Here is a 72,089-nt window from a genome sequence, read left to right as displayed (position 1 = left end):
TTGTGCAACGAAAAATAACGTCTCGTAAAATTTCCAGAAAAATAAACTTGACAGTTTTTTTTCATAAAAAATAAAAGCCCAAGAAAACATTACTCAAAGTTGGTAAAAGTTGAATTTCGACTTAAATATCTTTTTTAAAATTTGACATTATGTGGATTCTTACTAATATTATCTTATAAGAAATATTGTTTTCAACATTCAGTAAAATTTTGAGATAAATCGAATTGACAGTTTTTTACAAAAAATAAAGACCTAAAAAAACAATACTAAAACATGGTAAAAAATTACTTTCGACTTAAATAGCTTTTCAAAAATTAAAAATATTGTCTTCAAACTTTTTTATTTCACAGAAAAAATTGTTTTCGATATTCAGTACTTTTTTTGTTTAAATCCAACAGTCCGTTTTTTCATAATTTTTATTTATTCAAAGCAAATTGTCATACAATTATTTTGAAAAATGATATACACCAAGGAGCAAAACTGACAATTTTTAAAAATGAAGTAGGTACCTATTGCATAAGTCAGCTAATTCAGAATAATTTTACTGTATAGAAACATATTTCGTCTTACATAAATGGCAAAAGACTTAAATTTTACATTCTTCTTAAGCATCAAAAACTGTCGCACCATGCCCTGAGCGACTCTTCCAACTTATTATTGAATTAAACATCCTTTTTTTCCTTTATGAAATTTAACACTATACTAACTATTTATGAAACAATCATTTTAAATTGGATAAAATCATACTTGGTGGTAGCGACGAAATATAAATTAAAAAATCATGATCGTAAAGGTCTCAAAGGAAATTAAATGATATTTTTGAAAGAAAAGCTAATTTTTTTTTTTGTTTAATCTAAAATCTTTGAAAGAAATAAGTACAAAAAAAATCACAGTCTGAGATGAGATTGAATCTGATAAAATGTGTGGCCCTTGTGGGGAAATCAAAGCGCTCGTAGAGAGGATTCTTAGGTTTGGTTATGAAGGATATAATTTGAGATTCTGTGAAAAATTATTTTCATTTATTCTCTCGTTCCTTTTTCCTTGCTAAGGTGCGAAACTTTTTTCTATCAGGATTAAAAAGGAAAAGGATCAAAAAAGGTTGTTCTTAACATTTTTAAACAGCTTTGGTTAAGATATAAAATTGAAAACAAAACAAAAAGTAGAAGTTAAAATATTATTTCAGTTATCTTACCAAAGGAAAATAAATTCAGCAATAATGGAAATCCCCAACACATTTTATGTTTTAGCGAAGCATTTTAAATTTATATTTCTTTCTTCTGGGTTAGGCAAGAAGTTTGTTTGTTGTTTGGTTCTTTGAAATAAAAAACCTCAATTGGATTGTTTATGACATTGTTTCATAAGTGCTTGACAGTTTGTAGGTAGGTTTTTTGTTTAAGGTATCACTTTGATTTGAAACTTCAACTAAACTTCAAGTGAAATGGAATCGACTTCGCAAAACTTATAATTTATTGAAATACAAGTTCGAATTTTTTTGTTTTAAGGCAGTTTTCTGCTGTTAATAATTTTTGCAGCATTCCTATTTGCATTTCTGGTTACCAATATTCTTTAAGGAAATAGTGTTTTCATGAATATAGCCCCCTTATGTACAGAAAAGTAAAATTTTTGTTAACAAAATGTGTTTCGGTTCTCTGACTCGTCAATATCGGTTCGTCCCAGAATTTGGCTCATAAAAATGAAACAGAAGCCGGTTTTTAATCTGATATTTCCGAATTTACAGACGTTTTTGACTTACTAACTTGTCTAAGGTTGAAATACAGTCTTCTGTGAACTAGAGCCTCACCCAACCAACAAGCAGTCTCCAGTTTCGCAGTCCAAGTTGGGTGAGATCACTTTCCACTTGTGTGTGCCACCTGATCCGCGATCTTCCTCTACTGCGCCGCCCTGTGGGTGTGGATTCTAAAACTTTCCGGGCCGGAGCATTGGTTTCCATACGCTTTAAATGACCCACCCATTTCAGTCGTTAAACCTTCTGTCTAAGTCTACGTTGCTGTACAGCACTTTTAGCTCGTCGCTCCTCCTTCTTTACCACTTTAAGTTGCTTTCTTCCGCTTATGTTATGCTATGCTATGCTATGCTTTTGCACCGTAAAGCAGGACGGATATGATAAGGGTCTTATATAGCGACACTTCGTTCGCTCAAAAGAATGCTTTAGTACTCATTTGATTTCTTAGCCCAAAGAAGCAACGATTAGCAACAGTAACTCTTCTATTGATATCAGTGCTGGTGTTGCCTTCTGCGTTCATAGCGGAGCATGATAAGTTGGTGCATGCTTATAACCAAATTTTCCCCAGCTGCTTTTAAGAGCTCGGCATTCAAGCCATCTGCTCCATCAGCAGCTTTGTTAGACTTCAGCTTAGATATGGTAATCTTTACTTAATCTAATTCGGGCGGACGGGATTGTTGGCTTTCGTCGTTTATGTTGAATGGATCATCCTGCCTGACAGTGAAATTCGGTTCGTCGTAGCCGTTATACAATCTGCAGAAATGGTCCTTCCATATCCTCAGCATTGACTGCAGTTCCAATATGATGTTTCCACTTTCGTCTTTGCAACCTTCGGTTCAGGGTAAAGCAGGTAAATTTTGTTTCAAACTTTCGAACTTCATTCCTGCTATTGAACTTCTCAACATCTTCGACCAGACGCTTCTCATACTCTCTCTTTTTCCTTCTTAGAAGTTGATGTTCCTCTCGCCTGCTCATAGAGCTAATGAGCAGCTTTTGTCCTTGTATGCAGCGCCCCTTTGTGAAATGTTGTTTGGCTGCATTTGTATTTGTTTCTCATCAAACCAGAGGTTTCTTGTTGGTGGTCCCTTGGAACCCAAAACGTCCGTGGCGGTTCCTCAGGTTGCATCTGACCAACGTTGCCACTTTTGTTGACTGCACAGACCTTCGAAGGAGGTTACTTGTGATTCTATAGGAGAACGATTTGGTGTTTCTTGTGGTTGTAGCGGTTTGACTTTGTATCTTCTCCCAATCGATGTCAGCTCTTTGAAAGCTTCGGACATCTATAACGCTGGAAGTATCAATCGCTGAAGAACGAATCTCTGTATTTGTCAGTACGACCGAAGTTGGGCTCGAAAGTATACTGATGAGCATTCCTAGAAGCGCGAGTATTACGGTTTAACTGTTTGAGGGGAGGAATGCAACTGGCTATTTCACTAGAGCATAAGCCGTTAAAATAACGGTAAGAAAGGGTCACACAAGAGACCTTACGACGATGTTCAAGCGAAGTAAATGAACTTATGATGATATTATCATCTATCAATTTAAATTCTCTACGTTCAATACTATCCAAGAGGCTTAAGTAAGTTGCAGGAACACCAGCCCAGGGATGGGAGTTATACTCAAGCTTTGGACGTATGTAAGTTTTGTATATCTCCCTTTAACGATACAAGACAGCATTGGGTTTTCAAAGCATTAAATTCCATGAGGTTTTTTAATCCCCATTGAACAATGCTGTTTGGGTCGGAATTTTATGAGCTTATCATATTTTGTCGTTGCAGTTCCACATCCGAAGAAGAGGGATGTGAGTCTGAAAACGAATATGAAAAGCTAAGAGTACTATCGTCAGCGAAACAATGTATTGGATTAGATGTTGCAGATAAGAGATCATTAATAAAAATGAGAAAGAGTGTTGGAGATAAAACAGAGCCCTGTGGCACAACAACATTTATTTTATGGTTTTCAGACTTGAATCCACCCAATACTACTTGTATTGAACGATCCGAAAGGTAATTACTAATTATTAAGCAGGGGTTCATGAAAACCGAAAGCACGCATTTCCTTTTGAAATATCAAGTGCAATAATCTTACTTTCTCCAAAACGATGTAAAGATTTGCTCCACTGTTCGGTGAGATGTAGCGATCACCAGTGGACCTATTGCTACGAAAGCCGTATTGCCGGTCATTAAGAAGCTTTCGATCATCAAGATATTTCTTGAGCTGATAATTAATCAGCGTTTCCATGACCTTGGAAAGAAGGGACATAAGTGCAATCGGTCGGTAGTTAGAGGGTGAGGAAGATTCGCCTTTTTTGGGAATAGGCTGGACAAATGCCGTTTTCCATCCGCTCGGAACGAGACCTAAGGAGTAGGGCAGATGAAAAAGCTTACGCAGTGTTTTTGCCAAGTGTTGAAGAACACCTCTTCAGAACAATAGCGTGGATACCATCCGTACCAGCAGATTTATGTGTGTTTAGATCTCTTTGGACTCTTGCTACAGTACGAGTGCGAAAAAAGATTGGTCCCATAGAATCACTAACTCGCTTAAGTACAAGTGGAGTCATAACACTCACTGGCAGCGTAGAATTGATGGCGAACTGCCTAGCAAAGAGATAAGCTTTCTCTCAAGAGCTAACAAAAGGAGTGTCATTGACAATGAGCGTAGGAACCGAAGAAGAGGAAGAATTCTTCATGTTTTTTACAAATGACCAAACATTTTTACTGCCTTTGTAAAATTGCAGTATTTTTTGTCGTAACTTTTGGTCATGTAAAAATTTGGTCCGTCGAATATGTGCGTTGCAGGCCTTTCTGGCTTATTTGAACTTTTTCCGGCTTTCCCAGTACGGTTGGCTTTATATCAACGGAAACTTACCTCTTTGGCCCTAATAACTTCTTTACAGCTCGTACCCGTAACCCTGTTCGGTATAAAAGTTCACATTCCTAGGAGAGTTAAACTTGTGATCATATCAGCTCTGGCGTCAACGTCACTATCGAGGAAGCATAGTGACCAGTTAAAGATTCTGAAGTAATTATTGAGACCGTCTCAGTTGGCTTCCTCGTGTTGCCAAATGGTTCTCTTAGGAGCTCTTTCTTCAACTGAACAATTTTGACAAGAGAAATTTGCTGATATTACACAACGGTCAGATGTGCCTTGAGGAGATAGAACACTAACAGTGTAGGTACTTATCAGGGTCAGAGGTAAGAAACAAGTCAAAAGTGTTTTCTGCTCGTCCTTCAACGTCCGATATTCGGGTGGGTTCGTTGACTAGCTGAGTAAGGTGGTTCAACTCAGCGAAGATTTCTGCACACACTCCATCTGGCTTGAATGTTGAAGCCATGAAGAATTGTGTGCATTGAAATCGCCCGTAACAACAATTTCAGTGCGAGGATAGGACGAAACAATTCTTTGGATGGAATCAGACAAAGCATTAAATTCACGAGGAGTTGATACAATTCAATTCAATTCAATTCAATTCAATTTATTGTATACATATTATTAACATTTGTACATTAAGATTAATATCTTTTGTAGTACAAAGAGATAAGATAAATAGGAACTAATTTAGTTTTTTATGTATTCAATTCAAATTCCCTAACTTAAAACTAAATTTAAATTTACAAAATTCTGAGTTTTTATTTTAGAGATAGCAGCAAAGAAGTTTGAGATTTTAAAAATGAAGAAAAAGAAAATAAAGCAGTAGAAAAAGAGTTTTAAAAAAAGAAGAAGAGTTTACAAATGAGAAAAAAAAAAGAAAGAGTAGCTTTGAGATTAAGTTGAGGTGAAGTGAAGAAAGATGGCACTTTTGAAGCGAGTGGCAGTAGCGATAGATCTTATACTTATTGGTAAAGAATTCCATAATTTAACGGCGTGAATAAAAAATAAACGGGATGAATTGAGATAGTTATAACGTGAGGGAATTAGACTAAATGTTCTAAGGGAACGAGCAAAATTAAGTTTTTCATATAAATACGTTGGAGTCTTACTACTTATAAGATTATGTAAGAAGATACAATTTCTGGCATTAATATAGTTGTCTAAAGTACTTCCCAAAAAGTTTTTCACATAGTGAGAAATATGGTCATATCTACGAAGCCCATGGATGTATCTTAACGAGTCATTAAATGCAACTTGAAGTTTTCGTTGGGATAAAGAATCTAAATTAGGGTATACGACTTCAGAGTAAGTAATAAGTGGTAGGATAAGACTTTTAACAAGCCTTTGTCTGGTATCTTGTGGAGTAAAACTTGCAGCCATCCACAATTTCCGAAGACATCCATATATTTTACCTATAACAGAGTTTGTATGGTCGTATCCTGATAGATTTGAATTCAGAACAAATCCGAGACTTGTCACAGTTTGAACAATGTTTAGCTTGTCTACAGATAATAAAACATCAGGTAGAGTATTAAGAGCCAGTTTCTTTTTAGTAATTGGAATAACTTGAGATTTTCTGGGATTTAGTAGCAAACCATTTTTAATAGACCAAGAGTAAATTTCATGTAGATCTTCATTTAGTTTACTTACAAGATCAATTGTGTTGTCAATTGGCCGAGCTAGATACAATTGAACGTCGTCAGCATAGAGGTGAACTGCAGTATGTTTGCAGACAGATGGTAAATCATTAATGAACATACAGAAGATAATTGGGCCTAGAATTGATCCTTGAGGAACACCCTGTTTCACACGTAAAAGATCTGAGCAAGAATCGTTAGTTACAACTCTCTGAAATCTGCCAGAGAGATAACTTTCAAGTAGAGCCACTGCAGAAATCCCGAAACCAAAAAGATATTTTAATTTCAAACACAGAATCTTGTGGTTCACTTTGTCGAAAGCCTTTGAGAAATCAAGAAGACAAAGAAGCGTAACATGTCCCTTATCGTAATCTTGCCTTATATCGTCCAATATTTTTACCATGGCTGTGGAACAACTGTGGTTAGATCTAAAACCGGACTGTCCAGCATAGAGGAGGTTGTAAAGAGACAAGTGTTGAAGGATCTGTTTGGCTATTAATCTTTCAAAGACTTTTGACAAACATGGTAAAATACTTATAGGTCTGAAATCAGTAGCTAACATTGGGTTGGATTTTTTTGCAACAGGCATAACTCTTGCTATTTTCCATGACTTCGGAAAGGTTGACGTTGTAATACAATGGTTAATAATGTGAGTCAAGCTGGATATTATATAAGGTAGAATTAGTTTAATGAATCGAAGTGGTATACCATCTTCACCTACAGCATTTGATTTGATAAAACTAATACAGTTTATCACATCATTCTCATTAACCGATTCAATTTCAAAACTCCGTATCGTTTGCATGTGTGAATTAATAGTTTCAGAGAAACTTAAGCTTAGCTCCTGGTCATCATTTTCGAGAAAGTTATTATTTAGCACATTAGGATCAATTTCACACTTAGAAGTATTTCTTGTACCGGATATACCAATCTGTCGCAAATTACTCCAAAGAGTTTTAGGGGGAAGGGTTGTATTTAGTTTGGATGCATAATAATTTCTTTTGGAGTTACGTATAACCACAGTGCAACGATTTCTTGCTGCCTTGTAAGCCATCCAATTCGAATCAGATGGAAATTGTTTCCATTTTCTATAAAACTTGTTGCGAACTTTAATAGTTTCGACAACGTCAGATGTGAACCAAGGACAACTTTTGTTACGGACATTTACCGTTTTTACTGGAACATAATCGTTATATAATCCAAGAAGTATTTCTTGGAAACAGTTCAGCTTGGAATCAGGGTCAGGAGTAAAATGACATTTATCCCAAGGGGCTGTTAGGGCGGCGTAATGGAGAGCATCTACATTTATTGACCGAAAATCTTTAAAAGTGAATGATAGAGGGGTAATAGTGTGATTAAAATTAATATTGTATGTACAAAACAGGAGATCATGATCAGAGATACAGTCAAGTGAAAGCTGGTCAAAAAGACTAACAGACGATGGACAAGATAAAATGAGCAAATCAAGAAGGCTAGGAGTAGTATCTTTTGCAAATCTCGTTGGATAAGTAGTATTAAATATCTGAAGTCCTAAAGAAGAGACAAAATCTTTTATTTGAAAAACTCGAGAATCATTTTTTAGCAAGTCTGCATTGAAATCACCTAGAACGATTACATGCTCATATAAATGTGAGAATTGCGAAAGAACAGAAAAAAACGATTGAGGAGAACAACTTCGGTTCGGAACATATGCACAGGCGACCAAGCATTTTGTGCAGCCATCGTGGATTTCAGCAATTAAAAATTCAACGTCCAATCCAACCGAACTGCATATAATTTTGCATTTAAGGGAAGATCTACAGTAAATTGCTATCCCACCTCCCCATGTACTTGTTACTCTGTCATTTCTAGAAATAAAATAATTAGGTATATTATACTGCATGTCACAAATATCATGCTTAAACCATGTCTCACAAACACAAACTACATCGACACCAGAATCCGCAAATATAAATTTTAAATAATCCAATTTATACTGATTAAGACTACGAGCATTTAAATGACAAACTTTAAAACCATCACGATAATTAGAAAGAACATTTATCATAGCGTGCGTTGATTTTTCATTCACACTGTAATCAGAAAATTCAACACTCATATTTAATCAAAAATCAAATATCAATAACAAACAAAAATAATGCCAAAGACTTTAGAGTGGATAGAGAAATAAAAAGAGAGTATAAAGAAAATAAAAGAGAAAGAAAAGAGAAGAGAAGAGAAGAAGAAGAAAAAAATAACAATTATTTAATAAACAAGAATAATTTATTTATGACTTGCAGCAGCAGGAACAGGAGTAATAGCAGCACCAGCAGCACCAGCAGCAATGGAGTGGAGATCAGTGGGGCATTCAATAGTAAAACTTTTTCCGTTGGCCGACGTTTTTGCATATACGATGCCCGATTTAGTATACACAGAAAAAAGTTGTTTTTTTCTCTTCAAACTAAGTGCACTGTGTAATAGAAAGCGGGAGTGTTTGGTTAAGCTCTCATTCAGGTAGCAGTTTTCATTTGAAGCAATACCAATGTCACTCAACTTTAGCACCTTGTTGTTCTCCCTGCGATAATTGGCAGCAGCAACGAGAACAGAATTTCTATCATGTGTAGAGTTGAATTTTATTACAATCGACGGTGGGGTGTTTAGGGGGGATTTGTTTTTGCTATCGATTTTTGTTCTCGCCCGAAAAGCATTAACTATTGACGGTGGATTGCATTTAATTGTGGTACATAGGTTATGGATGATTTGCGGGAGATTTTCTTCAGGCAGCACAGGAATACAAGAAAGAACAGCATCACATGCAACGTCTTTTCTCTCCAAAGAGTTTATTTGTTTGCGGAGAGCCAAGATCTCAGCACTATGCAAATGCGTTTCAGTATTGGTATCGTTTTCAATTTTATCAACGCGGGAAGCTAGGTTGAAGAGAGAATTGTTGATAGACTCAAATCGTTGTTCCCAGCTATTCTTAACTTCTTCAATTTTAATAACAAATTCAGATCGCATTTTATCAATTTCATCGACTATAATGTTTTGCAGGGATTTTGAAAGGCAGGCCAATTGTTCTTCCAAAACTTTAATTGTAACCATTCCTTTATTTTTGGTTGAAGGTTTAATTATGGGTGACGGAGAATTGGAGTGAGAAGAGGGAGTGAGTAAATTGTTAGTTTTGGCTCGCGTTGATGACGATGGGCGAGACAAGGTGAGCATTATAGGCACAAGAGAAAAATGTTTTTAGATGTTTTTATTTTTCTTATTTTTTCACAAAACAAACAGAAACAAAAACTAAAACTAACTCTGACTCCGACCAATCACGAAATTCATTTATGTTTGTTTTTAATTGAAAGTTTTTTTTTTTTTTTTAATTTGTATGATAATTTTTTACTTGGGGTTAGTAAAGAGGTGGCAAAAGGCAACTACGGAGCGAAAAGAAAACGCGACTGCACTTGACGAAGGTATTATTGCACTCTGATACTCTGTCTAAATTTAGGGCTTCGATAAAGGAAGCAGTAGTGAATGATTTGCTTATTTACGGAGAATTTAAACCACATATAATTAAAAAAGGAATTGTTGAAAAGACCATATTGTGGTTGACGGAAGATTGATCTGGAGAACTCCAAGTTCCAAAAAGTGTGGACAACTTTTACTGGCTACCATGAGGATGGTCATGAGGCGCTCGTTAATGCACCTATAGCTCAAGACTTGTTGCTTAAGTCTGGCTCCAATGACAAAGTCGCATATAATAATAATATATATATAATAAACGTTGTTCGTTTCCTCGGCAGCAGTCACCATAGTAAATATCGTAGTTTTCATGCTCTTTGCCCAGCCGATTCCATCAAATTCCCAAGAGAGCCTTCGTATTCGAACAGAAGTTATTAAGTCCATCGGTATAATAGATATCGATGAAAATATTAACAAGGTTGCCATCAGTTTTTTTCTTGTTACCATGAGAACAGATTGAGACAAAACCTTTTAAATAAATGATTGATAAAAAGCTTGATAAAAACATTTCCTTTTACGTATTATTTTTAATGTTAGCAATAAATAATAAAACAAGCACTTAAACGCTCTTTAAAAAATTAAATTTCACAAGCCATTAAGTATTTCAATATTTTGCATGCATTTATTTTCAATGGTTTAAATATAAATATATTAATAAAATTGGAACCATCAACGTGCTTTTATTATTATTATTAAAATGAAAATGAAATTTTGCAATCCAGTTGAATTGAAGGATTTAAAATTGAAAATATTCAACAAAAAAGAACCTCACTTGCAATTAATTCAATGTGATAATAATAATTAATATTTGTTTTAATTCTGAAAAATAAATATACAGGTAATGGACTTCGAATACATTTATTTTTATTTATTTATAATTTAATATAAATGTGCAACATACATAGGCAAAAAAAAAAGTGGTTCTTTAATATTTGCTTTTGCATCTTTATCGATTTATTTGGATGCACGTTGGCTTCAAAACATTGTTTCGTTCATCAAAAATATGCTGTTGAGTGAAAAAGTGGTGGAGTCCATTTTAGCTTTTAAGCAATAAAACGAGTACAGAAATACCTTTTTTAATGCGCCTAGAAAAAATTAACAAATTTCGGCTTCAGTGCGTTTTCGCCTTGGATTACAAGGTCCGCCAATTCTGATGTTAATCAAAAAATCAAATGTTAACTCTACAGAAATAATTGTTAGTGTAGATAGTGAGTTATGTACCTCTTTTTAAAAATAATGACGTCTTTTGTTGTAAGAAACGTTCGTTGTTTTGTAGTTTTTAAAATATTCAAAATGTGACGAGAATGGAAAACTAAGGGCATTCAAAACTAAACACATACCGAGATTATCGGTATATACAGTCTCCTCAATGCAAGTTCAATCCATGGAAAGGGATTATATCTAACTTTAACGATACAAGAATGAATTGGGTTTGTGAAGCATTACATTCCACGCGTTTTTTTATTTCCCATTGTACCACCGAACATTAGGTCGGAATTTTATGAGCATATCACATTTTTTCGTTCCACATTCGACGAAGAGGGATGTGAGTCTGAAAACGTATATGAAAAGCTAAGAGTATACTATTGTCAGCAAAACAATGTATTGCATTACAAGTTGCAGACAGAAGAACATTAATAAAATGAAAAATAATGTTGGAAATAGAACAGAACCCTGGGGCACACCAGCTTTTATATTGTGGCTTTCAGTCTTGAATCTATTATTTAGGTAATTATTTACATAGCGAAGGAGGTATTAATGAAAATCGAAAGCACGCATTTTCGATAAGCTTTTGAAATATCAAGTGCAGTAATCTTACTTTGCTCCACTGTTTGGTGAGATGAACCATGAGATCATCAGTGGACATTTTGCTGCGAAGGTCGTACTGTCTGTCATTAAAAAGCTTTTGATCTTCGAGATATTTCATGAGCCGATAATTAATCAGGGTTTAAATGACCTTTGAAAAGAGAAAGGACGTAAGTGCAATTGGTCGATAATTATAGGGTGAGGAAGATTCCTTTTTTTTGGGAGGGGCTGGACAAATGCTGTTTTCCATCCATTTGGAACGGGATCTGAGGAGCAGCACAGTGGTTTTTCCAGAAATCTCTTTAAAACAATTGCGGGGATACCATTCCGACCAGCAGATTTATGCATGTTGAGATCTTGTAGAATTCCTGCCACATTACAATTTCGAAAAAAGATCTGCCAAATAGAATCAGTAATGCGCTCAATGACAACAGCTTTGAATTGGCGGCTGTCTCGAGAGAGGTAGCAAATGGAGGACCATCGACAACTAGCATGAAACCGAGGAAGAGGAAGAAGTTTTTATGTTTTTTGCGAATGACCAAACATTTGTACTGCCTTTATGACATTGCAGTAAGTTTTGGTCATGTACAAATTTGGCTCGTCGAATATGAGCGTTATAGGCCTTTCTGGCTTGCTTGAGATTATTCTTGTTTTCCTCAGTCGGAATGGAGGACAGATAGATATCAGATAAAGCATTAATTTCACCCCAAGTTGACACTCTGTTAAGATTAGGGTTATGATAAAGGAAGCAATAGTGAACACAATTAAAAAAAAAAAAATTGTGCAGAGAAAGGAAAAGAAAAGTTGCACCAAGCTCATGCAAAATGCAGTGGGATCGATATTCTTATCTTCACTTAGTGCCAAAACTTAAATCTAACAATTTATCAATATTATTTTTTAACTGAATATTGAAGAACAGCATTAAAGATTTGGAAAACCATTACGGATTTTATTGGAAAAAAGCTTTCGAGTTTTAAAAAGTAATATCTCAAAAACCTGACGTATTACTACAACATTATTTTGAAGTCAGATTTGCATTAAAAACAAGAAAACCCATTAGATAAGTGCAATTTTAATATCAAAAAGAAATTTTTGTCGACGAGTGAATTACAAGTTTTAAGTGTCACTCCATTCAAAACTAAAAAGTTCTCTTGTGGTTGACTGCTGTCTAAAGCCATCCGTGACGTCGCTTGTTCATCGCCTTTTGTTTCGAATTTTTTAGCGTCCACCGCATACTAAACAAATTTAATTTTAATTCGTTAGCACTTTAAAAACAAAAATACTCACAATATGTTAAACATTTCATTAGAAAACACGCTGATGCCCCAAAATATCAGAATGATATCAGCTGAATTTCTTATAGAAATAGCAATATAAGAATTGAAGTTTTTGTCTATTTCTTCCATGCAAACAATTTTTCCTATTGTCTTTTTTATTCAAACTTGTAGTTGTGTCAGTCAATTCAAATCCCATCTGAAGAATTCCACAGCCATTGAATCATCCCTATCAGCAAAATTTTCATTCCGATTTCAGAGAAAATCACCACTGCTCTTCCATTGTTCTTTTTATTTCGGTTTTCTAAACTACCATTAAATGAATGCTACCATGAGATATGGTGGCAAAATTGAATTATGAAATGAAAAAAACCACAACTCGAGCCCGAACATTTTTCCATAACAACACTTTGGAGATTTTATCTCGGGAAACATGCTGAGCAACACATCGTAAAAGAAGGAAACAAAAAATCATCAACAAGTTTTTGAAAGGATGTGGCTGACAATCATTTGAAAATTTGTTTCATATTTTTTCGTATTCATTTCCCAAAAGCAAGACAATTATTATCCTAGGCTTCCTTGTCTTCAGTTAAGAAAAATAGATACGTAAAAAAAGATACGTATGTATGTAGGTACATAGACAATACATACGCATTATGTTTACGAAAAAAAATCAAAAGTTACATTTGTGTACTTTAACATGACAGAAACACTAGCTCAAATTCCCCTACGAGCTTAAACTTTTGGAGGAACATTATTTAAATAAGGTCCTAGCGCCTGAAACTATAAGAATGTTATAGTTTTATTAGGTATTAGTTTTCTTTGCTTTTTTTTCGTCATGACGATACCAAGGAAGGGTCTCAGGGGTAGATTTGGAAAGTTCGTTTATTTCCGTTGCTGATTCTTTAGTTTTCTACTTGATTGTGTTTTCTTTTAGATAAGATAAAAAGAAATAATAATTCACAATAGAATTGCCTACCCTATCTATGTATGTTGCTTATAAAATTTTTATTCGAGTCATATCGAAAGTGAAACGTTTAAATTGTTATTCTTTTGAGCCTCAGTAGGAAAATCTTTACCCAAAGTTTAGTTCATTTAAATCTTCAATTGCTGATAGGGAACCTCGAGAAATAATAATACCTTATTAGAAAAACACACGTTAGTAGATACCTACTTTATGGTGCAAATTCTATCGATTCCTTGGCATTCAAGGCAAGGCCCTTAAAAAGGTAATTGTGTGATGAAGTTCGACTTATCAATAACACAAAAGCCTTAACACACTTAACTGAGCCCCCGTTAAAACTCAAACTGGTGAGTTTGGTTTTCCGTCAACAGGAATGTGCCCATTTTATAAAAATATCTTTCAAGACCACGATTCTTATGCATCAGAAGAAGTTGATATGATAGAATCTTAACCTAACATGGACAATCCTGCGCCTACCAAACCATGTGATATTGAGGAGGAGATTCAGATGGATCTGGAATGAGATCTATCTTAGAAATAATGAAATCCAGACCAAAACATATAGAAGAACCGGGATCGCAAGAATCGGGAACAATTTTTTCAAAACCATTAACAACCTTTTATACTCCACATGCAATTTGCCCTATTACTCACCCCTATCACAGAGTCCCTCGTATAGCGAGTCCCCGAAAATTGTGTTACGCTACGAATACGAATACATTTACATCATAAGCCCCGAACGAATTCAAGAAAGCATTGACACACAGAAATACTAATTTCGGAGTTTTAAAATCAGCTGATATGCGTCAAAATAAGAAAATTAAATAAAAGTTCGTTTTTTATCTATCGATTTGTTCTTATTTTTATTTGTTTTTCTCTTTAAAAATTGATAGTATTGTCGTTGCAATCTTTGCAATAAATGAAGAAAATACACGAAGACTGGATGAATCATATGATTGACGCGAAGTGGTTGGAAAACGCCGCGCCGTGGAACATTTCTCACATCAACTACGTCTGATGACATCGAAACATCGGCAAGTTAGTTTTCTTCACGTTCATTTGATTCTAAAGGCTCGGAGGAATCTTCGAATCCAAAAGATTGTGGATCTTTTATTTCGCTGGTCAAAGTTCATTCATTCTTATGACACCTTCTTCGAGGCTGCTAAAAAAATGCATTCTATTTGCTCCGCCACCTGTAGCTTTGCATTCTTTTTTGTTCTCAACCATTTTCTTACTTACATGATTCTTTTCATACATTTTATTTTTATTTAATTTATCTTCGCAAGCTTAATTTTTTGTTCGTTTTAAAAATTCCGATCAAAATAATTGTTCGTAGAAAAAACTGCCAAACTTCCTATTCATTCGGGGCTAGTGATACCAATTTTCACGAACTCCGAATTTCGTAGCAAATTTTTTTAGTACGACGGGACCAATGATACAATTATTCGGGGTTCGTACTACGAATCTATTACGACGGGGCCTGTGATAAGGCTGACTGTCTGTATTAGAAAACATCGAATAGTAAACGAAAACAAGGAAAATCGGAGATAATTTCTTCGTCACCTTACAAATTGTTTGGATTGGAATTAATATTATCATGATCTTAATGCTATAATTTTAATGCATGTAACACTTTAATTTCAGAATGTTCTTAAGAATCTGAGTTTGGGAGGCGAAGAAATCATACCGATCAAAACCAAATGAGTTCGAAAAAAGTTTTCTTCACCAGATGATGGTTCCGATCCAAGTCCCGATAGAAAAAGAGATATCTGTGCGTGCGTGTTTACTTGCTTTAATACGTCCGTACGTTCGCGACGTTTTTTTTTGTCATCTATAGCTTATGAATCAGTAGAAATATCAAATCCAAATTAATTTTGGGTGTAGGTGGTTTTTTTACCATAGTAGTTTAAAAAAAAGGTGAAAATAATGGTTAACCTTAAATATCTTACGAACCAAAAACGATAGAGACTTGAATTAAATTGTATATAACATATTATAACGTGATAGCAAAAAAGGATGTTTTTTGAAAAAAATCAAATTAACGGTTTTTTTATAAATAAAAAAATAATTTGTCACCTCGAAAATTTTGCGAATACAAAATGATTTTATCTCCTAACCAATTTTGTGCAACGAAAAATAACGTTAAATCTGGTAAAATTTTTGGAAAATAAAAACAAAAAAAACCATTACTCAAAGTTGTTAAAAATTGAATTTCCAATCAAATATCTTTTCAAAAACTTGCGATTATGGCTTCAAACTGATTTTATCTTATAAGAAATGTTGTTTTCAACATTCTGAAAAATGTTGAATAAAAGCGAATTGAGAGTTTTTTTTACAAAAAATAAAAACTTAAAAAAAAAAATTATCAAAAAGTGGTATAAATTGATTTTTGACTCAAATGTCTTTTCAAAAATTTGAGATTATGGCTTCCAGTTGATTTTAATTTATGAGAAATATTGTTTGTAACATTTGGTAACATTTTGGGAAAATCGAATTTGTAACAAAATAACGGTTGTTCCTCATCTTCCGTTACATAACCACCATTACAACCCCTAGCCACAGGCACTAGAGTCTGATCCTAGCAGCAGGAAGGTGAGGGTGTCCAGACAACGGCAACTTGGCATGCTTGCGAAAAGCACGAGCTAGCTCGCCGGAGGGGGGGTTCTTGCTACCGCTGTTCTGGACGGTGTTACGATTTCATGCCTACCAAATAAAATAAAAAGATGCGAACCCGAAATGTCCAGCTATCTGAGGGGGGAGTGTTCTCCATAGAGTGGTGAGGGTCGATGATGATGGAATTGACCCTCGGAGGATTTGCCCGCCCATGTATCTAGAAGATACCACCTTGACTACTGCAACCTCCATTTCACTGCAGTAGTCCCTTACTCAAACTTCCACCCCTCTCGTATGTACCTTACCCTCTTACTCTTACATCACCTCCACCTCTGTGGGATGGTATTAGGCCGACAGTGTCACCATGCTGAAACAAGAAAATTCAACTAACTTCCCAATATTGAACCTCAACCAACAGGATCGAGAAGGAAATACTTTTTATTTTATTGTTTTCCTTTTTTTTTATTTTCAACCACGTTATAAATAAAAAAATTACTTAACGGTAAATAGATGCAACGAAATTATTAAATATACCAATTGTTATTTACAAATTTATTCCGTGTTTTCTTGTAGGCATAAGGTAAGTAAAGAAAAAAAATAATTTAGAATTAATTCAATTTAGTCATAGTTTAAGGTAAGTAAAATTTTTATAGGGATTAGATCGGTAAGTACAATTTTTTAAATGTTTAAACTTTCTTTTGTTTTTATGATGGTAAGTTTTTACTTGCGACATATAGGAACTATATATATAGGTCCCGCGATTCCGTCCGGTCGGTTTTGTCTGTCTGTCCACGCTCCTACAGCCTAAACCATTGATTCGATTGAGTTCAAACTTGGAAGTTAAGGTTTTGAGCAGATTCGCGTTAGGCGTTTTTTTCATTTTTTTTTAAAGATCAAAACTAACAGTGGCCCCCATACAATTTTTTTGGTCAAAAATCGAAAATTCGAATTTTCTCAAAAACAAACCGATAGATTTTTTTTGAATTTTCTCTAAAATTTTATTTTTAACTTGGCTTCTTTTTATAAGAAACCCATATTTTTGTATTGCTCAGGAAAGGTACCGCTCATAGAACCGTTATTTTGTTTTTTAATTTTCTCAGCAAGTTATGAACTGATTTTAATAATTTTTTTTCTGAATAAGCTCCTATATTGCCTTAACAATATTTGATTAACAAAAATGCAATTTTTAATTGTTTGGATTTTTTAAAAAATATTGAATTTTTATTTTTTAAAACTCTATATCTCAAAAACGGGTCAACAATTTTTTACGAAATTCAAACGTAAGACGTATATTTACAATCACTAAACAACTGCATTCCAAAAATATTTTTAGAACAAAATTGGAAAATTTTATATAAAAAAAATTAATTTAAAAAAAAAACCGCTCTAACGATTTTCAAAATAAAAATTTGCAAAATCAACCGTTTTTGTATTTATAAAATGGCATTTAAATTTTTGAGGACAAACTTATTTTTCAGGTAAAATTTTGAATCTTAAAATATTATTTTTTAATTTATTTTTTTATTTTGACAAAATTGTAATTACATTCCTATCTTTCATCCAATTTAATTCATTTGGTACACATTTATGTGATATATTTAATCAACAATCTATTTTAAAGTGTCTATCAAGAAGTATTATCTTGGTAACTTTGTATACCTATGTGATTTTAAAATATTATTCTTTACGAATAAGGTTGTTTCACACATGATTTACTGGCCTTCGCCTATATAAAAAAATAAATACTTAGTACCTACAAGTTAAAGAAACTGGCCAGGGCTCTCCCTGTATTTTCTATTAGAATCACTTTTTCAACGCATACACATTGTACCTATTTATAAAGGTATTACGTACAACTTCTACAACTACTGCTTACGTGTCACTTCTTAACTAAAATCCAAAACGCACAAGAGCCTGACTGTAAACAACACATGAACAGCAATTTCTTGTACTTGTTCGTATGCTTGTTTTTTAAAACTGTAGTGAAAAAAATAGACTGAACGTAATAACTCCATGTTTGCGCTGAAAACTTGTAGTAAAGAAGGAATTTAGTATGTACCTTCTAGCCACCAATAACATTCCTTCATTATCATCATAAACATGTCCTTATCTATCTATCTGCATAAAGCTAAGCCCGCCAAGTGAACTATTCTATGGTCGTTTTAGACATCTACCTGCTACCTACCTTCACAACCAATAGGCGATCGCCTTACAATTTAAACATTCATGGTCTGACTCTTTCTTATCTTATTTATTTTCCTTCCTGGTTCTTCTAATATGAAATTACAATAAAGCTATCTAAAGGAAAAAAGCTTTTAAGGAACAAGTTGAATCTATATGAATCGCATTGTAGCTTTATAGTTAATAGAAACCATTTTTCATATACAAAGATCGTACACAAGTAAAAGCAGACTTATGAATGGAAATAAAAACAAATATGGGTAAAAGATCCCAAACAGCTGACTTAAGCATGCAAAAGTTTGTTTCATCCCCTTATTATATACAATAATAAGCCATTTTGTTTGTTATATAAAGTGCACAAAAACAAATTCATCAACCTTCATATGGGAGCTCTTTATGTGAAAACATATACGAGGATAGACTCAAATAAAATTAAGGAAATTGTGTTGTCTTTTTGGGTCGAAAATTAATTATCTCCCTTATTCTGCTGGCTGCTTAAGGGAATGGGAATAATATTTTTCTCTCGCTCCCGTTGAATTTCTTCACTTTCAAAACTAACGCCACGCCAACGACTCGGCATCTGGTCGCCCTAAAAGTTTCTGCTCATGAGAGTACTATGGTTTTCATATATAAAGATCGTGCGGTTTTTTGGACAATTCAAATGGCATTTATATCTTTGAAGCCAAACTTATTTTACAAGTATATCTTTAAATCTCATATAAGTACTTTTTTAAACAGACTCTTTGCATACAGGAGCAAGTTCGTGCGACCCAGTCGTGCATTTTATTTTTTTTAGTATCTCAGGTAATTGCGACGGTTATTACAGAAAATTTAAATCAACATTAAATAAAAATAAAATAAATCAATGAATGCATAGATAAAATTCAAAACAATTGACTTACCAATGACATGACGTCCCAGCAGTAGTGCACCACGGTGGTTGTCGTTGCTATTGAAAAAAAAATAACCGGTAAAGAGTTCTTTTTTTATTCTTTTTATTAAATTTTCCTTTTCTTTTATTTTTTTCTATACCGTTTGGTTTCTTTTTTTTAATATTATTATTATTTTTTTTATTATTATTAAATATCCGATAATAAATCTTCTTTTTTTCTAAGATCATAAATAATTCATAGTAATAGGATATAAAATATTTAAAAAATTAACACATATGCACATTATTTTACACAACACTGGGCATTAGGGAATAGGTGAGCAAAAAAAAAATAGGGTATGTGGTAGCGGATTGGAAACGCGGCAGGAATTTGGGAGGGAGGCGCACAAAGGACTCTATTAACTTTAGGTTGATGCTGATGATAATGATAATGATGATGATAATGTTGGTGATGATGATGATAATGGTGATAGTAAGGATGATGATAATGTTCTTAATTTTTTAAAGAAAAACTACGCGGCGGTGGTGGTAAAAGTTTTGGCGGTTTTGGGTAATTGTGGAGTGGGTGTGGCTTTGCGTCTCTGAAGTGGGGTGGGTAGAGGTTCACTCTTATATTTGCAGTTTTTTCGTATTTATTTTTTTGTATATAATGTATTTAAATTTTTTTTGTGCAGGTGTTTCACTTTTTTAGCCTTTTTTTATAGTTGCCAATTCCTTTAATTTTTAACACTCACAGGCTTTTTTTCTTTTATTTAACTAACACTTGCCACTTTCTTTAATATTTCCCACCCACAGGCTTTTTATTTTATTTAATTTCATTAATTTATCGCCTGTGTTGAGAAACGAAGCTGATATTATTTTTATTCAAACATATATACATATGTCTTATTTATTTGTTTAAATCATTATATAATTTAATTTAATTTAACTTTAATTTTGTTTAAATTGCCAAACATTTTGTAATTGCCCTATACTATATATCTACTGTATGGGTTTAGGTATGATGGAAGCTGTTTATGATATATTTTTTTTGGTAACTTATTCTATTTAACATATTATATACCTGCTTGCTAAGACCGTTGCATTTAAGAAAGGGAATAAACCGCAATTGTACATAGGTATAATACCTTTGATATTGGTATCGTGTGCAAAATACTGGTTTTAGCAAGGGATGCATATGGGTTGGCTTCAATGTAAAGATGATAGAATCTTTCTCTTTTCCAGCAACCACCAAACCAGCCAGTCGCAAAATTAATTGTTCTTTCTTGATTTGTTTTCAATGATTTAAATTTTGGAAATTAAATAATTTATAACATGTTTTGATTTTTGGCGTTTCCTAATTTAAATTTAAATTCTAAAACAAAATTGGTCCTTCGTTCCTGGATATTTGGAATCGGCTTTTCGTTTTTTTTGGTTGGTGGTTCTTAGACCTGGGATTCCTATACACAGATAAGTATATCGCAGAAATCTGATTTTTGACTGGTGCTCCACTGCGCTTTCATGGATGATTTTTTTTTGGGGGGGCTCGATTTGCTGCTGCTGTTATCTGTTGATTACTGTTGCTGGAACCATAATAAGAGAATTTTTTGCATTGTGAGCTGTTAGACTTTAAAAAATCGTGTTGTTTTTTGTTTGTTAGAAACGCATAAGAAAAGGTATTTCTAAATGCCAAAATGGAGGTTTTAAAACAAGCTAGTGGACATTACAAAGGCTCCATTACTAGAGTATATACATACGCGCAAGAAATTCCTGAAAGTGCCAATAGTTTAGAATTGAATGTGCGTTTGGAAAGGTTAGAGAAGGCCTTTAAGGACATTTGTAGTTCTCAATCGGCTCTTTTTGAATTTCATGCTGAAGAGGGTTCGTTGATCCAGAACCTGAGTTTGAGATTTTAGAATCGAAATATATAGTAGCCAAGTGCGCTCTGTTAAAACGTTTAAGAGACATTACTTCAGTGGAAAGCAATGGGGAAACGAACGTTTCGTTGAAGGAATTAGTTTCTTCCCAAGCTGAATTGGTAGATCGGTTAGGCCAGTTAGATAAAAACCCTACTAATATAAGGCTGCAACCTATGCACATTACACCGTTTTCCGGTGATTATCGGGAATGGCCAGGTTTTCGCGATGTGTTCTTGCAAACGGTGGACTGCAACACAAAACTTTCGAGTGCTCAAAAGTTTAGGAACTTGAAGTCGGTTTTGCGCGAGGACGCTTTTAATCTTTTGAACGGTGTTAGCATTTCGGATTCCAAGTACCAGCTAGCTTGGGAGAAATTAGAAAATCGTTATGATAAACCACTTTTTTTAATAAATGCTCTTATTATTGCTTCTTAAAATTGCCAAACGTCGGGTCGTGTGATGGCTCTCAATTGCGTAAGCTAGTGGATAAAGCTGATAAAGTTATTCGTGGTCTTGAAGCGGTTAAGTCGGAAGGTAGGGATCCGTGGCTTGTTTATTTATTGATAAATAAAACAGACTCTGAAACTAAAAAAGCTTGGGCTTTAGAAAACAAAATGTCGGAAGAGTCGACGATTAAAGACCTTCTTGATTTTCTAGAAAAGCGTTCTAATGCCTTAGAAGCTAGCGATCCGAAAACTTCTCGCGTCAAGAACTCTCGTACGTCAAATTCTTCGAATATAAAAAGCCTCGCCGTAGTAAATACCTCATGTCCAAAATGTAAAGGTGAACATTATCTTCCACAATGTCCAGATTTCATTTCAATGTCGGTTAGTTCCCGTCGTAATTTCGCTCGAGATCAACGTTTATGCTAAAACTGCCTCTGTACTAAACATTCGTCGAATCGATGTCGATCGAAAGCACGTTGTACGTCATGCAATTCTAGACACCATAGCTTGGTGCACTTAGATAACACAAGCACAGCGAATGCCGTTGATCCTACGCAAGGCTCAGCTTCCGTCGTAAGCAACCATATGCAAAATGGTTCGCGTTCTTCGGTTATATTACCAACCGCTGTTGTAAAAGTGTATGACATTTCTGGAAAGACTCATCTCGTTGGCGTTTTGTTGGATAGTGGTTCTCAGGTTTCGTTCGTAACTGATAGTTTGGTGAAAAGACTTGGTCTACGTCGTTCTCATGCTCGTTTACCAATATCCGGGATTTCGTCTGTTGAAGCTGGTGTGACTCAAGGTGCTGCTGAGTTAAAATTAAAATCCCGCATTAACTCACATACTATGCAAGTTGAGGCATATATTCTCAACCAAATAACTTCCCAAACGCCATCGCTTTCGTTGGAAGCCAGCAATTTCACTTTTTTTGACGATCTTTTGCTAGCGGACGTAGGATTCAAAAACCCAGGTCCCATTGATGTTTTGTTGGGGGCTGACAAGGCTTGGAGTATTCTGCTAAGTGATCATCGTTCAGATCCAGAGGGAAAGGTGGTTGCTCATGAGACATTGTTTGGATGGGTTGTAACGGTTTGTTTGCCAGGAAATTCGTTATTTTGGCTTGATGTTATTTTGAAATCCTTTTGGGAAATTGAAGAGGTACCTCCTAGTTCTTCCTTTAGAGTAATTGAAGATGAGGTAGATGAAAACTTTTCAAAAACTCTAACTCGTACACCTGATAATAAGTACATGGTAGAACTTCCTTTTCGACAAGAACATGTTAAGTTTGCTAACTCCATATCTGGAGCTTTGTCTAGACTTCTCGCAATGGAACGCCGGTTTTTCGCGTGATAAAGACCTAAAAGTGGAATACTGCAAGTTCATGCAGACTTATTTGAATCTGGGACACATGGAGCGTATCCCTGATGAGAAAATAGAACCTACGTCGGGAAGTGTTTTCTATTTGCCACATCACGCTGTGATTACAAACAAAATTTGTGTTGTTTTTGATGGTTCTCATAAGGATACCAAAAACTGTTCTCTTAATGAAATGCTTCATATAGGAACTCCTCTTCAACGAAATTTGGTTAACGTTTGTATTCGTTTTCGTCTTCACCGTTTCGTATTTTGTGCTGACATTGTTAAAATGTTTCGGCAAATTTGGGTGCATCCAAAGCATCGGGATTTTCAGAGGATAGTTTGGAGAGAATCCCCTGATAGTCCAATATCGCATTTTCGTTTGGCTACGGTAACATATGGTACTTCACCTGCTCCATATTTGTCCATGAAAGTTCTCCGTCAAATATCGTTTGATTACAAACACCAGTTTCCCTTAGCATCACATGCAGTTTTGCATGACATGTATGTTGATGACCTAATGACGGGGGCTGTTTCGCTGTCGGCGACTTTGGAGCTGAAGAAGCAGATCGTCGAGATGTTGTCGTGTGGAGGTCTTGAGCTCAGCAAGTGGAGCTCTAATTGTTGGGAAATATTGCGTGACATCGACTGTAAAGAAGCTGTTTCACTGGATTTGGATAGTTCTTCTGAGTGCACCAAGGTTCTCGGTTTGGTTTGGAACCTGTATCATGACACCTTTACGTACAAAATTAGTTTACCGAACACTTTGTGCCTACAAAACGGAAACTAATTTCAGAGGTTGCAAAGGTTTTTGATCCTTTGGGGTTTTTGGCTCCTTCCATTTTTTTGTTGAAAATACTGTTTCAGGAGCTGTGGAACGCCAAGACGAAAATTGATTGGGATGATCCTTTGCCCTTTGAAATCGCAGAAAAATGGAAGCTGTATCGGGAGAATTTGACCTATTTTGAAAACTTTAGGATTTTTCGAAGGTTTGCCCAAAATTCTAAAAGCTTGGAGTTGATAGGTTTTTCGGATGCTTCAGAAAAGGCTTATTCTGCAGTGGTTTACTGTCGTAGTTGTTCGGAAGATGTTCTTGAAGTGAAGTTAGTCGCCGCCAAGACTCGAGTTGCTCCAGTAAAGCAGTTGTCAATTCCACGCCTGGAACTTTGTGGGAGTCTCCTCGTTTAATAGAACTTATTCGGTCGTCATTAGATGTGAAACCAGTTAGAGTATCTGCGTTCTGTGACTCTCAAATTGTTTTGTCATGGCTTTCATCCTCGCCACGAAAATGGAGTACGTTTGTAGCGAATCGTACCTCTGAAATATTGTCTTCGTTACCTCGCTCGTCTTGGAGTCATGTCAGTTCATCGGAAAACCCTGCTGATTGTGCTTCGCGGGGTCTCTCGCCTAAGGATTTGATGGAACACAAATTGTGGTGGAACGGGCCAGAATGGCTGGTTCATAGTGTTGATGAGTGGCCACATCATTGTGAAACTGAAATAGAAGATATTCCTGAAGAGAGGAAGAAAGTCCATACAGTTCACGTTTCGGTTGCGGTGGAGCATTTTCTTGACAAAATTTCGCTTAAAATTTCTAGTTGGAGGAAAATTGTGAGAATAGTTTGCTATATTCGTCGCTTCATCTATTTTTTCCGTTTGCCTACAGGTGATAGAAGGTGTGGATATCTTTCGCTCTCAGAGCTACGTCTTGGTAAAATAATCTGCCTCAAGTGGACTCAAAGAGAGTTTCTTAGAGAAATCAAAACTCTTAAGACTGACCGTTGTGTTGACAAGGCCTCAAAATTGTGTTCGCTTTCGTCTTTCATTGATGTCGTCGGTTTATTGCGTGTCGGTGGTAGAATTTCAAATGCTAAAAACGTTCCCTTCGCGATTAGACACCCTATTATCCTGCCTAAAAATCATTCAATAACTCTGTTAATTCTCTTAGATGCTCACAAAAACTTTTTACATATCGGTGTTTCTGGACTTTTTGCACTGATTCGCCAGGAGTTTTGGATCCTCGGAAGCAGAAATCTTATTCGAAAACTAGTTCATACTGTCATACGTATTTTCGTCAACGGAAAATTACATCAACGCAGCTTATGGGAAATTTGCCATCATCTCGCGTAAATCCATCATTTGCTTTCGCCCACACAGGATGTGATTACGCTGGCCCGATAACTCTTCGTTCATCTAGAGGAAGGAAACCAACGTTGTCGAAAGGGTATATTTCATTATTTGTCTGTATGACAACTAAGGTGCTGCACCTTGAATTAGTATCGGACCTGACCACAGACGCCTTTTTGGCTGCCCTAAAAAGATTTATCGCCAGGCGTGGTAGATGCAGCGTTTTGTATTCCGATAATGGTACGAACTTTCAAGGAGCGGCTCTTGTGCTATCAGACATGTATAAACTGGTGCAGTCCCAAAGTCACAACAAAAAGGTTGCAGAAATGTTGGCTGGAGAAAGCATCGATTGGAAGTTTATTCCTCCTTACAGCCCTCACTTTGGTGGGCTTTGGGAAGCGGGGGTTAAATTAGTAAAACAACATCTTCGGCGAGTAGTTGGTGATAGTGTCCTTACCTTTGAAGAAATGTGTACCTTGCTAGCCCAATTCGAAGCCCTTTTAAATTCTAGGCCCCTTTGTGCTTCTTCCGATTCAGATCTTGATCCATTAACGCCTGCTCACTTTCTTATAGGTAGACCTTACACGGCGATTCCCGAGCCAAGTTATTTGGAATTACCCATTAATCGATTGGGAAGATGGCAGCTACTACAAAATATGATGCAAGGCTTCTGGCGAAGGTGGCATACCGACTACCTCACATCTTTGCAGCAGCGACCAAAATGGAGAGAAGACCTAAGAGATTTTGAAGTGGGTGACATGGTCATTCTGAAAGAATCTAACATGCCACCATCCCTATGGTCCTTAGCAAGAATAACCGCAGTTCATCCAGGTGAAGATGGACACGTACGGGTGGTTACATTGCGCACCAAACGAGGCACTTTCATGCGCCTTATAACAAAACTTGCCCTCTTGCCATGTCCTGAAATTCCTTCAGCGGGGGCGGCATGTTGAGAAACGAAGCTGATATTATTTTTATTCAAACATATATACATATGTCTTATTAATTAATGTTTAAATCTTTATATAATTTAATTTAATTTAATTTAATTTTAATTTTGTTTAAATTGCCAAACATTTTGTAATTGCCCTATACTATATATCTACTGTATTGGTTTTGGTATGACGGAAGCTGTTTATGATATATTTTTTGTTGTTAACTTATTTTTTGTAATTATATTACATACCTACATAATCTATGCATTGCTTGCTAATACCATTGCATTTAAGAAAAAGAATAAACCGCAATGGTACATAGGTAATACCTTTGATATTGGTATCGTGTGCAAAATACTGGTTTTAGCAAGGGATGCATATGGGTTGGCTTCAATGTAAAGATGATAGAATCTTTCTCTTTTCCAGCAACCACCAAACCAGCCAGTCGCAAAATTAATTGTTCTTTCTTGATTTGTTTTCAATGATTTAAATTTTGGAAATTAAATAATTTATAACGTGTTTTGATTTTTGGCGTTTCCTAATTTAAATTTAAATTCTAAAACAGCCTGTATAAGTCGTTTATCAGTATTTTTTCTTTTACTCGCAAATTTTAATTATTTCAGGTTTTGTTTTTCTTTCTTTTCACTTTCTTTTCTAAAACTTTTTAATATTTCTAAGGTACCGCAGACGGTTAAAGCACGTCACCAACTGACCTACTTTTCCGGCTTTTAACTCCAGTTTAGCCTTGGAGCATGAGGCTCCTCCTCTTTTCAACAAATCTCCCAATACGAGTATGCAACGGTCCATTCCATCACCCGCATCATTACATAGCTAATCGCCTCACAGCAATCAACGGGATCGATGATCGGATGATCAGCTATGTAACCGACCACCCTGCATATACATACGTACCTGCGAATGTTATAAACACATCGCATGGTTAGATATGGATTTGATTTAATTGATGGTTTGGTGGATTAGCGATGTAAATTAATATCTGGTATGTGCTTTTTGGCCTGTATTAGCTTACGTATTATTAGAAGTAGGTAATATTATAGTTAAGATATTATTGTATGTATGTTTTATTATAAGGTATTAATATTATGTTAGGGTGTTATTATGGGTATTTATGTATTATTAATAAGTATTATTATTATGTTTTACTATTTAGTTTATTAGGTTAAGATATTATACTTATGTTGCATTATGACGTATCAGTATTATATTAAGTATTAGTATTATAGTTATGTTTTATTACAGCAAGTATTATTATAATTGATATTTTGATATTATTATTATAGATATATATATTTTAGTGTTATTATTCTTTTTTATTTATTATTACAATCCGAGGTTTCCTACAAATTGACAGTTTTTTTTACAAAAAAAAAAAAACAAACAATAAATAAAAGTTGATCAAAATTGATTTTTGATTTAAATATCTTTTCGAAACTTTTAGATACTGGCTTTTATCTACTTCAATATTTAAAACATTTTTTTTTATCATTTAGTAAAATTTTGAGAAAAATTGAATTGACAGGTTTTCTTACAAAAAATAAAAACTTAAAAGTAAATTTAACAAAATTTGCAAAATATTGATTTTCGGCTCAACTATCTTTTCAAAACTTTGAGATATGGATATCAACATTCGTAAAAATTTTGAGAAAAATCTAATGACAGTTTTTTTTACAAAAAAATAACAACCTTACAAGAAAACGATACTAAGACTTGGTAAAAATTTACTTTCGACTCAAATAGCTTTTCAAAAATTAAAAATATTGTCTTCAAACTTTTTATATCACAGAAAATATTGTTTTCGAATCCATTAGTTTCCCAAGCAACAATTTGTAACCTCAGTAGCAAAATTACCGCGGTTATTAATTTTACCTGGAATAACCTTGGTTTTTAAATGGTTTGAAATAAGTTATCTTTTAACTGAGAGAAATTCTAGGTAAAAAAAAAACCTGAAATAAACCCAAACTTAGTTTCAGGTAATTTTGCATCCTTTTTTTCAGATATTTTAATTACCCAGGTTTAAAATTGGCTTTAAAAAATCCTATTTGAAACCTTGGTCATAAATCAGGTTTATATTTACCAATTGTTTACTTTTTTCAATTTTCTGGTTAATTTATAGCCAGTTCTAGCCATCAAGTTCAAAACCAGCTTAAAAATAACTGATTTTTCAGGTTATAAAAAAACACTTTTGAATTTGATAATTATTATATTGGCTAAAATCTTACCAGTTTTACTAAAAATGTAAAACTGGTGATAAAAAAACTTATTTTATTGGTAGTTATGTAACCAATTTAATTTTGGAAGTCAAATTGGTTTTAAAATAATTTGTTTTATTTTTTTTATATTTTATTTGCATTGTAAATTTGGTTTTCAAAAAGCTTAGTTATGAGTTGAAATATAATCTTTTTATAGTAAAATTTGAAAAATTACTATTTTTACTCCATATTATCTATATTAAGTCTAAATATTACCTATCTAGAGCCTCAGTAATAGTCTTACTCATTTGTATTCTCTCCACAACCAAATTCTCTCAAACACACAAACTATTTTCCAATCAGACTATGCATTACACACACACGAAACAACCCTTCCTCTCTGTTTTCGTCATTTGGTTTTTGTTATGCGTGGCGTAGCGTAAAGTCGCAAAGTGTGCTTAGTGCTAATAAGAGAGTAAATTTTGAAAATAATAAAAAATATTTTTTTAAAAAATAAAGGACTGCTAATCAAAGGAGTTGGAGTCAACATATTTGGTAAGTCATTTTGGAATATGTTAAATTAATTATTTTTATTGGATGAAACGTGTTTTTGGGTAGATTTTTTCCCTATTTCACCTTTTCTCATAAAGAATAGTAAAAAAATCTCTTCTCTTTAACTCTCCAACAAAAAATAAGTAAAAAAAATCACTTCTTTTTGACTTTTGAATCGTGGTTTTAACTATACATACACAAACAGATGCGACAGCCAGTCATTTCATGTTTTTTGGCGGTTGGCTTTTTTTTGCGTATTTTTTTCCCTCATTTCTCATAAAGAATAGGTAAACAAATCTCTTCTTTTTAACTATCTAGTAAAAACGAAGTAAACAAATTACATCTTTTTTTCTTCCTCATAAAAAAAGTACAAATGTTACTAGCATTTTCCCAAGTTGAATCGACTATTTAATACCTACATATACATAAAAAGCTGCGACAGCCAGTCGCATTTCAAGATTTTTGGTGGTTGACATTTAGTGTCGCGTCGCAATTATTCCGAGTTGGTCTGTGTTTTCGTTCGCTGAAAGGAAATTTTGTATATTTAGTTTGTTTTACTAACAGTTTTACATATCTCATTATGAATTCTATTATTAAAAATAAACTGTGTAGCAAGTCCACATATAAAAGAAAAATTAAGAAAGTTTTAGCTAAATTACGCGAAAATAATGTCCCTCTGCATACCTTTGAAAATAATCCTAAATTTAATCTTGTAGAGCACAATGAAATTTTTTTAATTAATGTTGTTTCTGATAATTCCGACAGTAAAAGTGATAGTGATAGTTTGGAAGAAAATAGTGATCAGATCTTATTGGGATTAATGAAAAAATCTCCGGAAAACATTTCGAAAAACTTAAGAAACTGGGCTGTTAAATACAACATAGCCCATGTTTGCTTGCGGGATTTACTTGATATATTAAAATGTTCTCATTCTTATTTGCCTTTAGACCCTCGAACATTTTTACATACTTCCTTCTCGACAAAGATTTTTATCGATGTTCCGCCTGGCAGATACTGGCATTTCGGTTTAGTTTGTGCTTTGACAAAAGTTTTCGAAAATCTTCATAAATATCTAGATGAGATATGTTTAGACTTTAATATAGATGGAATACCTGTTAGCAAGAGTTCAAAAGGCCAATTTTGGCCAATTTTATGTTCACCGGAAGGTTTTTGTTTGCCGCCACTTGTAATAGGTGTTTATTACGGAATGGCAAAACCTTCCAAAGCTGAAGAATTTTTGCAATTGTTTCTTGAAGAAGCTAAAAGTATAACCAATCTGAATATAGCTTCAAGAACAATCAAGTTTAAAATAAGAAATTTCATTTGTAATGCCCCTGCTCGGTCGTATTTAAAAGGTATAAAAGGACATAATGGTTATTTTGCTTGTGAAAGGTGTAATGTAGAAGGTGATTATAATTACACTACTCACCAAATGTGCTTCCCAACTTTATCAAAATCACTTCGTACCAACGCTTCTTTCAGGGAAAGGATCCACGAAGATCATCATATCCAATCATCTCCATTAGAAAGCCTTCCAATTGATATGATCAATAATTTTCCTTTGGACTACATGCATTTACTTTGCTTAGGTATTATGAAAAAATTATTGCTTCTATGGATTAAGAATAGATCCTTAAAAACAAAGCTGTCTGCGAAAAACATTGAAAAAATATCTGATTTATTAGTATTAATTAGAACGTTTACGCCAGTTGAATTCAACCGAACTGCACTTAGACTTGATGTTATAAGCTTTTATAAGGCCACTGAATTTCGAACATTTTTGTTATACTTAGGACCCGTTCTTTTGAAAAATGAAACTCAAGAAGAAGTATATGAGAACTTCATGCAATTACACTGTGCTGTTTCAATATGTATGAGCGAAAAATCATACACATTTATTGATATAGCACAAACCATGTTCAAATCGTTCATACACGGTTTCGCTAAACTCTATGGCCGGGAAAATATAAGCTACAACGTTCACAACTTGTACCATATTGCAGATGATGTGAAACTCCATGGACCTCTAGATAATATGAGTGCATTCAAATACGAAAATTGTTGCAATATCTAAAACGTAAATTAAGATCAGGAAACAGACTACTTGAGCAAATTGCAAACAGAATTTCAGAAGATTTTGAAAACACAGTAAGCCATCTAACTACAAACACGGTTCCAATGCTCTATAATGTAGATAAAAATAGAACGTGCTAAATTCCAGGTTGTAATGGAATTTATAAAGCTGTCCAAATTGAACAGTTTGTTTTAAAATCTTGTGATGCAAATTGCTTTTTCTTAACAAATTCTAAAGAAATTGTTCGGATGGAATTCGCAACATTTCGAAATAAAATTGCAGTTATTTATGGTTCGAGCTTGAAACAAAAAGAAAATTTTTACGACAAACCATTTTATTCAAAATTTTTAAATGTCTACAAGTCAAACGAAGAAACAAATGTTAATCAATTTTGGGAAATTAGTGATATTTTTTCAAAATTATTTAAAATTCCATTAAATTCAGAATCTGTTTTCTTTCCTCTTATTCATTCTTCAATAAAAAGAAAACGAAGATGTACCGAGTGGTGGAAACCCAAGAAGGCGATGAAAAATTCGTTACTGCTGTTCCGGAGAGCTGGATGATTGGATCAACCCTGTTATGGCCTACTAACAAAAAAGACACTTTAACTGGACGCAAACAATGTCTCGAACCATCGGACGACTGGCAGAAAATACCGTGCAAAGTCATTTTTGAAAATATCGGTGAGTACTTTCAATTTATTACTTTAATTTAAATTTTCTAAAACCTAAGAAGCTAAAATTCTTGTCGTCTCAATTCGAAACTATGAAGTTTTTTAAGTTTTCATGAATCCTATAAATCTGTTTGAATTGCAGTTATTAATCTTACGTTTTCGTTATGGAGAATATCTTTGTTTTTGGTTCATGAGTATTTAAAAAACTGCGTTATATTTAATTTTCTGTTTGTGTTTAAAAAAAAAAACGTACATATTCAAAGATTTTTGTTGTTTTGTGTTTTTATTTTTTTTTAAAAATCATGGGATAAAGCCTTAGAAAAGGAAAAGGAGGCGGAATTTTTGTCGTCGGATGAGACTGTATTTGATGAAACGGAAAAACTCCCCGAGACTTTCCTTAGCGACCTCATCGTCCTCATGTCAGAAATGATTTCGGACAAAATGTGCAACACTGTGAGTTACGGTGAGAAAATTAATGTCAATCTTTCGGTTCTTTGTAGTATTTGTTACCTTGTATGTATCAATCATTTTTTATTCATTGCTTTGTATCTTTTCTTACCATTTAGCAATCATTTTGTATTCTTTGTATCGAAATCATTTTATGCATTCCGTTTGTTGCATTCAGTGAATACAATGATTTGAGAATGCATGCATTCTTTTTAAATCATTTGCAGTCTGCATTCTTTTCCATTCTAAATAATATGATTTCGATACAAAAAGTGCAAAATGATTGCAGACTGCAAGCATTTAATTCGCGTTCAATTTTTGAACGCATTTTTTTGGGATTACATTCAAAATGATTGTAATCATTTACAACTCTGCTACAAAGTACACTCTTGTATTTCTTTTATAGAAAATAAGATATTGTATCCAGAAGTACTTAGCAGCTGATATCATGCCCAAAAGCATATAACTCCTATTATTCCATACAAAATGTTATTGTTTTTTGTTTAATGTTTCAATTTTAAATTAAGTTGTAAAATATATTTTATTAAACATTTCAGATTCCAGCAGTTCAGAACAGCAAATTGCCTAACAAATAATTCAAAATGTGCAGGCTGAACAAAGGGCAAGTCTACAGTCCATCGAAATGGGTCTGGGGGCATTAAAAGTGGATTCCGTCGAAAATAAGCAACTCCTTGAAAAGTTCATGGCTAATACGGAGGTTAGCTTGAACCTTATTATCGAGAAGCTGTGCCTTGGAGTTGAGCGGGTGGATACAGCTGAAATTCCCGACAGCTTGTTGCCCATCAAAGATCACGCCCAGATGGATGAACTGGAAGAAAAAATTGGAGCTGATCCAGTTTTTAAGCGAGCCTTAGTATGTGTAAATCTTTTTGTATTTTTACTAATATTATTTTTCTCTATATGTTAAATAATAACTAAAATATTTGTTTCGTTCTGTTTTTCTTTTAAATAGATTCGGAAACTCAGCACATTTGGAGGAGTAAACGCGAATAAAACTGTTCGCACAATGTCCATGTGCATGTTTGAGGACACTTTGCTCCTCGAATACTCGTGGTTCGGGTCGGCCACCAAAAAACCATTCGATGTGTATAAGCAAATTTTTGGTGTGATGGTGGAGGCGGTCAGGAAGAGGTTCCCTAACTTCAGCGATGCAGAGGGATCCGCATACATAAAAACGTTGTGCGAATGTAAATAATTCGCGTAAATGCAAACAGAACTTTAAAGTATTTGAACATTCATTCAGTTTTTAAATTCATTTAGTTCATTTTTAATAATAATAAATACGTTCCACAAATTGTTAAATAAGATAAAAATGTCATTTGAATGTCAAGATTATATAAAGAAATTAATGGATTGTATATATTTTGTATTGTACACTAGGTCATATGATAAAATTAAAGATTATTCTAATTTCAAGTTTGAACAAGATAACGTCTTTTCTTTGGAACATTTTTAACCGGCATAATTTCTAAAACTTTGCTAAAGTTTCTAGTCGAGAACATTTGGTCCTTCGAGTTTTTTTATTTAACATACAAACAGTATTTGAGGTTTTGTTTTTCTTAATTTAAATAACAATCAGTGCAAGCAAATTTAAAGTTAAAACATTTAAGTAAATTACATTTACACAAAAAAATCCTAATATATAGTGCCGTGTGTGCAGTTTAAAAAACAATAAATCTAGTTAAAATAAAAAAAAAGGAAAAGTATACAAAATATATCATTTAAACGATCCATCATTCACTCGGAGCCCCTGCAGCAACATCAACGACGACGCCAGCAGCATCTTTAACGACGACGTCAGCAGCAATTCACCGACAAAGTCAGCAGCCGTAGCCGCAGCATACAAGCAGTAAGTCGTTGCTTTTCTTGTTAGTAAAACCTGTCCCGATTTCGTTTTTTTTTTTTTATATTACTCTGTAATTTAAAAATAATTTAAAGAAATGGAAAAATCATATAAGTATGGGGAATTGCAAAAGGGGTTACTCACAATAGTCATCAAAGACCTTACTAATTTCAAAAAGGCTCCGAAGCAGCGGAGAACACCAGCATATGCATCGGGACGTCTTTCAAAGCTAGAAGAAGATCTAGCTACGTCGAAAGCCTATCACGAGGCAATCATTGGTGGTGGTATGCTGGAAGAATATTTAAAAAAGGATGAATTATTAGTGGTCTATGATCAAATGTATGATATTTACCTCGAATATAGGGCAGAATTGGTAGAGGCGATGGAAAAATCGAAAACACTTATCGCAGGTGATGTCCTAATGGGTGCTCCGCCCCCTCATTCTTCTGCATCGTCCTCATATTCGGCGATTCGTCTCCCGAGGATTGATCTGCCCAAATTCGACGGATCTTACACAAACTGGCGTGCTTTTCACGACAGATTTCAAGCTCTCGTCCATAAAAACGCGACCCTGGAGGACATCGACAAATTGCATTTCCTACAAACGTGTTTAATAGGTGATGCACATCGTTTTATGCAAAACATTGCTGTTGAGTCTGCAAGTTATGAAAAGGCATGGGAACTTTTGGAAGAGCGCTACAATCATAAACGCATTCTGGTGCACATCCAAATGCAATCGCTTTTTGGTCAACCCTCATTGACGCGAGAAACGGCATCTGGTCTCAAGGAGCTCTTGTATACAACTAGAGAATGTCTTCTCGCTCTTGAAAATTTGGAGGTTCCGATTTCTTCTTGGGATACGGTCTTGATATGGTTCCTTGTACAAAAGCTTCCTAGTACAAGTCAAAAATTATGGGAGGAAAAATTAGGGAATAGCAAGGACTTACCGAAATTTGATGCGTTTTCCGAATTTTTAGAGACACGATTCCGTACGCTTGAAGTTATGGGCCAACAAGAGCTAGCTACGCCCACCAGGCGCAAAGAAGAGTCATCTGTTAATTCAAGGCCACGCTTTCAACCATCGACTTCAAAGGTTTTACATACAAAGCATGTTGTAAAGCATCAACCTCAGAAAATTCCAAAGCACTTTCAAACTAGCCAAGTTCTTTGCAAATTGTGCAACCACAACAAGCACTCCCTTAGAAAATGCCAGCAATTTTTGGCAATGGACAGTGTCAAACGCCGAGAAGTAGTCCGGGGAATCCATGTTTGTGAAAATTGTCTGACATATGGGCATTCTCTCCAGGAATGCCAGAGTTTGAGTCGGTGCTATTTCTGTCAACAGAAACATCACTCACTCCTGCATTTGCAGCACCATAATAACTCTTTTCAATCTCAACAACCAGGTTCTGAACATCAGACCCAAGTCGGAACATCAAGCCAAGGTATGCCGTCTCAACCGAGAGTTACCGGTTCTAGTTCTAACACATTTCAGGCCTCAGTGAACCCGAATGCGCCTGAGTTCCAACCAGCTGTTCGTCAACAAACTCAAAACTACCACGCGTCGCACGGTGATCGTGCCCAAACACACCAGGTGCTCTTAGCTACAGCAGTTGTCAAAGCGCGAGCCACAGATGGAAGAATTCGTTTACTACGGGCCCTGGTTGATACAGGGTCAGAAACGTCTTTCATAACAGAAGCTGCTGCTCGTCTGCTGAAGTTGGAAAAGCGACGTGCCATTGTTGAGGTATCGGGGTTGGGGTTGGTCAGCAGCGGCACAACACAGCATACCGTCGAAGTGCATTTTGCTTCTCGCCATTCGACGTTTGAAACTGCCACACAGGCATTGGTTTTTAAGTCGCTGACTGGGCATCTCCCGGCCCAACGAGTGGTACCCAACAGTTGGAATCACCTCAAGGGTCTTACGTTAGCAGATCCCCATCTCTACGAGCCCGCTCCTATCGATTTATTGTTTGGAAGTGATGTTTGCGCCCAAATACTGCTACCGGAAATAAGAAGGTCTCCGGATAACAACGCACCGATAGCGCAAAATACGCATTTAGGGTGGATCGTGTTAGGGAAAGTTCCAGAGGAACTTCCCCGGCAAATTCGAAGTTTCGTGCAGGTTACCGACCTCGGAATTCAGCTACAGAAGTTTTGGGAGATGGAAGAAACGCCGTTCCAGACACATGAAACCCTAGACAACATTGTTTGTGAAGAACATTTTGAGAGGAATACGACACGTTTACCAGACGGGCGTTACCAAGTCAGCTTACCGTTCAAAGAAGGCCTTCCAGCGATGGGATCCAGCCGTCAAGGAGCTACTCGACGATTTCTCCATCTCGAGAAAAGACTTGCTGCAGATCCTAAACTTTGTGAGGACTATTCAAAGTGCATAAATGAGTACATCAAGCTCAAACACATGGAAGAAATAGATGAAGATGACACGGTTTTGGCGACCCCTTACCATTATTTTCTTCCGCACCATGCAGTTTTTAAGGAAGCGAGTTCCACAACAAAGCTGAGAGTGGTGTTTGACGCAGCTTCTAAAGCTTCGGATGGGAAATCCCTCAACGAACATCTTCTTGTAGGTCCAAAATTGCAGACCAATATCATTGATCTTGTTCTCAGATGGCGTACTCATCGAGTTACTTTTACGGCAGACATTGAAAAGATGTACCGTCAAATTATGGTTAGTTTCCCAGACCGATACTTTCAGCTAATTTTGTGGAGGGAACAGAAATCTTCGCCGATTAAAGTCTTCAAAATGAACACTGTCACGTTTGGTACAGCGAGCGCACCATATCTTGCGATTAAGGTTTTGAAGAAACTAGCCGACGTTGAAAGTCAGAATTTTCCCGAAGGGGCGAAGGTTGTCCGTGAGGACATGTACGTTGATGATCTGATCAGTGGAGCAGATTCCATCGAAGAAGCCAAGAGGAAACAACATGAAGCCAAGCAGCTCTTAGCGTCTGCGGGATTCAACCTGAGGAAATGGACGAGTAACTCCAAGGCTCTCCTGGAAGACATCGCTGCCGAGGATCGAGAACTCGATTTTGAACTCCCGTTTAACACCTCAAATCATGTCAAGACACTAGGCATCAAGTGGTTTCCACTTGACGACTACTTTTCTTTTCAAAATCTGCAAGTTTCACCAGAAGACATCACAAAACGGTCAATGTTGTCCACCATCGCTAAGCTGTTCGACCCACTCGGGTGGATATCACCCTGCATCATCACGGCGAAACTAATGATGCAACGCCTCTGGGAGCATGGTTGTGATTGGGACGATCCAATTCCTACTCCCTTAAAGACGGAATGGGAAGCTTTTCAACGCGAACTTCCTCTCATCGAACGATTGCGAATTCCGAGATGGATCGCAAAAAGCCCATCTAATAAGGCTGTCCAACTTCACGGATTCTGTGACGCCTCCATGAAAGCTTTCGGTGCAGTAGTCTACATTCGGGTCTTAGACACGGACGATCGAATCCTTACCAGCCTGCTTCTCTCAAAAACAAAAGTAGCACCAAGTCAGCGAACCATCACGCTGCCTCGCCTGGAACTCTGTGGAGCTGTTCTTCTGTCGCAGCTACTTAGTTACACCAAGGATATCTTGGCCATCCCCGATGTCGATATCTACGCGTGGACTGATTCGATGATAGCGTTGGCATGGATACAAGCGTCACCAGCAAAATGGACCACATTCGTATCCAATCGTGTATCCGAAATTCAGCGGCTTATACAGATCGACAGCTGGGGTCATGTTGCAACATTGCATAACCCAGCCGATCTAGCGTCTCGAGGTGTATTTCCGGCTGAACTGGAGTCATTGGATATGTGGTGGAATGGACCTGAATTTTTAACGCGACAATGGGAATTCGATGCTCCGCATCAACTCATCGACAACGACACTGAAGAAGAAAAGAAGGATAAAAGTATAGTGAATGTTTTAAGTATCAATATCACTCATGGCGATAAAATCTTGCAGGCTATTCACGACTCTTCCAGGTTGCTCAAATTACTTAGAGTCGTCGCCACCTGTCGTCGTTTCACAATAAAATGTCGACCTAAGCTTGGTCCTATCACAGGTCCAATCAATCCTAAAGAATTAGATGCAGCACATCAAATAGTGGTCAAGGCAGCACAGAAGGAGATGTTTGGAGATGAGATTCAACAAATTCTTGGAAATGCCAAAATTCCAAAGAATTTACTTTCGTTAAACGCATTTCTTGATTCTGACGGAATCTTACGAGTCGGGGGACGTTTAGCAAACTCCCTCCTTTCCTACGATGCCCAACATCCGATACTGTTGCAGAGCAACCACCATTTTACGAGTCTGGTTGTAAGAGATGCTCACAAGCAAACTCTACACGGCGGAATCCAGCAAATGATTAATTACATCCGACAACGATATTGGATAGGACAGATTCGGCGAAGCGTCAAGCACCAGTTGCATAAATGCCCTTCTTGCTACCGGCAAAAGGCATCTGAAATGCAACAACTGATGGGAAACTTACCTGCCGCTCGAGTACGCATATCGCGACCATTTAGTCACACCGGTGTTGACTATGCGGGACCAATCGAGATAAAAGCCTGGAAAGCCCGTGGAGCAAAAATACTAAAAGGCTATTTCGCAGTATTTATCTGTTTGGCACCCAAAGCCATTCATCTCGAAGCAGTATCAGACTTAACCACCCAAGCATTTTTAGCAGCATTCAAACGGTTCACTGCCAGAAGAGGAATTTGTAAGCAGATCTATAGCGACTGCGGAACTAATTTCATCGGTGCCAATAATGAACTGGCAAAAATGATGAAAGAAGCACAACACGACTGGAAGCAGGTAGCAGAACTATTGGCAAATCGCGGTACAGATTGGCATTTCATTCCCCCAGCTTCTCCCCATTTCGGTGGCCTATGGGAAGCGGGTGTGAAGTCTGTCAAGTACCATCTCAAACGAGTCATTGGAATTGAGAGGCTTACCTTCGAGGAGCTCGCGACGCTTCTATCACAAGTAGAAGCTTGTCTGAATTCGAGACCTCTATGCCCACTAACCGATAGCATCGATGATTTGAACGCACTAACTCCAGCACATTTCTTAGTCGGAGAATCTTTGCATGCAGTACCACAAGGTGAAACAGAAACAAACATTACACATAAAGATCGCTGGAAACGAGTTCAGGCATTATCTGAAGTATTTTGGAGACGATGGAATTCTGAATACTTATCTCGGCTTCAACAACGCCCAAAATGGACAAAAATACAAGAAAAGCCGAAGATAGGAGATTTGGTTCTCTTGAAGGATGAACGACTTCCACCAACACATTGGAATATGGCGCGAATAGAACAAACCCACAGCGGGTCAGACGGTTTGGTACGCGTTGTCACGCTCCGCACCAAGTCTGGACAGTTTAAACGACCGATTACTAAAATTTGCCTTTTACTTTCAAACAAAACCACGGAACAAACGAGTCTAATATAAATAATATTTAAAACCGTCAGAATCATATAAAATCATCACATCAAAACATGAAGTTAAAAACAAAAACAAAAAAAGGAGATCGTAAACAAACCACATCAAATAAAACACCAATTCAATTCTGAAAATTTAAATTTATTCAAAACTATAATATCAGTAACTTGATCTTAAAATTATAAACTATAAATAAGGCTGCAACAAATAAACAATATAATTTAACAAAATTAAAACAATTTGATTCAAAATATTTCAATTTGACTTAAAACAAGATGGCTTATTTCACATTCTTAATCTAAATTCATCGCTAATATGGTAATGTCCGCAGCCAAAACATCAAACTTAAGTCCACAATTCAGCTTCAGCACGTCAAACGTCACATCTAATTCACTAGATTCAAAACAAACCAAATAAAATCACAACTCATAATTAAGAACACATACCTACAATTATTCATTTCACCGAAATTAAATATTAATTCACTTAATTCAACGTTTCAAAACACCGATATAATATTAAAATACTTAATGCAACATTTCGATTAAAACATCAATAAATATTTCCAACAAAACAAAATATATTTCAATAATTTATGAAATCAAATAATCGCATTTGCTAAATGTTAAAAGCACTTCACAGTCACCACCAAATAAATTTTATTTAAATAAAACACAATTTCTATGAATTTAAAATTTGCAACATAAACACTCAACTCAAAATAAAAATTCAACAAAATTATAACGAGTAAAACCATACAACCGATACACGGCACCGCCCGATCAAAATATGTCTGCTTAAAACAAATTACAAAAAAAAATAATAATAATTCTAATCATAACAATACGCGAGAACATACGACCGATGCACGACCCCACTCGTTCAAAATTATGCACATAATTTCTCAAGCCAAAATCAAAACAAACAATTATGCGCACTATTCTCAATTATATACATATGTACATACATACCGGCTTTTGCAAATAAAAACGGTTAAAATAAAATCGAAAGACTTACGAACTTATATGTAGGTAATTACATATGTACATATGTATATGGAAGCACAAAACTGCATTATTAAATTTTAAATAAAATTATAATGAATACACATAATAAAAGGAACTCACCCATTGTTTTAACTAAACAACACAACATAATCATATAGGTACCTATGTACCTATTATTTAATTCAACCGCACTTGAATTATATTGCTAAAATTGATGTAACGCATCAAAAATGAAACCACCGTTTTCTTAAATTAATTAAACTAAATAAATTAATCACATTCATAACAATAAATAACAAAATTTAAACTATATCAAATTAAAAACAAACGGAAAGCAACCCGACCGGCACACGAAACAAGATATTAAATATATTAAAGAAATAAAATCCCATTCAATTGAATGAGACAAAAAAAAAAACAAAATTAACAATCAGCGGTACTTTCACTACACATACTACGTTTGTGTTATGATAGAATATTTGTTGCTCTTGGTTTCGTTTACTTACTGTACTTGTTGTTTTTTTATAATTCCTTTTCTAAAAATATTCTCTCTCGTTACATGTTCAATGGAGTTGGGTTAAAATCAGCGAAAACCAAAAGATGTCGATAGTGCAGCGCAAAAGGGTTATACCAAACTATCAAAACAATGGCGGGGAGAATGTGCGAATGTAAATAATTCGCGTAAATGCAAACAGAACTTTAAAGTATTTGAACATTCATTCAGTTTTTAAATTCATTTAGTTCATTTTTAATAATAATAAATACGTTCCACAAATTGTTAAATAAGATAAAAATGTCATTTGAATGTCAAGATTATATAAAGAAATTAATGGATTGTATATATTTTGTATTGTACACTAGGTCATATGATAAAATTAAAGATTATTCTAATTTCAAGTTTGAACAAGATAACGTCTTTTCTTTGGAACATTTTTAACCGGCATAATTTCTAAAACTTTGCTAAAGTTTCTAGTCGAGAACAACGTACTTAAAGCAGGCCCGCTTCAGGCTGAGAAAATTGTAAGTTCATTTTACCCACATTTTTTTTTATATAGTTATATAAATATTATATTTATGTAGTTTAAACTAAACAAAATTAATTTAAATTAATTTTTTTATTTTTATTTTTTTTCTAATAAATCTGTTTATTTATTTTCAGCGACGGAGCAGCAACCGATTAATTTTTTTTTTTTATTATTATAACTTAAGTTATATATTTAAGTATGCATTAGTTTTAAGTTATAAAGTAGTTAAATGTTGAGTTTAAACAAGAATAAAAAACATGTAAAAAGTAATTTTGTAACCTCTTTTTATTTAAAAGGAATTTTATTTTCAGGAAGTTATAAATAGTTATAAAATAACTGATTTCGGAATTATACTGGGTTTTTTGGTAACCTAATTCTAACTGACGAAAAATAATGGTTTTTAAGTAACCTAATTAAAAACGTTGAAACCAGGTATTGAAAAAACCGATTTGTAGGTGTCCTTACTACCTGTAATAACTGGTAAATAAAATACGTCACCATAACGCTTTAAAATAACGTTAACGGAACGTAAGATATTAACCGATTCTTATCGGTTACATTTAACCTCCAATAGGTAGTTAATATTTTACTGTTTAAAGCTGGTTTTTTATTACCAAACAAAAACCCAGGTTTAGAAGAAGTTATTATTTAACTCTTTAAAATCGCTTTTTTGTTACCAAGAAAAAACCCAAGTTCAAAAATTACTGACCATTTCGGGTAATGGTAATGGTTCTGGAACGTCTCCCAGCCGTGATTTTTACCGATTTCATTACTTTTCGGTAAATAACCTCGGGTTATAAATCGGTTTGTAAGCCGAATTTTTACCAAAAATTGTTGCTTGGGTTTTGTTATATAAATCCAACAGTCGATTTCTTCATAAAAAATAAAATCTACAAAAAATAGTACGCAACTTTGGTAAAAATTGATGTTCGGTTCCTGATATCTCTCAGATTTTTTTCATTCACCCAATTTGTAAAAATTTAAGAAATGCTACTAAAGTTGGTAAACATTTTTTTTTAGTAAGAATCTATTTAACAAAACCAGATATTCAAACTAAACTATTTCATTATATGAAAAATATTGTTGTTAATTTTAAAATGTCTTAAGAATAATTGAACTAACATTTTTTTTAACCCAACACGAAAACCTACAAACTTTTAAGTAAGATAAATCGACAGACGGGATGGAAAGTTATCAGTTTTTTAAATTGTATCTTACATTTTAAACAAAAAATATGCTTATTTCATGAATTTATAACTATAGCGTTAATTGCTTATATTTTCCTAAATTTTGTAACACAATAAAATTGTTATAAAAATAAAGAGGAAGAAAAAACCTTATTATTGTCGACAATTTTGTGATGGTTAAGGGAGTTTAACATTGGGAATTCATTTTTTAAAATGTGGGCCTAACAACAAACCACAGTGGTGAAGGTGATGAGACGGTAAACCCTTAGCAGTAGTCATGGTGATATCCATTGGATACATGGGCGGATAATTCCTCCGCCACCATCAACAACACCTTCGAAACATCACTTCTCTTTGGAAAGCACTCCACACTCACTCAACGATTACGGGTTCCTATCTTTATTTTCCTATTTCTATATATATTTGTAAGCGTATATCCAATACAACTTGTATTGAACTGTTCAAAAAGTAGCTTCTAATCCAAAGAAGAGATTCATCAATACCAAAGAACGCATTTTCGATAAGAGATCTTGGTGCCAAACTCTATCAAATGCAACAATCTTACTTTCTCCAAAACGATATAAGGATTTGTTCCTATGTTCGGTGAGATAAGCCATGAGATCACCAGTGGAACTATTGCTGGAAAAGCCATACTATTGGTCATTGAAAAGCTACTATTCTTCGAGATATTTCTTAAGCTGATAATTTATCATCTTTTCCATGACCTTGGAAAGAAGGGACGTGAGTGCAATTGGGTGATAGTTAGAGGGGGAAGGGTATTCGCCTTTTTTAGGGACGGGCTGAAAAAATGCTGTTTTCACTACGCTCGAAAATAGACCTGCAGAACAGGAAAGATGGAAAAGCTTACGCAGAGGTTTTGCCAGCGTTCAAGAAAACATCTTCAGAATAATACGGGGAATCCTATCCGGCCCAGTGGATTTGTGGATTTGTGTATGTCAAGGCCTTTCAGTAGTACCCGTGGCATAATGGTTAGTGCGATGGACTGTGATGCGAGGGGTCTAGGGTTCGATCCCTGCCTATGCCACCTAAAAGTTTTTTTCACGGGTAGATACTGCCTCTTGAGAGGAATTGACAAATTCTCCAATAGCAATACTTGCCATGAAAAGTGCTTTCTCAAATTTGCCGTTTGGATTTGGCTTTAAACTGTAGGTCCCTTCCATCCCTGACAACAGTAATCTTAGACAGGAATGGTTGAGAGTTGTCAGTCACTAGGCCCTAGTTCTCACGGACTGCTGCGCCGCCCACTGCATTTATTTATTTTAAGGTCTTTCAGTACTTTTGCAACTGTACGAATGCTAAAGAAGATTTGTCTCAAAAAATTCTTTACGCTCTCAAGAACAGGAGGAGGACTCATGACACTCTCTGGTAGTGTCGAATTAACAGCAACCTGTGCTTCAAGCAAATTGGCTTTATCAATTGAGCTTACATAGGGAGTGTCATTGTGGACGAGCGTTTGAACCGAGGACGACGTTGTGTTTCGTAAGGTTTAAACAAATGAAAAGAAATTTGTACTACCTTAATTTCTGGTCATGGAAATATTTGGTTCGTTGAATATGTCCATTTCAGTGCTTTCTAGTTTGTTTGAACATATTCCGGTGTTCTTCAGAGGTGTTGGCTTCATAACAACGGAAATTCACTTCTCTGATCCTAATAACCTCTTTACAGCTCGAAAAAAAAGAATATAATTTTAACCTGTAGAGGAAGTGACCAGTGGTTGTTATGGTTGCAAAACAATAGTGATAATGATTAATCAAATAATAACTTTTTCTTTTGTATAGCACAGTTTCGACCATATCATTCGTGACTTCCGCCACAAGAAGTCCACTCAGTAATGGATTGAAACCAAAACTACGGGATTGGTAAGGGGAGGCTAGATATTTCTTTATTATATTTTGACTAAAACATGCCAAAACACTTCCTTGGTTAAAATTCACTTACAAAAATTGTATCTCACCTGTGATTTTTCAATGTAATGACGTCTTAGGAAATCCAAATTAAGACTTTCCCATCTCTTTACCCGACTTCTGCCCCATATTCCTTTCGGATTGATTCATGAGTTTTAAGCTACCAGCACATTCCTTTCTTTAACCTATGAACAATTTTAACCCCAAATTCTTACCTATATTAAAAACGAAATTAATACCACTGAGGGCGTTATCACTTTGACAAGTGAGTGAATTTCCAAGAAATACCACACCCTTCTGAATAGTGTAGCATTTGACATTTTAAGTAAATAAATGACATTTCATTAGAATTATAGAGATAAACTTAAACAGTTATTTCAATTTAAAGAAATGTGTACATGTTTTTTGTTTGAAATCAAAAAAAATTTAAAAATTTAACATATTCGCACATAAATGTTTTTTTACTGAAATATTTGTCCTCATTTATTCGTCCTTTTACCGTCACAGTTCCAGTTCTTTTTCAACAGTATCATCTCTACTTTGCGTACGGTTCATTTTTGAGACTATTCTCAGAAATGGACACATGCTTTATTTAATGTTCTATATTTATTCTTAAGGTCAAGAAATTCGTTTCCTAGGAAAAATAAATTAAATTTATAGAAAAACTCAGTTTTTTTGTTTGAATAAAATAGTGGATTTGGAATGACATTTGATGATTCTGACCGTTGTGATTTGAATTATAATTTATAAGGAGCAATATCTTCGATGTAATTATTTTATTTAATGTACAAACATACATATTTAAACTGTCGATATAATTTGCTTCAAGGGAATACATGTGATTAAAATAATTTGTTGACTTTAATTTATTAAGAAATAATGCGTCCTGAAAAGAAATTCTTCAAAAATAAATTTTATTCTGAGGATTTAGTTTGATGACAAAAAATATTCCGTTTATTGGAGCTTTCTATGTGGTTTTTCATTTATTCAATTTTTGTCTTTTATTTCTAACTTCCGGAGAACGGGCATTATTTTTGTGTTGAGGGACTTCCTTGTCGGAACAAAAAAAAATAAAATAAACGAGTATACTTGTGCTTCTCTGTCGAAAAGTTAAATACAAATTTCGTGAAAGACAAGGTTTTGTGGTTGGCTATTTTAATTTCCACGAGGAAGAGGAACTATAAAAGAGGAAATTTATTTTTATTTGATATATTTTTTATTGCAGTTGAGATTTAGGGAGAGGAGGCCATGATCTGTTAGCACTTTGTTATGTACTCTAAAGTGGAATCATTTTAGTTGTGTTGTGTTACATTGTGTTGCGAATTTTTCCACCACTCGACCGACCAGACGGACTGAATATATACAAATATTTTCAAACAATATTCGATTTTCGAATTCGATTTTCGATGAAAATTAGTCTTCAAAAAATTAAACCTTGAAGGAAAACCGTGGCCGAAGACGGGATTGAAAACCATGACAAAAAAATACAAACTAAGATTTTGAGAACGTCAATTCTCGACAAAATGTATGGAAAAAAAAAGGTTATCAATCGTTGGTAAAACACAACCGATAAAAATTACTTAAAGAGAATTATTTTGACAAAAAAATCAAAAGCGATAAACACGTCTCGTAATATCGAGAAAGTCGAGTTTTGACGCGAAGGTCAAAAGTACAAATTAGCAAACAAAGAAAAAAGCTTTTGAATTCGAACTTCCCCTACAGCTAAAGTAGTTCTTCTTCAAATCAATTTTGTTCTACAGCCGAATCTTCAACACAAAAAAAACTATAGTAACAAAATTTCGTTAACTAATTTCTTAAAAATATTTCTTCACACAATTTTCCAGCTGTCTTTTCGTTATTAAGTATTCTTAGAGTGATTTTATATCGTTAATACTTTATTATGGGCCATCGGCCATACTAAGTCAAAATTGGCGTGACTTCACTACACACATTGTTGGGCATGGGTATAATCTTTATGCCTTCTCCGAGTTGTTAGACCAATATTTGGACCAACCGTAGCACAGCTCGTAAGTGTGGATCCCTTTCGCACACTTTGTTAAGACCTGTTAAATTTGATTTTCCAAAATGCAACTGAATTCTTCCAGAATTTTGGGGTCACCAGTGAGAATTTTTAAGGATTGGTTACCAAAAGAAAGTTGAAACTTTTTGTGATCAAATTTACAAACATTAGGTTGCGTTTATTTTGCGATGTGGTTTTCTATCAGCTTCTAGTGATGATAAAGGTTGCTATCATCACTAGAAGCTGATAGAAAAAAAGTGAAATTTTTCACCGTAATACCGACCCGACGGACTGAATATAATTCCGATTGTTTTAAAAACAATATTGGATTTCCGAATCCAATATTGTCGAAGATGCGAATTAAATTCTTTTTGTTTTAAATGATTTAAAATTAAACAAAATCGAAATTGCACACCGCCGATGTGCCGCGAGAGTTATTATGACACTTTACGAGAAACGTCAGTCGATATGACAAACAGGTTAAAGAATTTACCACAGGAAGCAATAAAAGTATTGCCAGCACGGTAGCTCAGCTTAAGGGGGGGTTTCGATTAGTGAATATTTTATTAATCCAGGTGATTAATAAAATTGATATCAAAATGATATCGAAGTATGACGAGGTGAATTTCTCCAAGTCGTATTGTTTAAAGTGGGCGCCAGGAAACTTTTTACTGGAAGTTTACCAAAACCAAAAGCTGAGAAATTAGTCTTCAAACAAAGAATGAAATACAAGAAAGGTTTTGTTTTCCGGATGGGAAATTTAAGTTATATTTATTTGCCTGGAAAACCTTGGCCGAAGCCGGGATTAAAAACCAGGATCTTTTATAACAAAAAAAAAGGAAAAGATACAAATTGAATTATGGAGATTGACAGAAGGTCAATTCTCAATAAATGTATTGCAAACAAAAGAAAGATCATTAATCGATAACCAAAATTGGAAAACAAAAAAAAGACAACCCAAGAAAAATCACTTCAAGAAAATTTTCGAAAACGGTTAAACACTTCCCGTAGTACCGGGAACAAAAAAACGGATTTTTGACTTGAAGGTCAAAAGGACGAAAAAAAAACAATATCTTTCAAAAAAACAAAGAAAACACTATACTTAACTTTTCCACTTCCACCACAGCTATGGTAGTCCTTCCTCAAAGAAAACTTTTCTCCACAGTCGAACAAAATGAAGGTCTTTTTAAAAACAAAATCCTTCACACAGTTTTTCTTTCGTCTAATCACTTTGAGCGCAATCCAAAAAGTGGCCTTCATCATGGCGAGCTTGACCCTTCCGGCTACCTGCCCTTAGGCAATCCTCTCGGATCTTTTGCGTGGTGATCGATCTGTCTCGGTCCCGCAACTGCCTCCATCCATAAGAATGGGGTGTGCGCCCGAAAAGCCAGATATCTTTCATCACACGCGATCTCTTAAAAGGTGATGCGACCCAGTAGCTCAATGAGTGAGTTCAGCTCTTCACTTTCCAACCCATTCCAGCCGAGACTTTCTGGAAAAATCATGTGGAATTCCTCGCATTACCGAGTATTTACACGCGCTAGTTTTTAGTTGAGGAAAGACTACTTATGTGGTGTGGTTATTAAGATATTCTTGGAGTGATTTTTCTATCGTTAATAATTATGTACTTTATGGTGGGCCCTTGGCCATACTACGTTAAAGTTGGTGTGACTTTTCTACACACATTGTTGGGCATGGGTATCGTCTTCATGCCTTGACGATATTGTTTATCCAATATGTGGGCCAACCGTCGCACAGTTCGTTGGTGTGGAATCCTTTCGCACACTTTGGTAGGACCTGTTAAATTTGCTTTCCCAAAATGCTAGAAGACCAGGTCACTGGCTGATGGTCCAGGTTTCTACTAAACTCTTCCAGAATTTTGCGGCCGCAATAAGAACTCATTAAGAGTAGTTAGCAACAAGGGAGGTGAAACTTGTTGTGGTAAAATTTACCGCAACAACCTAAACTTGTAAACTTTTGTCGTCGTGCTGTAAGTGACTACACGGTTTACTTATTAAAAGGTTAGATGAAGTACTAGCTTAAATCAGCATATATGGTAAATAAACTATTGCTTTCACCAATTCTTCGAATAAATCGAGACCTAACGTAGTAAGTGATTCGTGAATCAATTTAGTTAGGACTTTATTAAAAACACCTTAAGAAAGTAGCAAGAGTAAATTTTGTATTATAAACTATCTTCTTTATAATTATACGCATTACCTCATTCAGGGGCGTCTCAGTAGACTTGCCTTTAAGATATACATGCTCAGTATCTTTTAGCGGAGAATGTCCTTTTCTTTTCTAGAGAATGTCCCTGAAATTCTTCATGTGGTTGCAATTCTTGAGTCCAGGAAAATGTGTCGCCATCAATACCTCCGAGGACTCTGAAAATGCTGTCAAATTTTTTTAGAAAAGATGAATTGCAAAGTTCCTTCGATAATACTTTACCTACTAGGTCTGGGAGAATCTTGAATGTCTTGAATCGATCTAGATAAAATATAAGTTCTAGAATTACTTTGCTCTTGGTATAGGATTTTATAGATAAGGTCATATAGGCTTTCTTTGAGGCCTCGCTCTCTGAGGCCAATGACCCATATCTTCCCTTAAGAACACTCTTAAGTTATTCGAAACACAATTTGAGTGTTTAAGATTAATCTGGACGACATTCAGCACGTTTTTATTTTCCAGTGGAGACTGCACTACTAGGAACCACCTTGTCATCGACCAGCTCGTCATCGCCTTTGTTAGCCTGTATCTAAGGAATTTCCTGACTACTTGATTACCTTGTACCTAGGGGCCTCTCTGTCTCTTTCATTGAAGGTTGCTCTGTTAAACTGGTTCTTGAGCAAAATGCTTGATGACTTTTTATTTTCCCGATTAAATCATTATGGCTGACTTTATTATACGAGGGTTTGTCTTGGTTGGTCAGTTAAGGGAGCACAGAAGTATTATTATTATTATAAACTATTTATTGCCTTATCATTTTAATACATTTAAATACATCTTTGGATACAATTTTTAAATTTTTTTAATTAGAATTTTTACAAATTATTTGATAAAATGATACAAATTACAAATATAGAATTATTAATTACATAATGGAAAGTAATATAATTGATATTTAAAAGTTTGGTTATTTATTTTTTCAATTTTTATTATTAGTTTATGGCCTACCCTAAAGCGGCCCATAAGTCTTGATTTTTCGCCTAACTGTTCCAATTTTCGTTTATTTCGCAAAGATCGTCGCTCCATCTCTTGTGCGGTCGGCCTGTTCGTCTCTTGCTTTCCGGTCTTCATTTTGTTGCCATCTTTAACCATCTTTGATCCTGTAGTCTTGGTTTTATCTATCACGTCCATTATTCGAGTACTGTTTCGGATGTCTTCATTTCCTATCCTTTCGCTGGGTCTTATCCGAGGATTTTTCTTTCCATTTTGGATTGACAGATCCTTAGCTAGTCTAGAGATATCGCAGTCAAGCTCAGGGTTTGTAGTCCATAAGTAAGCACAGGCAAAATAGCGGATTCGAAGAGATATTTTCGTGTTTCTACACTTTGGTCCAGTTCTAAAATCTGTTTGAGGCTCCAGAATTGTTTCCAGCTGTTTGTCATGTGTCTGCTGATTTCTTTTTTGTCTTGGCCCTTAAAAGATTTTAGATGTCCCACGTATATGTAGTCCTCTATGGATTCTATTTTTGTATGGTCCAGAATTATACTTTTAATTATAGAATTATATACTATACTATAACTATATCGTCCTCAAATCTTAGGTTGTTTAGAAGTTGTCCACATATCCTTATGCCATATTTTGTCTTCCAGTTCATCTTTTGAAAAATATCCTCTAAAAATGCAGTAAATAGTGGTGGTGAAAGCGGCACTCCTTGTCTGATGCCTCTTGTTCTTTTAAATTTACGTCCTGTACTCTCTGTTTTTATTTGTGCTACATTATTTTTGTATATGTTTTTGATAGTCTTTATAACGTTTGGGTCCATATTTTGATTTTCTAGAGATTTCCATATTGTTTCGTGTTCAACGCTGTCAAATGCTTTACTGAAGTATATTGGTTGTTGAAGTTCATTGCACTTTTCTATTAGTTGATTCATCGTCTGTAGTTGGTTTGTTGTTGAGGAACCTTCTCTGAATCCAGCTTCTGCCCTAGCTTGTTGTAAATTGTCGAAATGTTACTTATAGGTCTAAAGGTCTTATGATTTCGTTAAACATAAATGTTAAGATTTCGAAAAACGATTCTTTCCTGTATATTATCACTTTGGCGAAGATTCCATCATTTCCAATCCTTTTTCAAATCATTTATGGTCCTTTCAATATTTTCTTTGCTAAACATGGGAGTTTGCGTTGTTAGGAAATTTATAGCTATGTTTTCGATATTTTCAATATTTTCTTCTTCATTTATATGCTTGGTCGAGGAGAATAGTTTTTCGAAGAACTTAGTAGCATTTTCGTTTAACTCTTTTCTATTTGTTATGTTGCTTGCATTTTGGAGTAGGAGTATTGTAGCTGCTCGTAACGTAGTAATCACAACGTCCAAAGGAGGTAAAAAATTAAATAATAGAACATTCCACGAGTTACCGGTCTAAGGTAAGAATATAAGATGGACCATCCCAAAGCGCCCGAATGAACTTCTTGGCTGGTTTACCCAAAAACCTTTCACACCAATCACCCTGTATATGAAAAGGGTTTTAAGTGCAGCGCAAAATTTCCAAATTATTACCTTTAAGAATTTCTTTAATATTTTTTCTCTCCCACAAACTATCCAATTCTATTTGCTTATAGACATTTTTATTTTTAAAATTAGTAAATTTAAAAGGAACTGCTTTGTTTATGCACGAAATAAAAATATAGTGACTAGGAAGGTACATAAAAGTTTTAAAGTGTGGCAGCAAATCGTAAACATTGTTAAAATAAATCATTAATTTTTGTTTCTATGAAAATATCCTTTATAACTTAGTGTTGTACACACGACCTAGTTCTGAATGTTCATCTACCTTATTATTCCTTTAAAGGGTTTGTTGTCCATCTAACCATAAGTTACAAACACACAAATTCAAAAAATATACATATATACGATTCCAACTCCGTGAACCACAAATTTCATTCGAACTCAAACGAACGAAAACCCCTTGCGATGGGTTTTTTTTTTAACTCATCAACTTGTTTATGTGTATGCAAGGGAAAAGCTTGTTGGTTAAGGGAAAAGGTTGATTTGAAGGACACATGGTATGTTTTAACCACGTACGTCAAATATAAATAAATTCAACTTTTGACTGCTTTCTGAAGCGTTAATGATACCTAAAGTGTATTTTATTTTTTTTTGTATACACACAAATTGCGTTTTTAGTAAAGCTACACAACACATATGGGCACCATAAATTGTAGTTGGAAACATTGCTTGCTGCAATTTAAAAATTAAAAGTTTTTATTAATTACCCCATATAATATGAAAATAAAATAACGAGCAAAAATAACCCAGTGTTATAATATTTGAATGCATATCTAAGTATAGAAGAATTTTTTTAAAGAAATAACAAACAACAAACAAAACATTAAAAATTAAGGCCAAAGAGTACTTCTTTCTAGAACAATTTGATACTTTTTAAACCCAAGCATAAATTATTAGGACATTCTGAATAAATATTGCCCTTCAGTGAAATCAAATCTTACCAAAATTAAATCGATGTTATTATTCAATTTTAAAGGAATATATGCACTATGCAGCAATTGAAATAAATACCATATCCCTCTGAGAAAAAGTGTTTTTTTTAAGTTTTACGAATTGCCAAAGTATGCAAGTTTTGTGGTTTTGAATGAGAAGGAAGATTTTAAATACAAATAATTTGGATTTCTATCTAAAAATCAGGGTTGGGCCTAACTTATTCAAAAACTAGGATGGTTTAACTGTTGCGGTGAATAAATTGAAGTACCAACAATTTCATATTTTTATTTTGGATGAAATTAATTTGCTGACGTTTATGTTCAACATTCAAGCACAGAGTTGAGCACAAGTTGAAAATAGCAACTTTGAAATAAAATTTACCTGACCATGTAATTTCACTCATTCAGGCTTTTTTTGGGAGCCAGTTGAAATATGATATCTATGCTTAAGCGGCAAATGGACACCTTACTTGAGTTCACACCTGTGTCGTTGTGCAGAAATGTGTGCTGTGTGGGCTGGAGCAGATACCGATTTTCGGTGTCAGACACAGAGCGAGTAAAATCAAAAGTTTTTGGTTTGGGTGTGTCGGTGTTTTGTGCGGTGTAAGTGTGATGTGTATTGGGCATTGTCTAATATTCAGTTGCATCTGAATCTTTTCAAAACCTTCCAATAAAAGCTTCAAGCTTCAAGGTAACTTATTCTGTTTGGTGTCAGTACATTGGTGTGCACACAAGTGTGGTTTCTATTGGCCCCTTTACACTCCATCATATGCGGTTTCCGACCATGTGTGTTTGATCTATCCACGATTCCTCCTTGAGTGTAATTCTCCACGTGCTTTGCGATCTTCGGAATCTTCTACCTTCTTGTAGGAAAGATGTTTAGATAAACTACTTTGTTGTTCGTCTGTGCTTAAATAATTGCAGTATAATTCTCTGGGGAACTTTATTAAATCCAGCAACTAAGATGATACATATACCTTACATGTTGCTTTCAAATTCATGTTATGAAACCAAATCAAAAACCAATTTCTAAGCAAGTTCCCATCTCTAATCAGCAACGAAATCATTGCACATAACCAACTTTTCTTGCAGCACCTAAAAATAAATAAAATTTGTACGTCATTCCAGTAGCTTAATAAAATGGTTTTAAAATTTTACAAAATCTCTTAAAACGTTATCGCAAATTATTTGTTAAGAGATAACTTTAGTTAAAAAAAAAATCGTGTTCGAAACTAAAAAACGGGTTGGAAAACCATACCAGAGCTATAAATATTCTTTTTTCTTACATTTACAAAACATGAAAGCATTTTTGAATTCGATTTTTTGCAAACCGAAGAGCTCCTATTCCCAAAAGAACAATATTTTCCTAGAAAAATTCCGTTGAGTTGTGTCTTTGAAGTAGAGTTTAAACCCGATTTACTCTCCGATATTATTCATTCACAATGCCTTGTGCGTAGATCCAAATAGGATTATGAAAAGGTATTGAAAATGCCTTCTACTTCAGATGATGACCATTATATTTATGTATAGCCCACATCAATTTTTCTGTAGCCCCAGGAGAATACACAGCCACAAATGCGATCCCATTCAATAAAGCGATTCCATCAAATGAAAGAGGAATAAAGATGAAAATTATTGAACTATTTCACCTTCCAGCAGATCAAACGCAACAAATTTAGGTAGCAACGATTCATGGCTACAATGTCCTGGCCATACACTCCTCCGCATTGAAGATAGGTGGGTAGGGTACATTTGATTTTGAACTTTGGCATGAAAATATGAGAATGATAGGTATTCGTTTTCCAAGGCAATAATCCATGCATCAGAAATGTTAAGTCCCCTCCTATTATAAGCAAACGGTAACGACTCCATTGACTTTTTATAAGCTCGCTATTATTGTTGTCCCAGTCATGAAATACAAAAAAAGAAACTATGACAAAGTAAACACCATTCATCCGTTTTCTAGGATCATTTCCTCTCCGAGTTAGGTATATAGTAAAAAACTCTAACACAAAAAGGACCTTAATGTTGCGTCCCCGGGGAAAATCAATTTAAAATGTCCATCCCGTTTTTCTCTCTACTTTTTTGTATACAATAAAAGGTATTATTCCATTCAATTTCACACAAAAGAACAAAGTATATTACCACAGTAGACAGTACGCAATCAATTTAAAACCTTTACCTCTATAATTGAAGACCGTATTCGTGGAGAATAATTCAATTTCAAACTATAATTTGTTATCCTTTTATTGTTTGTGCTATTAGAATCATCATTAATAAGTGTCTGGATCTGAACAAGAAGCAATACATTTCTTAGTTCAAGGATGGTTTCGTTTTCAACCTTCCCACTCCTATGTAAGTCTACGTAAGAATAAGGTCAAATATTATCCATTGATCATATTAAATGTTCTTGATTTGTATTAAAACTCTTGAGAAATATTTGTTGGCTTTTGGGTTTTCCTTGATTGATACCTTTAATAATATTAGATTGGTCTTGTGCCAGCTTTTTCATGGCCATGTTTTTCTCCAATTTTGTACAATTTCAATACAGATCAATTATGGTATAAGACCCAAATCATATACAAATATTACTTTCATTTAATATCTGTCATATAAGACCGATTTCAGGGATAATCAAACAAATGTTATTGATTATAATGTAAGCCCAAGATTTTTGGCAGAATCGATGGACTTTATAGCACAGTTGTTTAAATATATCTCTGGAGAGTATTATAGTTCTAGACATGACTAAGCATTTAGTTTTTTCTCATTTAAACAAACATCGCTTTTGCGGGACCACAAAACAACTGTATTCAAATCCTCGTTGACTTCATACACAGCACACCATTCTCAAGCATGCCTACTTAAAAAATGTTGTGTAATTGAACATCGTCTGCATACATGTGCACAGAAGAGCTCAGTGGACATGACAGAAGATCAATGACCTACCTGTTAAGTAGGAGAGAATAAGCTGAACAGATGCAAAAGAGAGATGAAATTGACGTTTAAGTTTTTCACAAAGTATAAGATGGTTGACGGTATCAAACTTTGAAAAGTCAAGAAGCGTTAATATGGTCACTTTATCATTATCTGATTTATTTCTGATATTTTCAACTACGTCTTTTAAAGCTGTAGTAAAGCTGTGCTTAGGGCGAAAGCCTAAATAATTGATAAACATTAATTTATTACATGTGAGAAAACTTCGTATTTGGTTATTTATCAGTTTCTCCAAAATCTTCAAAAAATAATAATCTCCATCGCTTGCTTCCAAATATAAGGGAAAGTACTAGTCATAAATATATTATTAAAAATGTAGGTTATGTATTTGACTATATACGGAAAAATGGCTTTAAGAAAAACCGGATTTAAAATTCATTTAATTCTATGCTCAATTTTGTTGTTAACGTAATATCTGGTAATATGTACGTATTTGGTTTTATAAGGATTTTTCGATTTAAAATTTCGTTAACAAAATTAGGTTTTGAAGCTATTCCTTGATATGCAAAATATTGTTGGTAATTTTTAGCTATTTTTTTTAGAAAAATTCAACTGACAACTTATTTAACATAACATAAAAACCTACAAAAACAACACAAACATCTTAACAAACATAAATCTGTTCGCAGCATTCTGTACCCGTTATTTGTTTCGAAAAGGTGCTCTTCCAACCTAGCAAAACCCCTGCGTTATTACCTACATACATCTCATTCTTGAACTCGTTCCGGGTAGTTTCAAAAAGCATTTTTTCTGCTAGTCGAACGGTGGAAAAAAAATAACACAGTAAGATTATTGAACTTGATATTTTAAAGCTATTCGATAAAGCTCTATTATCGAAAACTGGTAGTTTGAGTTCCGAGGAATCCCTTCTTTGACATTTTAGGATTTTTCTGATTCAAACCGTTAAACTTAACTAGTATTGGAAGAATTTTAGTCAGAAACTCATAATACTTTTTTCTGCCCGACCCTCATCCTTATTTTTATAAATGATCTTTTATGCTTGCAACTTCTTATCCAATAAAATGTTTCACTGACGATGGTTTTTCAGATTTTCATATTCATTTCAAGAGGGACATTTCGGATGCGGAACTACAACGACAAAAAAATATAAGCTCATCCTATTCTAGCCTGCATTGTTCGATGGTGAATAAGAAACCGAGTAAAATTTAATTTTTCGAAAACAGTATGCTGTCTTATATCGTTAAAAAAAAACTTGCGGTACTAGGAATGCCCCTCAGTTTTGTATTTAACCAAAATTCGGTCGTACTGTGGAGAACAGATAGTTGCTACTTTGCCGTACCACACGAATGCAAAATACTTTACAGCGCTATGTCTTTCCCCAACATTTCAATGTTCAAAAAAAATGAAGAAACAACGACAACCACTTTTTTCCTTATGTCTCTGGCATTAAGTAGCTATAAAATCATTCAACTTTAGTGGTAAGATTCTGAGTAAACAAAAAAATTAGGCAATAATCCATTTAGAACTAAGCCCTAGTGACTAACAACTCTCTGAGTAATGATACAAATTAAAAATTAGCTACCAATTAATGTTCTCTTTTATCTGCAAATTCATTACTATAATGTGACACAATTTAAAACTGGTTCTAAATAGAACTCAAGGACCTTCTTAAGAAAAACCAGATCGATTATTTAAACTTGGATGTTTAAAATAAATTACAACACACAAGGAAGATTCTTTTCAACTTTTATATTCCCGAATATTCCAACAACCGTAACTATAAATCATTTATATATCTTCTCTTCTTAAGTAGGTAATGCAATATTGGCGTGCCAACAACTTAAAAAGGGTACAACTTTTGCAAGGACAAAAAAAAGTTCTTATACTTCATAATTAGTTGGACGTAACGAAAAATATCTATTCGGGTCTTATCCCGAATATCCTGCCCCATCTTCTGTCTTAATAAGTATTCAAAGTATAAGGAAATTGAATGTCTGATTATCGTTTCTTAAGTTTGTGATTGAATTTCATTCCGTATACCTTCCCACTTTATACTCAACCCGATTCATAGAAAAAAAAGAAGATAATGGATTTTCTCACTCAAAGTATTCCCCCCATGAAAAAGCTTCGGGCTTATCTCCTGTGGGAATAAATCAATGTAATTGTCTTTCGATGATTTGTTAAAAGACCAAAAAGTGTATTCGATCAATCAACTACACTGAACCAAATTTGATAGTGATATTGATGAAAAAGCAAGTAGATTTGAAGAAAGGGTGATCAATATACGGTCAACACCTCCTATCCGTCAATTTGACGAATATATTCTTAGATTCAAGAAGTTTCGTCATTTCGAAGAAATGATTAAAATTTTTCGTTACGCAGTAAAATCTACAAAATTTTGTCAAATTGACTAATATCCATCATTGTTTCATGAAATTTAGTGAATAATAAATCTTCAATTTAACTAATAATTCTTCATTTTAACTTACCCATTTCTTTATAATAAAGAAACTTTCTTCCAATTGACGGGTCAAGCTTTTTAATTTAAGGAATATTTAGTCATTTGAACGGTTTTATTTCTTTAAATTGAAGAAAAGTTATTATTTTAACCTCCTTGTTTCTTCAATATAAAGCATTATATTCTTCAAATTAATGATTTTTTTTGAATTTTTTGTTTTCATTTAACGCTAATTCGCTTTAAAGTAGAAAATATTTGTCTACTTTAAACAAATTTATTTACTGAAAAATAATTTTACTGATTACCGTATTATTTATATAAATATTTAAAAGGTATCCTAAAAATGTAAGTTATTAGCCATACAATCTAAATAAGTAAAACAGACACACAAATATTTTTTTTTAAATACAAGAATATGTTTATATTTTATTCTCTTATGTATGTACTTACATATTATATTATATTAATATTGAACTTAAGATTTATTTAACTTATTTACGAGTGAGTTTACTTTTGGATGGTACTTATCATAACTAGTTTCAATTTTTTAAAAAAAGTTTTGAATAAAGGCCCAAACCAAACTTGAATCAGTAGGATATTCCAAATTAAATAAATTAAAAATTTTGAAACACAGATCGATTGCTAAAATAATTGAATTTTGTTTGAACTTTATACCATCGAAAAATACAACGATGTCCTTAGGATCCAAAATTATTCCAGTTACAAGGACAAGTGGTTGAATGTTTTTTTTTTTTGTTTTTGCCTCCGTCGCATGCCGCTACAGTTGATCCAACTAAAAGAAAGCTAGCTTGGAATAGAAAAACGAGTAATGGCCTTCTGTGATCCACTGCCAGTGATGAGTTTAGCTGTTGGTATAAGAAGGCTGTGAATTAAATAAAAAATGCCACAGGCACGTCCATCTGAAAAAAAATATAACTTTAAGGTGGGTCTAAAGAAATTCGAAAATTGGTTAATTTAATCTTTTATGTTAAACTACTCAATGACAAAAGTAAACTTACTTTCGGGTAAATTTTTTCCATTATTCATCATTTCGCTTAAGGTCTGGCGACTAGTTGGATCCTTTATTTCGTTTTCAAAAATGGGTACAATTTTTACAGAAAAATCATCATATTTTAATAATAAACTCTCAGCTTTAGGATATAGGTGTTTGAAATCCATATTGATCTGAAAGAAATTATATAAGTACATTATTATCAGTCGTACTCATCAACGCATTTTAGTGACTGCAATGCTTAAGGTTACATTGCCTCGAAACGCGAAAATGTTTTTATATTGTTTCTTGTTTTAGCTCTTAAAAATACAATTAAAATAAACTTACCAATTTAAAGCCAATCGGGTTCTTATACTGCTTCCATTTGGCTAGGATATCCACTGTTGATTCGGGATTTGTGATCTCAAATAGTCTATAGTTTTTTGAAGCATCCCAATGCCTTTCCATTTCCGCCCAAATACAATTGTCCTTTATAATGAATGACATACAACAAACATGTACAAATTGTGTATTGTGAAAATAGTTAAATTAAAGAAAAACAATATTTATATTGACAATTTAAGAAAATTTAATTAATTAAGATGTTATTAAACTTTCCATTACTTTAATAAAAAAGCTCTTGTTTGCATATACATACACGCATTATAATTGTTTGTTTTTGAAAATGGATTTATTCAATTACTTACATGTTTATTTGAGGTATTTATTTCCACAAGTTTTGTATTTTTATCCGTATTTAATTATGAATTAATTTTAAATTTTTCAAAACGCGATTGAACTTTTCGAAGCAACTTCACTAACAAAAATAAAACTTATCACTTAATAAACAGTTAACGGCAAAATATTGGACAAATTTCTTCAAATTGAATAATTTCTTTAATCTGAAGAAAATATTTTTCTCTATTTGAAAAATTTTCTTCAATTTGAAGAAAATAGAACGAAAATGCGACTAATTATGAAAATTCTTCGGTTTGAAGAAAATTTCATCAATTTGAATAAAAAGCATTCCGACATTTGAATAAATTTATTTAATTTGAAGAAAAATCTATGAAAATTCCGTTAGTTTGCAGTAATTATTTTGTTTGCAAATGATTTCATATATGTAGGCATATAAGTTATCGCTAACATATTGAGGAATACTCTTCAAGTTGATAAATTTTGTCAACATGAAGAAATCAGTTATTAGGTACCTACCGGAGATTTGAATTACTCAACGATTTCTGATTGTCAAAATGAAAAAAATTTGTTAAGTTGAATAAAATACTAAATCTATTAGCAGTTGAAGAAATTTTTGTGATTTGAATATTTAATATTCATTATGACAAAAATTTTCATGAAATTTTGTGGATTTGAATAAATTATTCTTCAAAAGTTAACAAAATATTTCCGTCAATATGACCTACCTGATTTGGTTCAGTGTATGGACTTCATTAGGAAAGTTATTTAGATTGGCATAATCAGACTTAAGGAAATTAGTTGGGGTAATAAAGGCGATGTCCAGCAGTTCTTCATATCCCATTCCAGAAAATAAGATATTGATATTGATTGGTATGAGTAGATAGGTATGAACATAATAATTGTGTGGACCCACTGTTAAAGTGTAGGTTCTAATACTCCCGTTATGTCGTAGTTAGAGAAAAATGTATAAACTTGAGAGGTGATAACTTTATGAAAATAAGTCAGACTTTTGAACACCATTTCGTAGATTTTCCGGTTTTGTATATGAAGAAATTTACAAACTAAAGTTGAGCTTGGAATTTCAATTGATACAAATATTTAAACGTGTATTCTATATTTTTCAAAATTGGAGTTTTTGGTTTCGCATGTCCCGCAAACAAATTGTTCTATGGAAGAACAATTGAATATCACAGACATCCCCTTTCTGTATATTTGCAATAACCTTAATATCTAATGAACACATTTTTCGTCAGTAGCTTCTGATTAAGGTTTGACTTGTAATTTTTGAAGGTTTCGGAAACTGATTGAAATATCACGATAATAGACAGTGTTGGAAAAATAAGTTTTTAAATAAAATAAATTATTGAGTGGTGGGACTTTTTCTCTTTTATAGGCGTACAAAAGTCTCAACGAACTCATAAATGCCATTTTTTAACTTTCCTTACTGGACTTGGTCAGATTTGTTGAATGCGACCCATCCCGTATGTCGATTTGTCTTGTTTAAAAGTTTGTAGGTTTCGTGTTGGGTTAAGAAAGTTGTCAGTTAAATTAATCTTAAAAATTTTTAAATTACCAACAATATTTTTCATACAAAGAAATAGTTTAGTTTGAAAATCTAGTTTTGTTAAATAGATGTTTAAGTAGAAAACAAATGTTTACCAATTTTAGTAGCATTGTATAAATTTATACAATTGGATGAATGAAATTAATTTCATAGATATTAAGAACCGATCATCAATTTCTCCCAAATTTTGCGGACTGTTGGATTTTTATAAAAAAAAACTACTGAATATCGAAAACAATATTTTCTATGAAATAAAAAAAAAGTTTGAAGATAATATATTTAATTTTTGAAAAGCGTTTTGATTCAAAAAAAAATTTTTACCAAGTTTTAGTATTGTTTTTTTTTTTATAGGTTTTTATTTTGTGTAAAAAAAACTGTCAATGCGATTTTTGGAAAAAAAATTCAAAATGTTGAAAACAAAATGTCTTATAAGATAAAATTAGTATGAGGCAATAATCTCAAAGTTTTGAAAACATATTTACGTCGAAAATTAATTTTTACTAAATTTTGTTAAATTTCCATTTAAGCTTTTATTTAATGTAAAAATAACTGTTGATTCGATTTTTCTCAAAATTTTACCCAATGTTAAAAATTAAAGCCATAATATCAAATTTTTAAAAAAGTATTTCTGTCGAAAATCAATTTTCCCAACTTTTATTAATATTTTTGTTTAGAATTTTAATTTTTGTAAAATAATTTGAAAACAGTATTTCTCATAACATTAACTGAAATTGAAGCCATTATCTCAAGTTTAAGAAAAGATATTTGAGTCGAAATTCAATTTTTTCTAACTTCGAGTAATGTTTTTCTTAGGTTTTCATTGTTTATAAAAAAACTGTAAATTGGTTTTTTGTTAAAATTTTATCAGAGTCAAAAACGTTGCACAAAATTATTTTGGATATAAAATCATTTCCTAATCGTAAAATTTTAGAAGTGACAAATTTTTTTTCAGTTTTTTTGATTTATTAAAAAAAACCGTTAAGTGGTTTTTTTTTCAAAAAAAAATCTGTTTTGGTATCAGGTTACAATATTTTATATTTAATTTATTTCAAGTCCCTATCGTTTTGGGTTCGTGATGTATTTAGGGTTAACAGCTATGGAAAAAAAAACAACCGGAATTACGGGCGAACGAACGTACATCCGTACACACGCTCGCACATCTTTTTACAAATCTTTTATTCGTCTCTAGGGACCTTGAAACGTCGAGAAATGTTAAAATTTTCGGTTTGACCAATCAACCATATTACAATAACTTCCCGTGGGAAGTTAAAAATCGCTTTGGCGACCACTATACTTCGAGCAGTGGTGGACCAATTTGCTTCAAATTTGGTGCTTACATGCGTTTGACTAAAAATAAATAATTTCATTATTTTTTAAAGCTTTGTTACAGAATTTAAACAAAAATAAAAATTCATTGAAATTATTGAAAAATTATCTCAAGGAGAAAATCTTACGTACAATTTTTGTAAGTTTCAAGTAACTTATGCATCGATGGCTATTTAAAACCAAACTCGTTCGAATAATATACGCTCAATAAACATGCGATTCCCATCAATAAACATGTTTTCAAAGAAAATAATGAAAGTAAATTGATCTCATTTATAAACAAGGAAATATTTAAGTTCCTTTTTATGTCTCCACATTATAAAGGGGAAAGGTTTTGTCTTGTATGTCTATTACGAATAAACTCAAAACCGACTAAATAAAATTCTATTTTTCCTTAGTACGTATGTATGTTGTCCACCCTTGGGACACTTGCACGGCCCGGTATGGTAGGATTTATATCATCACTTATTATGGTCAAGTATACTTCTCAGTTGATGAATAAGTAAAATTTTAGCAGAAAAAAAAACAATAATAATTAGTTTTAAGTATAATTTTATCGTCATTGCCAAACTTATGATAGAATTTGAGTTGAATTTTTAGATTTGCTTTATTAAACTGCACTACATTGTTGCTATCAACACGTATGTATAAACATAAACTAATGTAGGTACGCATTGTTAATAAGAACATTTTCTCAATTTATACAACAAGGCCGTAACCAAAATAAAATGCACGACTGGGTCGCACGAACTTGCTCCTGTATGCAAAGAGTCTGTTTAAAAAAGTACTTATATGAGATTTAAAGATATACTTGTAAAATAAGTTTGGCTTCAAAGATATAAATGCCATTTGAATTGTCCAAAAAACCGCACGATCTTTATATATGAAAACCATAGTACTCTCATGAGCAGAAACTTTTAGGGCGACCAGATGCCGAGTCGTTGGCGTGGCGTTAGTTTTGAAAGTGAAGAAATTCAACGGGAGCGAGAGAAAAATATTATTCCCATTCCCTTAAGCAGCCAGCAGAATAAGGGAGATAATTAATTTTCGACCCAAAAAGACAACACAATTTCCTTAATTTTATTTGAGTCTATCCTCGTATATGTTTTCACATAAAGAGCTCCCATATGAAGGTTGATGAATTTGTTTTTGTGCACTTTATATAACAAACAAAATGGCTTATTATTGTATATAATAAGGGGATGAAACAAACTTTTGCATGCTTAAGTCAGCTGTTTGGGATCTTTTACCCATATTTGTTTTTATTTCCATTCATAAGTCTGCTTTTACTTGTGTACGATCTTTGTATATGAAAAATGGTTTCTATTAACTATAAAGCTACAATGCGATTCATATAGATTCAACTTGTTCCTTAAAAGCTTTTTTCCTTTAGATAGCTTTATTGTAATTTCATATTAGAAGAACCAGGAAGGAAAATAAATAAGATAAGAAAGAGTCAGACCATGAATGTTTAAATTGTAAGGCGATCGCCTATTGGTTGTGAAGGTAGGTAGCAGGTAGATGTCTAAAACGACCATAGAATAGTTCACTTGGCGGGCTTAGCTTTATGCAGATAGATAGATAAGGACATGTTTATGATGATAATGAAGGAATGTTATTGGTGGCTAGAAGGTACATACTAAATTCCTTCTTTACTACAAGTTTTCAGCGCAAACATGGAGTTATTACGTTCAGTCTATTTTTTTCACTACAGTTTTAAAAAACAAGCATACGAACAAGTACAAGAAATTGCTGTTCATGTGTTGTTTACAGTCAGGCTCTTGTGCGTTTTGGATTTTAGTTAAGAAGTGACACGTAAGCAGTAGTTGTAGAAGTTGTACGTAATACCTTTATAAATAGGTACAATGTGTATGCGTTGAAAAAGTGATTCTAATAGAAAATACAGGGAGAGCCCTGGCCAGTTTCTTTAACTTGTAGGTACTAAGTATTTATTTTTTTATATAGGCGAAGGCCAGTAAATCATGTGTGAAACAACCTTATTCGTAAAGAATAATATTTTAAAATCACATAGGTATACAAAGTTACCAAGATAATACTTCTTGATAGACACTTTAAAATAGATTGTTGATTAAATATATCACATAAATGTGTACCAAATGAATTAAATTGGATGAAAGATAGGAATGTAATTACAATTTTGTCAAAATAAAAAAATAAATTAAAAAATAATATTTTAAGATTCAAAATTTCACCTGAAAAATAAGTTTGTCCTCAAAAATTTAAATGCCATTTTATAAATACAAAAACGGTTGATTTTGCAAATTTTTATTTTGAAAATCGTTAGAGCGGTTTTTTTTTAAATTAATTTTTTTTATATAAAATTTTCCAATTTTGTTCTAAAAATATTTTTGGAATGCAGTTGTTTAGTGATTGTAAATATACGTCTTACGTTTGAATTTCGTAAAAAATTGTAGACCCGTTTTTGAGATATAGAGTTTTAAAAAATAAAAATTCAATATTTTTTAAAAAATCCAAACAATTAAAAATTGCATTTTTGTTAATCAAATATTGTTAAGGCAATATAGGAGCTTATTCAGAAAAAAAATTATTAAAATCAGTTCATAACTTGCTGAGAAAATTAAAAAACAAAATAACGGTTCTATGAGCGGTACCTTTCCTGAGCAATACAAAAATATGGGTTTCTTATAAAAAGAAGCCAAGTTAAAAATAAAATTTTAGAGAAAATTCAAAAAAAATCTATCGGTTTGTTTTTGAGAAAATTCGAATTTTCGATTTTTGACCAAAAAAATTGTATGGGGGCCACTGTTAGTTTTGATCTTTAAAAAAAAATGAAAAAAACGCCTAACGCGAATCTGCTCAAAACCTTAACTTCCAAGTTTGAACTCAATCGACCCAATGGTTTAGGCTGTAGGAGCGTGGACAGACAGACAAAACCGACCGGACGGAATCGCGGGACCCACTTTTTTCGACTTCTCTACCATCGTAATATCATGTTTGATTAAAATCTCGAGTTCGAAATTTTGCACGAATGCAAAACTTGCCATATAGTTCCTATATGTCGCAAGTAAAAATGTTGCTGTTCATTAGATATATTCATATATATGACGAAGGATAATGAATAGAGTTTTATGTTATGAAAAGCCTCTCGGATTTGTGTACCTAGTTTTAGCCACGCGAAATCTAGACCATTATACATTTTGTATCAAAATCGTTCATTAATAGAAAAATAATTAATTACAACCATCAGCAAAAAGATATATTCGTACACTCAGAGAAAAATAGACAGTTTAAAATATTCTTTGGTATTATTTTTTATTAATACCGTGTACAATGTAATTGACGAAAATAATATTGGATTACATTTTTGTCTAATGAAAATACAAAAATTATCTCCTGTTCCAGGAAGCTTATTAAAGAATATTTTAATATAATTGAGCTTCGTTTCGTTAATGAATAATTAAATTATCAGTTTGGGCGAATTTATTTATAAAATAATAATCAGATCGAGCTAATTGATGATATACCAACACCAATGGCAGAACCAGGGGATTGTTTTGTAATTTTCGTAGAAATCTCCTTGAATTCAAAACTTTTTGTATTGCGTTTATGGATATGACTACCCTCATATGTTTAGTTATTTATTTTTTGTATATGAAAATGAAATTCGTGTTTATTGCTTTAAATATTTGTTTTCTAAAAGTATACTACTTTTAATTGAGCACTAGATCAAGAATATGTTGTACATGGCCGAAAGGCATTTAAATAATTAGCACTATAATTTAGCTTAGAGCGCCCGTATCGGACAAGTAATTTAGTTGTAAGTTATGGTTAATTGGGCTTGTTTTATGAATTTTTTTTCTAGTTTTAAGAATGATAAATAAAAATAAATTAAAACAAAAAGAGGCTGGGATGTGACACACACTGATAACTTCCCATCCCGTCTGTCGCTTTGTCTTGCTTAAAAGTTAAAAAAGTTGTTGGTTGAACTATTCTTAAAAATTTTAAAATTACCAACAATATTTTTCATATATAAAGATATATCGAGACCCGAACATCAATTTTTACCAAATTTGCGTACTATTTCTTGTAAATTTAATTTTTTTATGAAAAAAGGCACTATTGGTTTTTTATAAAACAATATTTTATATCGAAAACAATATTTTCGATGTGAAATAAAAAAGTTTGAAGACAATATTTTTAATTTTCGAAAAGCTATTTGAGTCGAAAGTAAATTTTTACCAAGTTTTAGTATTGTTTTTTTTTTTAGAAAATTATTTTTTGTAAAAAAACTGTCAATTCGATTTTTCTAAAAATTTTATCGAATGTTGAAAACAATATTTCTTATAAGTAAAAACTAGTTTGAAGCTATTATCTTAAATTTTTGAAAAGATATTTGGTCAAAAATCATTTTTTACCAACTTTTGTTAATTTTGTTTGGTTAATTTTTAATTTTTTGTAAAAAAATTTCAATTCGATTTTTTTCAAAATTGTACTGAATGTTGACAACAAAATTGCAAAAAATTGTTTTGGAGATGAAATCATATTTTGGTCGTAAAATTTTGGGGGTGACAAATTTTTTTTCAGTTTTTTTGATTTATAAAAAAACCGTAAAATGAATTTTTTTCAAAAAATATATTTCTTCTGGTATCACGTTACAATATATTATATTTATTTATATTTAATATCATTTTGTTCGTAAGATATTTAGAGTTAACCAAAATTTTAACATTTTTTTCAAACTGCTTTGGTAAAAAAAACCACCTACGCAATTTTCTTGAGAGCCCTTTCTGCATCTTTCTGCATTATTATCTGTGTCACTAAATTTATTCGAAGTCGATATTTCTTCTGGTTCTTGAGCTATGGACCAAGATACGGACGTACGAATGTACATGCACATGCACCCACAGACATCTTTCTAAAAATCTTCTATTTCGACTCTAGGGACCTTGAAACGTCGAGAAATGGCAAAATTTTCAATTTGACAAATCGGACCCATTACAATAATATTTAAAGAAAATCTGGTCTTTACTTGGCTTTAATAACTGTTTAAGTGTTCAAGTCACGATCCACCGGTTATAACTAATTTTTTTCGGAATTCTTTCAAAGTGCCTTAATCGTTTTGTAATACCTTAAGCTGTGCATCTACAACAGGACGTTCTACTGTCACTTTTTTATTTAACTATCAAAAAATTGTATTGACTTATTTATAAGCAAAACACAATTGGATTTTATTCTAACTTCATGTTTTGCTGTGTTTTATCGAACATTAAGTAAAATAATTTGAATCTAATTTTATTGATAGATCATGCTCTGTGATTTTCAATGGTTGCTAATCAAACAATTTAAAAGTTTACTCTAAAATTCTACAAAGCAGTCATTTACGTCCCATTCTCTGTATATTATTGAAATTCTCAAAACACATAGCTCAATAACTAATGAGGCTAGTTCTATTTTTGACTGGATTAAAAACCAATCGAAACAATTTACTGATTTCTTTATTGTAAAGCAAGCTTCTATATCATTTGCCCGACCCGTTCTTGAATACGCTGGTCAGATCCATCAACCATCAAATTATGCATGTCATAAATCCAGAATAGAACTGGTTCAAAAAATGTTTCGAAATTTCACTAGCACTTACGAATATGGTGAGTCTTAAGAGCAGACGTTTGTATTAACTATCCATATGAAGTCATTGTAATCGTTCCGATTTGCGAATTAAAAATTTTAAAATTTCTCGTAGTTTCAAGGTCACTAGTGGTTTCAAGGTTCCTGTGTACGCTCTTTCAAATGGTTGGAATATCATTTTTCGTCTTCCATACCTTGCAACAGAGATTAACGTTTTTGACATCTGGTAAAATTGAAGAAAAATTAAAGTAACTCAATAAAAATCTATTATCTCGAATATCTTGGCAAACATAAGGCTATTGCAAAATAATTATAAAAATTTTATAAATATATATTTTAACATTTATTCAAAATTTTAGAAAATTCCAATACTCAATTTTCTTAAAAAAATATCAATCTAATCACATAAACTCATGTTCGATTTTTCGAGAAAAGATCAAGGTATTGACTTAAAAATCCAGTTGGTATTTGTTAAGTTTAAGAAACAAAAGCTTTCAAAAAATGGCTAAAATTGATAAAAATTAGATTTCAACAAAAAATATCATCCCCAAAAACAGAATTTAAAATAAAACTTATTTTACTATGTGTAAAACTAACTTTTAGTTAATTTTTCAGAAAACTTCAATTGAAAACTTTTTTTTTACGAAAACAACAGAATTAATAAAAAATGGTTTTCGGCTCAAGTATTACGAGCACAAAGAATGATATTGATTTACTTCAAATTATGTATCTCACACAAAATATTGTTATTAACTTTCAATAGGAAGTTATTGTAATGGGTCTGGTTTGTCAAATAGAAAATTTTGACATTTCTCGACATTCCAAGGTCCCTAGAGTCAAAAACATTTTCTTTAGAAAGATGTCTGTGCTGTTCGTACGTCCGTACGTTCGCGCCGTTTTTTCGTCGTCAATAGCTGAAGAACCAGAAGAGATATCGACTTTAAATAAATTTTATTATACAGCTAATAATGCAGAAAAATGCAGAAAGGCTGTCAAGAAAATTGCGCGGGTGGTTTTTTTCATCATATCAGTTTAAGAAACCGTGAACATTTTGGTTAACCCTTAATACTATACGAACCAATATTGCTAGAAACTTAAATAAAATGTTATGTTATATATTGTAATTTAATACCACACAAATATATTTTTGAAAAAACTTCAATTATCGTTTTTTTTTTTAAATCGAAAAAATTGAAAGCAAAATTTTGTCACCTCGAAAATTTTACGAAAAAAAAAAAATGATTTCATCTCAAAAACAACGAAAAAACACGTTTTTAACATCGGATAACATTTTTAGAAAAACCAAATTGATAGTTTTTTTTATAAAAAATAAAAACCTAAGAAATTGAATTTCAACTCAATTATTTTTTTAAAAACTTGAGATCATAGCTTCACATTTTATTTCTCTCATAAGAAATATTGTTTTCAATATTTGGAAAATTTTTGAGAAAATTAAATCGTCACTTTTCTTACAAAAAATCAAAACGTAAACATAAAAATTAATAAAAGTTGGTCAAAATTGATTTTCGACTCAAATATAATTTCAAAATATTGAAATATTGGCTTTAAACTACTTCAATATTTTAAAACATATTTTTTTCAACATTTAGTAAAATTTTGAGATAAATCGTATTGACAGTTTTTCTTACAGAAAAAATAAACACCTAAACAAAAAATTTAATAAAACTTGGTAAAAATTTACTTTCGATTCAAATTGTTTTTTCAAAAATTAAAAATATTGTCTTCAAACTTTTTTTTTATTTCACAGAAAATATTGTTTTCGATATTCAGTAGTTTTTTCTATAAAAATCCAACAGTCCAAAATCCAAAACCTACAAACGATCAGTTATTGATATCTCTCAAATGATTTTCATTGATCCAATTTGTAAAAATTTAAGAAATGCTACTAAAATTGGTAAAAAATTGTTTTCGACCGATAATATATTTAACAAAACTAGATTTTCAAACTTGACTTGGTATCAAAAATATTGTTGGTTATTTCATATTTTTTAAGAATAATTCAACTGACAACTTTTTTATCAGAACACTAAAAACTGCAAGCTCCTAAGCATGACAAATCGACAGACGGGATGGGAATTTATCAGTGTGGGTCGTATCCCAGCCTCTTTTTAATATTTTATATAGTTTTTGAAAAACCGGCAGACAGTAATGGATTTTATTTTGTTTACATTTATTTAGTTATGTGAAATGGATCTAATTGAAGCATATAAATGTTATCAATATTTTTCAATGAATTTTAAAGTAATTGAAAAAGTGTATGTAGATTTCACTTACCACTACATAATGCAATTCGAATAAAACTTCCTTGTTTTCATTCTTTAACAACTACGGCCACAATACGGCCCCTAAACTGACATCCAACAAAACTTGTAAATTAGTTTTAAGAAATTTAAAGATTCAAGAGTTTGGCAAAATTCTCCATAAATTGTTTTATAACTTATCAGTGAATGTCTATCTTTTGAGCTTTTGTTTTTTTAAATATTCACTCATGATGATACAAATATGACATTTTTTGAGGTTCATATATACGGCCACCTTTTGTAAGATTTTTTTTTAATTTTCAATTCTTTTTCTTGCAGTGCACGAAAATAGATTACACATTTTAATCAAATCTCAGCCAGAAGCGGATACGGCTAATTAGAAATAATATGGGTTCCACCACCGTGTGTCGCCCAAATACAATTCTGTACCATCATACTGTATCGCAACATCATCGTCACATCACCAAAGACCGTTCGTGGTCGTCGCGCCCGTCCGCTCGGAAAATTTTGGACGGCACATCAACAACAAGAAACTGGATTATATCAAACACGGATTATTATAGCTTATCTGCTTGTGCAATTCCAATGCGAAATTAATGTTGCCTCGTCCTTGATTCGATAGGGGTTCAGGTTCGGCGTTTGGGAGTGGGAGTGAGATAAAACGTTAACGTGTAACGCAATGAATCAATAAAATGTGATACTGTAAACATTAAACGTAATATTTCAAAATACGACAAGGTAGATGTGAACCCACATTGAATAAACTGCCTTATTCTCCCTTCTCCTATTTATGATTTATATAAAGCTATTTGTTTGGCCTCCTGATATGGTCCCCTGGAATGGAAGATAGATATTGCTTTTTTTTATGAAATAAATTATATTTTCTAATCTAAATTGTATGAAATAGAAACATTATGATGAATTGCTCAACTCAAATGTTATTGGGTAATTAGACTTTCAAAAGAATCCATCTTAATTTTTTTTAATTTGAAACAGCATCTATACGGATTTCGAAGCACGTGTTCAGTTTTAATAGAATTTTTAAATCATCCTTGTAATCATATAGATTGATACATTATTTTCAGAATATAAACATAGACAATTTAAAGACTTGAATGTTAATTTTGAGAATTCGTACTATGACAAATACTGAATATACATAAGTATGTAGGTATACAATGTTCTTACATTTGACAAGTGCAAAATGATTTCTAATTGATCGAAAATTAAAGATAGTTCCATCATAATGATTTTTTTAGAGGTATACAACTTTGAAATGTAATAAGAACAAAAAATTGTCAAGATCCACGGCGGAGCAGTTTTAAATTTCATAATCTTGGAGGCCAATTCAAGGGATCGCGATCGTAACGTGAAATTTTATGATTACCAAACTTTCGTCCAATAAATCAATTGTGGCACGTGCCCTATGAAATGTTTAGCCTCTTTGTTGAAACCACAGCTGCTGCACATCATGGTTGTTGAATCTATTAAGCTCACCACATAGCAGTCACCATTAACTGTAACGGTCTGGCCAACATCTTTTTGTAAAAAAGTTCGGACCAATTATTCCACCAACCTATAAAGCACCCAAACAGTCAGTTTGATGGATGTAACGGTGTCACCGTACACTTATAGATTTGTATCAATTTAAAAAAATCAAAATAATCCTTTTTTGAAAAGACAGATGACAAAATAGTCGCCAATTAAACTATTTTTGTTGATTTAAAGTTCTCTCTAGGCAAAACACCCATTGTTGAAGCAGAAAATAACATTACTGATCATCATAAACTTTTATTTTTAAAACTTGTAAGTAATTCTTAAATATTGGATTTAAATTCCAATTCTGT

The 72,089-nt window shown here is 33.4% G+C and overlaps 6 protein-coding genes across 6 annotated transcripts; 5 read left to right on the top strand and 1 right to left on the bottom strand.

Moving 5' to 3' along the window:
• Positions 1-22,405: 22,405 nt before the first annotated feature.
• LOC129941556 (uncharacterized) lies at positions 22,406-24,364 on the top strand. Its single transcript, XM_056050233.1, has 3 exons — positions 22,406-23,017; positions 23,076-23,888; positions 24,044-24,364. The coding sequence occupies exons 1-3, from the start codon at positions 22,406-22,408 to the stop codon at positions 24,362-24,364; spliced, it is 1,746 nt and encodes a 581-aa protein (XP_055906208.1).
• Positions 24,365-25,421: 1,057 nt separating this feature from the next.
• Positions 25,422-26,255, top strand: LOC129941548 (uncharacterized). Its single transcript, XM_056050224.1, has one exon. It carries the CDS (start codon positions 25,422-25,424, stop codon positions 26,253-26,255), a length of 834 nt encoding a protein of 277 aa, XP_055906199.1.
• Positions 26,256-30,569: 4,314 nt separating this feature from the next.
• Positions 30,570-31,073, top strand: LOC129941538 (uncharacterized). Its single transcript, XM_056050213.1, has one exon. The coding sequence runs from the start codon at positions 30,570-30,572 to the stop codon at positions 31,071-31,073; it is 504 nt and encodes a 167-aa protein (XP_055906188.1).
• A 1,686-nt stretch (positions 31,074-32,759) lies between these two features.
• On the top strand, positions 32,760-33,409 carry LOC129941528 (uncharacterized). Its single transcript, XM_056050201.1, has 2 exons — positions 32,760-33,067; positions 33,167-33,409. The coding sequence occupies exons 1-2, from the start codon at positions 32,837-32,839 to the stop codon at positions 33,407-33,409; spliced, it is 474 nt and encodes a 157-aa protein (XP_055906176.1). The 5' UTR covers positions 32,760-32,836.
• Positions 33,410-35,504: 2,095 nt separating this feature from the next.
• Positions 35,505-39,536, top strand: LOC129941519 (uncharacterized). Its single transcript, XM_056050192.1, has one exon. The coding sequence runs from the start codon at positions 35,505-35,507 to the stop codon at positions 39,534-39,536; it is 4,032 nt and encodes a 1,343-aa protein (XP_055906167.1).
• Positions 39,537-58,479: 18,943 nt separating this feature from the next.
• On the bottom strand, positions 58,480-59,232 carry LOC129941510 (uncharacterized). Its single transcript, XM_056050183.1, has 3 exons — positions 59,113-59,232; positions 58,793-58,958; positions 58,480-58,693 (listed from the first exon to the last, which is right to left on the bottom strand). Exons 1-3 carry the CDS (start codon positions 59,230-59,232, stop codon positions 58,578-58,580), a joined length of 402 nt encoding a protein of 133 aa, XP_055906158.1. The 3' UTR covers positions 58,480-58,577.
• Between the last annotated feature and the right edge of the window lie 12,857 nt (positions 59,233-72,089).

Source organism: Eupeodes corollae, chromosome 1 (genome assembly GCF_945859685.1).
Source record: "Eupeodes corollae chromosome 1, idEupCoro1.1, whole genome shotgun sequence".
In the NCBI taxonomy this organism is placed as follows: domain Eukaryota; kingdom Metazoa; phylum Arthropoda; class Insecta; order Diptera; family Syrphidae; genus Eupeodes; species Eupeodes corollae.
The sequence above is the reverse complement of the archived record's forward strand: the minus strand, read 5'-3'. Positions and strand labels throughout refer to the sequence as shown.

What these genes read in the sequence shown, in the direction of transcription:
- LOC129941556 (XM_056050233.1), top strand. Translation starts at nt 22,406, where the DNA reads ATGCAAAATGGTTCGCGTTCTTCGGTTATATTACCAACCGCTGTTGTA. An exon ending in TTAGAGTAATTGAAGATGAG is followed by an intron (nt 23,018 to 23,075) that starts GTAGATGAAAAC and finishes AGTACATGGTAG; the next exon opens with AACTTCCTTTTCGACAAGAA. An exon ending in GCACCAAGGTTCTCGGTTTG is followed by an intron (nt 23,889 to 24,043) that starts GTTTGGAACCTG and finishes ATACTGTTTCAG; the next exon opens with GAGCTGTGGAACGCCAAGAC.
- LOC129941548 (XM_056050224.1), top strand. Translation starts at nt 25,422, where the DNA reads ATGACAACTAAGGTGCTGCACCTTGAATTAGTATCGGACCTGACCACA.
- LOC129941538 (XM_056050213.1), top strand. Translation starts at nt 30,570, where the DNA reads ATGCATTTACTTTGCTTAGGTATTATGAAAAAATTATTGCTTCTATGG.
- LOC129941528 (XM_056050201.1), top strand. Translation starts at nt 32,837, where the DNA reads ATGGGTCTGGGGGCATTAAAAGTGGATTCCGTCGAAAATAAGCAACTC. An exon ending in CAGTTTTTAAGCGAGCCTTA is followed by an intron (nt 33,068 to 33,166) that starts GTATGTGTAAAT and finishes TCTTTTAAATAG; the next exon opens with ATTCGGAAACTCAGCACATT.
- LOC129941519 (XM_056050192.1), top strand. Translation starts at nt 35,505, where the DNA reads ATGCCGTCTCAACCGAGAGTTACCGGTTCTAGTTCTAACACATTTCAG.
- LOC129941510 (XM_056050183.1), bottom strand. Translation starts at nt 59,232, where the DNA reads ATGGAAAGGCATTGGGATGCTTCAAAAAACTATAGACTATTTGAGATC. An exon ending in ACCCGATTGGCTTTAAATTG is followed by an intron (nt 58,959 to 59,112) that starts GTAAGTTTATTT and finishes AATTTCTTTCAG; the next exon opens with ATCAATATGGATTTCAAACA. An exon ending in TGGAAAAAATTTACCCGAAA is followed by an intron (nt 58,694 to 58,792) that starts GTAAGTTTACTT and finishes ATTTTTTTTCAG; the next exon opens with ATGGACGTGCCTGTGGCATT.